At 34.4% G+C, this 69693-nt stretch overlaps 8 protein-coding genes and 1 long non-coding RNA gene across 14 annotated transcripts; 2 read left to right on the top strand and 7 right to left on the bottom strand.

The window, feature by feature from the left end:
* Nucleotides 1–11120: 11120 nt before the first annotated feature.
* Nucleotides 11121–11558, bottom strand: LOC126721348 (uncharacterized). The gene has a single exon (XM_050424390.1). The coding sequence runs from the start codon at nt 11556–11558 to the stop codon at nt 11121–11123; it is 438 nt and encodes a 145-aa protein (XP_050280347.1).
* Nucleotides 11559–13363: 1805 nt separating this feature from the next.
* Nucleotides 13364–42209, bottom strand: LOC126720553 (uncharacterized). Its single transcript, XM_050423080.1, has 2 exons — nt 41505–42209; nt 13364–13664 (listed from the first exon to the last, which is right to left on the bottom strand). The coding sequence occupies exons 1-2, from the start codon at nt 42189–42191 to the stop codon at nt 13467–13469; spliced, it is 885 nt and encodes a 294-aa protein (XP_050279037.1). The 5' UTR covers nt 42192–42209; the 3' UTR covers nt 13364–13466.
* Nucleotides 24332–26778, top strand: LOC126720552 (uncharacterized). Of its 4 annotated transcripts, none has more exons than XM_050423078.1 (3): nt 24332–24580; nt 24811–24909; nt 25193–26778. In XM_050423078.1, the coding sequence occupies exon 3, from the start codon at nt 25608–25610 to the stop codon at nt 26529–26531; it is 924 nt and encodes a 307-aa protein (XP_050279035.1). In that variant the 5' UTR covers nt 24332–24580; nt 24811–24909; nt 25193–25607; the 3' UTR covers nt 26532–26778. The 4 variants fall into 4 exon arrangements, with proteins under 4 accessions (XP_050279035.1, XP_050279034.1, XP_050279033.1 ...); XM_050423077.1 differs by having other exon boundaries at nt 24807–24909; XM_050423076.1 differs by lacking the exon at nt 24811–24909.
* LOC126720550 (uncharacterized) lies at nt 35628–37888 on the top strand. Of its 3 annotated transcripts, XM_050423074.1 has the most exons (3): nt 35719–35866; nt 36106–36211; nt 36326–37888. In XM_050423074.1, exon 3 carries the CDS (start codon nt 36333–36335, stop codon nt 37644–37646), a length of 1314 nt encoding a protein of 437 aa, XP_050279031.1. In that variant the 5' UTR covers nt 35719–35866; nt 36106–36211; nt 36326–36332; the 3' UTR covers nt 37647–37888. The 3 variants fall into 3 exon arrangements, with proteins under 3 accessions (XP_050279028.1, XP_050279031.1, XP_050279030.1); XM_050423071.1 differs by lacking the exon at nt 36106–36211 and having other exon boundaries at nt 35628–35866; XM_050423073.1 differs by having other exon boundaries at nt 36106–37888.
* Nucleotides 38672–39775, bottom strand: LOC126720551 (uncharacterized). Its single transcript, XM_050423075.1, has one exon. It carries the CDS (start codon nt 39703–39705, stop codon nt 38710–38712), a length of 996 nt encoding a protein of 331 aa, XP_050279032.1. The 5' UTR covers nt 39706–39775; the 3' UTR covers nt 38672–38709.
* Nucleotides 42210–44274: 2065 nt separating the features above from the next.
* LOC126721347 (uncharacterized) lies at nt 44275–45079 on the bottom strand (the record flags this gene model as incomplete). The annotated part of the gene is made up of 1 exon (XM_050424389.1): nt 44275–45079. A coding segment is annotated over one exon (714 nt), but the record flags the coding sequence as incomplete, so codon positions are not given.
* Nucleotides 45080–47149: 2070 nt separating this feature from the next.
* LOC126721345 (uncharacterized) lies at nt 47150–47671 on the bottom strand. Its single transcript, XM_050424388.1, has one exon. The coding sequence runs from the start codon at nt 47669–47671 to the stop codon at nt 47150–47152; it is 522 nt and encodes a 173-aa protein (XP_050280345.1).
* Nucleotides 47672–50038: 2367 nt separating this feature from the next.
* Nucleotides 50039–50917, bottom strand: LOC126721344 (uncharacterized). Its single transcript, XM_050424387.1, has one exon. It carries the CDS (start codon nt 50915–50917, stop codon nt 50039–50041), a length of 879 nt encoding a protein of 292 aa, XP_050280344.1.
* A 2025-nt stretch (nt 50918–52942) lies between these two features.
* LOC126720549 (uncharacterized) lies at nt 52943–53892 on the bottom strand. Its single transcript, XR_007653492.1, has 3 exons — nt 53710–53892; nt 53135–53474; nt 52943–53033 (listed from the first exon to the last, which is right to left on the bottom strand). It is a non-coding gene; the product is annotated as an uncharacterized LOC126720549 (long non-coding RNA).
* Nucleotides 53893–69693: the final 15801 nt, after the last annotated feature.

Genomic DNA, 69693 nt, shown 5'->3' with positions numbered 1-69693 from the left:
ATAAAATCATCTTATTGATGGTAAAACAATAAAATAATAATAATATCTTTTAGGCTGGGCTAGGCAACATGCCAACGCGTCCAAATCTTGAAGTTCCAAACTTTAAAATTTGGATCCCAAATTAAAATATAACCAAAATGTCATACGAAGCATGTTGATATTGTTGGTTATGGCCTAAAAAAAATGCATCACGACAGTGGTTTGCCAAATCTTCTTCAGCCTTCATGAATGATTATTCACTCTTTGCTAACTTATAATTCATTAGTCATTACTTTTTTCTTAGCAGAGATTTTTTTTTTGAAGGATTTTTTTTTATAATTTTTTTTTTAAATTTTATAATTGTATTGTAAATAAAAAGAGTTTTTTTTCTTCTTCTTTTCTTTTGTTGGTTTTGGAAGGAGGCCACTGTCCAGGTATTTAATATCAGATGATATCATGCTAGCAGTATCAAAATCGAATAGGTGTGAGACATGTTAGTAAAAAATAACTAACTTACTAATAATTGAAAGACATGTGTTAGTGGGTAGTTATTTTTGCACACGTCTCTCACTTATTAAATTTTGATACAGATGACTTGGTATCATTTGATATAAAATACTTTTTTCCATTGGTAACATATAGAGCTATGTGGGCACTTTAATTTTTGGTTTTTTTTTTTTTTTTTGACAAAAACTTCTTATTATAGCGCCGTTCACTTTTTCTTGCTATTTATGGAAGTGTTGACATGCATATGCTTTCTAGGAGTTTAGTGTATTAAATATTAACTTTGACTTAAGATAAATTTGTGTATTATCTCAATATGAAATTCATTTACATGTGTATTTCCAAATAGTGGCAAGGACTATAGCCTATAAATGAACCAATGAACCAAGTTGTTTATCTCAATATCAATATTTTTTTAGGGAAAACTCAATATCAATATGAATACAAAAAAAAAATTGTTTTTTAATACATTTTCACTCAATCATTTATCAAAATGGAACTCAATTTTTTTTTTTAAAATCTTTAAAATCATTTATAATTGATTTTGCATTAAATTTCACAACAATTTCCTTTCGATGTACGCAATTAAAAAATCCATTAAAAAATCATCTTTTTTTTTCCTCCTTTAAAATTTAGTTTTGACAATATTCTTAACTGAAAAAGTCAAATATTAGCTTTCCCCATAATCTATAAATCAAATAAATATCATATTTATTATCTCATAGTATATGTCCAATATTCTTTTTGAATTAAAAAAAACCTATTAGCATTATCAAGTATATAATTTATTTTAAAAGAAACAAACTCACAAACAAAAATACTTTTTTTTTTATAAATTAAAAAAAAAAAAACTATATAGCTACTCCATCTTAGCCACTCAACATTATGTTCTATGCTATTTTTAATATTCTTCTAACTTTTTTCAAGTAGTAATAAATGAATAAATTAGAAGGTGATCCTCTAAATGTTATTATCCTTTGAAGAATGTAGATTTTATCCCTAAGTGGAGTATCAAACTTATATCTGATTATATTTTCTATTTAGCTAAATCTTTAGTAAATATTTCTTTCCCTTTTGTAAATGTAGAGGGCAATGTTCTTACTTATCTTCTTGCCCAATGGACTGCTTTTGTATCTTGGTTTGGGCCAGTTCCCATCTCCATTCTACCTTTATCTGTGGTGAAAGCTTTAGATAGATATGGATCTAAGCCCTAACCTTTTTGTATTTTCCCTGTTTTGGGTTGAGCAATAGAGTATTTATTCAGCAAAAAAAAAAAAAAAAAAAAAAATGTAATAAATAAAACCTCAAAAGTTTAAGTGGAGCATGACAAAAGCATAGTAGCACTAAAATTTCAAAGTCTAAAACTTTTAACTTATAAATACCAAAAAACAATAGTGTCAACACATGACCATTTTAGAATTCAGGCTTAATTATAACTTATTTTGCCTAAACTTTATAATCTTATAACATCTTATAACCATTTCTTGTGCTGCTCTTGACCTAAGGCTTGTGTGAAGGGCAATAGAATAGGACCAATTTATCAACACAATAATGCAAATCTTGAAAGACAATTAGTTTTTGGCATATTGATGATGTCCATGATAAAGTGGTTTTTCAAGATGACATGATTACGATTGCTTTTAATTTATTTATTTTTGGTAGAGATTGCTTTTAAATTATAAGTCACAGCATGATTTCCACGTAATATTAATAATACTATATCTTATACAATATGGTGCAAAAATAATCTATAAAACATGCAAGTCATAAAGTAATCAAAAAAGACATGCAAGACATAAGTAGTTTATCAAGGCTTTCTAAAAATAGAAAGTAGTCGGGCTTGCTGGTTGTGGTGGGTTGATTCGTGACTGGCAGGGTAACTGGATTTCGGGCTTTGCCAGAGCAGTCGGGCTTACTTCAAGTCTTGCTGCAGAACTCTGGGCAGTTCGTGATGGGTTATACCGGTGCTGTGCATTGTCGCTTGAGGCGGTTCAAGTGGAGATTGATGCTTCAGTAGTTATTTCTCTGTTATCTCAAACCTCCAATACTAACGGGGAGTTTTCTTCCCTTGTCGATGACTGCAGGAGCCTAATGAAGAACATCCCCCAGGTCCGGCTGCTTCACTGCTATAGAGAGGCGAATCGGTGCGCGGATGCTCTCGCGAAGTTTGGAACAAACATGGAGGAAGACTTTACTGTGTTTGAGTCTCCCCCTCCTTTTATTGTTAATATTTTGCATTCGGATAAGTTGGGCTTGGCCCAGGACCGAACTTGTAATATTGTGGTGAATTCCACCTAGCCCGTTTCTTTAATATATTTTCCAGTTTACCAAAAAAAAAAAAAAGTAGTCTATCTAATCTAAACTCGCTCGAGTGAATATAAAGGATTTTTGCCAAGCTTAAAATGGCTCTTCTTCCTTTTCATTACGCTTTCGTTCGTATAGAGAACCTTGCGAAATCTCCAATACCCTCTCTTCTGCTTCGACTTTTCACTCGTTATCATCAGGTAACCCTACATTCTCTCCTTTGTTTTCTTTTCTAATACTATAGGGGGTTTAGAATGTCTCAGTACTTCCAATTTCTTTCATTCTAAACTCAAATCTTAGGCTTTGTGTTATGGGTTTTGCAATTTTGCAATTTTTTTTTGATAGAAAGGCTATAATGGGTCATGCAATTTGTACTTGGAAAGTATTTAATTCTTGAATGTGGGATATTTTTCAAGCATTTTGCATTCATTTATTCCCACTTTTGGTAATATATATATTTTGATGACATGGAACTCACCAAGGCAGTGCCCTTTTGGACCCATCTAGGAAGAGTAAACCACAAATACACCACTCTACTTGCTAGAATCCTAAATTAGGTAATCTACAAAAATTGTAGTTCTCACTTTTGGTAATATACAAGTATTTGAAAAAATGCTAAACGAATGTGCTTTGAGCTTAGAGTCTAATCATCACATCTAAGCTCATGTTATACGACATTGACTGATCACAGGTGCATTATGGCCCCTCGCCGTAGGCGTAATGAATCTGCATCCAATGACTTTGATGAATATCATTTCCATAACCTCGAGGCCTGTTGAATTCCATACAAGCTTTGAAGATACATCAATGATGGAATGAAAACTCAGAGAGAGAGAGAGAAAAGAATGATGTCAAACTTGTATATTGAATTAATTGATTAGTTTACAATGCTCTGTTCTTTATATAGTGAGAACAGAGACGGGAAAGCTGAGTAACAGAGTAACAGAAAAATAACTGCCTAACCAATCCAAACTGTACACGTGGAATAAGAGCTAACAAACTCATTAACCTGTATACAAAACGACAACCGTTTATGGTTATGGCTATCTAAACTAATCTAAACTAAACTACTGTAGCTTAGCTCTATATTTACAAAAATACAATGCTTTGTAATACAAACACTGATATCTATAACAAACTCAATACTCCCCCTCAAGATGAACCATAGATGTTGATTAGGTTCATCTTGGATAGAAGGAAGTAAAATTGCTTGTATCCAAGGGCTTTGGTGAAGAAGTCAGCGATCTGGTGTCTAGTAGGCACATGAAAAGTTTTAATCACCCCATCTTGAATCTTACTTCGAATATAGTGACAGTCAACCTCTACGTGCTTTGTACGTTCGTGAAATACTGGATTTGCAGCAATATAGAGAGCTGCCTTGCTATCACAGTACAAAGAGGTTGGATGATTGTGATCTAAACCAAAAGTTCTAAGTAATGCCAACAACCAGACAAGCTCACTTGTGACAGTAGCTATTGCACGATACTCAGATTCTGCTGATGATCTGGACACTACTTGTTGCTTTTTACATTTCCAGGATATAAGGGAGTCACTAAGGAAGACACAAAATCCTGAAACTGATCGTCTAGTGTCCGGGCAAGCTGCCCAATCAGCATCACAGTATGCTTTGAGCTTCAACTCAGAGCTTGCAGATAGAAATAAATCCTGCCCTGGTGTCTTCTTAAGATACTTAAGTATCTTATAAACTGCTTGTAAATGAGGAATCTGAGGTGAACTCATAAACTGACTCAGTTTGTGCACTGAGTAACAAATATCAGGTCTGGTTAGAGTCAGATAGAGCAGTTTGCCTATAATTCTTCTATACAAAGATGGATCTAGTGCAGCCTCTCCCATTGAACTCCTAAATTTGGTTGATTGATCCATAGGCACATTAGCAGGCTTGCTTGCTAGCAGACCTGTATCAGATAGCAGCTCCAAAACAAACTTCCTTTGACATAAACTAATACCTTTCTCAGTCCTAGCAACCTCAAGGCCTAAGAAATACTTCAAAGTACCAAGATCCTTGAGTTTGAACTTGGCATCTAGGAAAACCTTGAAGGTATTGACTGCCTCCACATTATTGCTAGCTATCAAAATGTCATCCACATAGACTAGCAAGATGAGAATTGAACCCTTGCTAACCTTAGTGAAGACAGAGTAATCTGATTTAGATTGAATGAAACCATGATCAAGGAGAGCAGATGAGAGCTTAGCAAACCATTGTCTACTGGCCTGTTTCAATCCATAAAGGGATTTAGTGAGTTTGCACACCTCCCCCTTGCTGCCAAATCCAGGAGGAGGGACCATATACACTTCCTCAGTCAATTCCCCATGTAAGAAGGCATTGTTTACATCTAATTGGGACAGATGCCAACCATACACAGCAGCCATAGCCAAAAGGGTCCTAACAGTCACAAATTTCACCATAGGAGAGAAGGTCTCAAAGTAATCAACTCCCTCAGTTTGAGTAAAACCTTTAGCAACCAATCTAGCCTTGTACCTCTCAATGGATCCATCAGCTTTAAGCTTGATTTTGTAGACCCACTTGCACCCAATTGGCACTTTACCAGGAGGCAGTTTGACCATGACCCAAGTCTTGTTAGCCTGAAGTGCATCAATCTCAGCCTTCATGGCAGCTTGCCACAATGGATTAGGTAAAGCTTCAGCATAGGAAGTGGGTTCCTTGGCAATAGACAAGGCAACAGAGAAGACTCTATGTGCAATAGACAACTTAGAATAAGAAAGAGTTGAGGAAAGTGGATAAAGGATACCTGGACTGTCACTGGAGAGTGAATCATGGGAAGGTAAAGAAGTGGAAGCCAAGTTGCAGTGATGATTAGGAATGAGAGTGGAAGCTAAATTACAGTGGTAGTCATGAAGATATGAAGGAGTTTTATGAGGCCTAGTGGATTTTCTAACAAGAGGTAAGTCAGGTTGAACAATAGGGAAGTCAGGTTGAATGGGAGGTTCTTGTTGAGGAGGAATAACAGGATTAGGATGAGAAGAATCCAGATCAGGGTGAACAAGATCTGGAAATTGATCAGGAGGTACAGCTGTATCAACAGAACTAAAAGGAAGAGAAAATTCAGCAGAAATGGAAGCAATAGAATCTGGAAAATGTGACTGAGATGGAAAGATATTGTGAGAAATTGAAGGAGAACTAGGAATGGGTTTAGAATGCCAGTGTTTAAAGGGAAAAACATTCTCTTTGAAGATAACATCTCTTGACAGAAACATAGTTCTAGTGGACAAATCATACAACTTATACCCTTTAGTCCCAAAAGGATAACCAAGAAATATGCATGCCTTTGCTCTAGGATCAAATTTTGATCTGTTCCTAGTTAAAGTAGAGGCATAGCATAGGCAACCAAAAGATTTAAGGTGCTGATATGAAGGGGAATGACCTAAAAGTTTCTGGTATGGTGTAAGATTGCCTAAAAGAGGACTAGGAAGCCTGTTGATGAGATATGTGGCTGTGAGGACACAATCTCCCCAGAATTTTAAAGGTAAGTTGGCATGAAATCTCAAGGCTCTAGCAACATTCAATAGATGCTGGTGTTTTCTTTCAACAACAGCATTTTGCTGTGGAGTTTCAACACAGGACAGTTGATGTAAAACACCTTTGGAAGCATAAAATGAAGAAAGAGCAAATTCAGGACCATTATCACTCCGAATGACCTTAATGGACACTTTGAATTGATTAAGAATCATTTGAAAGAAGGTTTGAAGTAGGGAAGAAGCATCAGATTTGTACTTCATTAAATAAACCCAAGTGCATCTACTATGGTCATCAACCAAAGTAAGAAAGTATTTTGAGCCATTTAAGGAAGGAGTAGAATAGGGTCCCCAAATATCAGCATGGATTAAATCAAAACAAGCTAAGGAAACACTTGTGGATTTAGAAAAAGGTAATTTGTGCTGTTTAGCTAAAGGGCAGATAGGACAATCAAAAGAGTTGTTATTATTACAGGGAGTCAGATCAGGTACAATAGGTTTCAACAAAGCTAATCTTTGTGAAGAGGGATGACCCAATCTATAATGCCACAATCTAACAACATCATTTGAAGTAGCAACAGAAGGAAATGAATCAAGATTACAGGCATTGACACGTTTATTACAAAAGAAAGAAGATAATTTGGATAGAACTTCTGAAACAGAGGATGGCAAGGTGATGGAATCATTGCACTGCAAGATATACAGCCCTCCATGTCTCTTACCCAACCCAATCATCTTCCAATGCAGTAAGTCCTGGAGAAAACAGTAATGAGAAAGGAAGATGCAACAACATGAAGGGTTTTGGGTTAGTTTGCTTATGGAAATAAGATTGAAAGAAAAAGTAGGAATGCAAAGAACATTTTCTAGAATCAATGTGGCTGAGATTTTAACAGTTCCAACATGAGTCACCTTAACCATTTCACCATTAGGGAGTCTAACAGAAATCTGAACAGAAGAAGTGACAGAAGTGAAGAAGTGAATGGAATGTACCATGTGGTCTGTGGCACCACTATCAAGAATCCAATCATATGAACTAATATGAGAGGTATTTGCACTGGAAGAAAAGACTGAATGCTCAAGGGAAGGGGAAAAACAAATACCTGAGAAGGTTTGGGCTTGAACATCCATTGAAGGCTGAGTAATGATAGTGGCAACTTGATGAGCATTTGCCAAACATGCCTCTGGTGGTGCTTGAGTGCCAAAGTGACATTGAGAGTTCAGCAGACCAATCAATTGCTGATATTGAGGCTTGGTTAGAGCAACAGGTTCACTGATATGATCTTCAGTAGCAACAACAGTGTTTGCAAAAGGTTGACCACCTTTGTTTTTGAACTTATACCCAGGAGGATATCCATGTAACTTGTAGCACTTGTCAACAACATGCCCCATGGCTCCACAATGAGTGCATTGTGGCTTGCCATTCTTGAACTTAACAAAGGTCTTGGTGTTACCAGGTTTAAACCCAAAAGCTGCTAAAGCTGCTGATGTATCAACCAAAGCCTTCTTCCCAGCACCTACTTTTCTCTGCTTCTCATCTTGAATTAGAAGAGAGAACACTTTGCTTAAGGGAGGCACAGGCTCCATAAGCAAAATTTGGCTCCTGACAGCTGCATATGTCTCATTCAACCCCATCAAGAATGACATGGTACATTCCTCAACTTGATGACCACCTGTACATGTCCTATAATTGGAGAATTCATCCCAAAGACCTTTAAATTTGGCATAATACGCATTGATTGTTAAATCCTCTTGAGTCAATGAACTAATTTCCTTTCTCAAGTCAAAAATTGTAGGTCCATTTCCTTGCCCAAACCTGTTTTGCAGATCAATCCATACATCTCTGGCATTCTTGAAATAAACTATACTTGACTGCAACTCTTTGGAAACAGAATTAAACAGCCAAGCTAGGACTGTACTATTGCATTTATTCCATGCTGTGTAATTTGGGTGATCAACAGATTGAGGCTTAGGGATAGAACCATCAATGAAGCCCAATTTAGTTTTGGCATCCAAAGAAATAAGAATCGCCCTACTCCAGATGTTATTGTTTTCTTTAGTGAGGTGTTGAACCACCAAAGAAACTCCTGGATTATCACCACTGGATAGAAAATAGGGGCTAGATGTGTTTTCCCAAGGTTGGACAGTAGGAACAGTAGCACTAGAGGTACTCTCAGTCATGCTTATCAAGGAGAAAAGACGAAAATTCAAGGTCTCAAGCAACTAAAACCAAGAATTGAAAAGAAAAATCAAGAATTGATTTTCTTTGAGAATTCTTCAAGAACCAAGAATTTTGATTCTGTGTGACAATCAAGATGTAATTCACAATCTTGATGAGATCACAAAGAAAACAGTGAATTGGAAATGGAATAACCCTAAGATCGAGAAAAAAAATTGAATTGAAAACCCTAAGATTGAAGATTTCAATTTCAATTATCAACGGAAGAACAAAACAAGATTTCAACACATTAAAGAAATTGAAACCTCAAAGAAGATGAACTTAATGCAAGAATCAACAGAAATACAACAAGTAAATTTCTAGTTGATCTGAAAGAAGCACTAAGAAATCAAAGAAGAATGTAATTGAACTAAGAAATTCAGAATACCATACTTGAATGATCTCTGACCTAGTTCAGGCTCTGATACCATGTTGAATTCCATACAAGCTTTGAAGATACATCAATGATGGAATGAAAACTCAGAGAGAGAGAGAAAAGAATGATGTCAAACTTGTATATTGAATTAATTGATTAGTTTACAATGATCTGTTCTTTATATAGTGAGAACAGAGACGGGAAAGCTGAGCAACAGAGTAACAAAAAAATAACTGCCTAACCAATCCAAACTGTCCACGTGGAATAAGAGCTAACAAACTCATTAACCTGTATACAAAACGACAACCGTTTATGGTTATGGCTATCTAAACTAATCTAAACTAAACTACTGTAGCTTAGCTCTATATTTACAAAAATACAATGCTTTGTAATACAAACACTGATATCTATAACAAACTCAATAAGGCCCAAACCTCATACCATGGTATCTTTTCCAAACGTCGCCTTTATCTGGAACGGGATGTCACCTTGTCTGAACTCCAATTCACTTGTATTCCTCATGTTTTCGAGTCTCGGGGATGGATTTCATTGATCTCCGGTTTTCCTGCACCTCCCACGAACCTTATACATGAGTTTTACTCAAACATCCATGACATAACAAAGGATGGTTCTTTTTCTGTCATGGTTAGGAATATCAGCTTTGAGGTCACTCCTGATTTAGTCTCCACGGTTTTAGGAATTCCTCGAGACATGGAGTCTCCATATCCATACACTGCTGGGACTGCACCATCCCAAACAGATATGTTGACTCTATTCTGTGGAGAACATACCATTTGGCCTCATGGGATTTTAAAGGTTAAATCTGCATCATTTATCCCTGAATATTGGTGGCATCATGTGCACCAACCTCTTTCCTATTGCTCACTTGTCTACACTCCAGGTACCTAGGGCTCAACTGTTGTATGCCCTCATCACTAATGTGCCTATCGACATTTGTAGACATATTTGTCAAGTGATCATTGATGCCTTCAAGTCTAACTGGTCACGTACTGTACTCCCCTTCCCTTGTGTCATTACTCGGCTTATTAAAGCCCAAAAGGTTCCTATTCGTCCTCAGGACGTTCGGGCAAAGCCCTTATCTGCCATTGGGAGTCGTAAACTTCAACTCAGCTCATCTCCTATGAAACGTGCAAGGGAAAGTGATTTTGAATCCGATGATGACTTGGATCGAGAAATTGAAGAGGTTGCTAATGCTATTGCTGCTGAGTACTGACCATCTACATCTGGTGCTCAGGCTGCTCAAGCAAAGCCCTTATCTAAACGTGCAAGGCAATCTGTTTCTGATTCTGATGATGACTTAAATCAAGAGATTGATGTGGTTGCTGATGTTGTTGCTGCTAAGTCCAAACCGTCTACATGCAGTGTTCAGGCTGCTCTGGCAAAGCCTTTATCTGCCACTGGGAGTAGTACACTTCAGCTTAGTTCATCTCATGTAAAACGTTCAAACCACATTGTCTGTGATTCTGATGAGATTGCAGAAGCTATGGCTGCTGAATCCAGACAGCATAAATCCGGTGATGCTCAACCTACATTATCTGATATGATGGATCCCCTGCAGCAGATTCTACCTTGCTTGCATCAGATTCTACCTTGCCTAAATTGTATTAAAAAAGATATTAAAGAGATTAAGGAGCATCAGGCTAGAGCTCATTGAGACATCCCTTTCTCATTTCATAATAAAAAGGGGACTAGGTTTGGCTTCTTGGTTTCAGGGGAGTTAGGAGTTATTAATTAATGATGTATTTATGTTCTTTGTGAACTTGCTGGATTTTGTACCTTGTGAACTTTGATGTTTAGTTATAACAGTCTTCTTTTGTACTTAAAACAGACTGTACCTTATACTCTTTGCTTCTTGTAGGTTTTGAATTGTAAATATACGTATCAATTTCTTTCAGACTTTTCTTTTTTCTTGATTTGGTCTTAAAATTCGGAAGAATTTAATATTCTTTTGCTCAACTGCCGCTTTTATATACTTTCACGTAACTTTCAGGTGACCATGCTATTATTTATGTGTAATCGTGCAAGCAGAGCAAGAATTCTTGTACAAAAAATTGATGATCAAGGAAGAGAGATACGCAGCAAGAAAGAAGCGAGAAAATTTTTTAAGCCAATGAATAGTTAGAATCGGATGTGAAATTATATTTGTCTAATTCATGTCATGTATATAAGCTGTATGATTTTGTAATTGTTTACAGACAAAAATGAATGCCCTTGACAATATTTGGGCTAGTGGTTGAGGATGTTCAGAAGGGAAACTCTAGTCTTGACAATACTTCGAGAAAGGAATTCAAAAACTTCTTCAAGATCTTGAATGTTCAATTCCAACTTCCCGAGCCAGGTCTGTACATTATCAATAACCAAAGAGTAATCAGATTTGCTTGGCTTGTGACTGATGAGAGATTGCAATGCTGCATCTACCATCTCAAACTCATTTGCATCTGTTTCTTCACACTCACATGGCACTCTTTTGTGGTGAACTAGCTTGGAAACCGAAGACCAGCTGCTTGACTTTGATTGCAACTTTGATTTAGCAATAAAAGTCAAGAGGGAGTCAAAGCCAATTAGAGTTGCAGCTTCTAGGTCTTTTAACAGGCTAATAATGAGAATATCTTCAGTATTCTTGTAATTAAATTTATTTTTCATGCTCTTTAAGACATTCTTCATTTCCTTTTTTAGTCCCTTCCTTGAGGCCTAGTATTTCTCAACCTCCCCTGAGATCTCCATTTTATTGCTTGGTCTCCTGTGCAGAGTTGATTGGAGTTCACAAGTGCATTCCTTTGTTTGCAACAAGGCATCTCTTACCATATCACAAACATCCAAGAGCCTGAGAGATCCATCCAACATCTCACTAACCAACTTCTCACACTGCTCTTGAGCTAAAGGCTTGTGTGAACAGCAATAGCAGCAATTTATCAACACAATCATGCAAATCTTGAAGGCCATTTAGCTTCTGGCATATTGACGCTAATGATGAAGAGGTTGCTTCAAGATCTCTCAATCTGCTCAATTGGTCATTGAATTCGGAAATGAGAGGGTGTGTTCTAGTGGGTAAACTGTTAGAGCGAGTGTGTTGATGGGATTTTGAGTTGAAAGCAAAGGCAGCCATGTTTTCCTTCACCAAGAAATAGGCCTTGCAGTTGAATGTAGAATTTGGTTTAGCAATTTGCAGTGGCATTCCTTCTATTTATATTTTTTGAGGTTAGGGGGACATGAGGAATCTCATTCTCCTGGATTATCAATCAGTCATAACATGATTGAGATTGGGATCTGGATCTTGATATAAACACACACTCAGCAATGTTTTTGCAATGTCTCCCTCTCACCAGTTCTCCAATTCATTAAATAAACCCTAAAATCACAGTAATATTTTCACATAAGATAATCATATATACCATATGTTGCAAAATAATCTATAAAATATGCAAGACATGGGTGGTGTTGACATACATTGAACCAGCTCTCCAACTCACTATCTCAGCAATGTTTTAGCAATGTCTCCTGTAACCAGCTCTCCAACTCACATTCAATTACTTTTAAATTCAAAAATCACAATGGAATCTTCCTAAATTTAATTAAATTATATGATATAATGAAGGACAAGAAAAGGCAATAGCCATTATATTTAGTCCACATGCCTGCCTTCCAGGCAGACAGTAGTTTATACCCCTCGTGCACACATAAATATCATTAATTGGTTAGCCATTATGCTGCTTAATGATTTAAGTGGTTAATCAATGTGATTGTTACATTTTTTTTGTGCCATAGGCAGACAAGATCTGGATATGTGACTTCTCCATTTCTGTTCATAATGTAGAAAAATTTATTTATTGGGTTGATTAATAAACATGGGTTGTACCTACTGTAGCACACAAAATTCAAGTAAACCACGTGATTCTCAATGATTTTAGATGTGTATTCATCAATTTATTTTGAGACAATTGGTATAATGACAGCTCTGTTGTCTTGTTGTCCTTTCTGTTTTTATGTTCAATTCCCGTAAGTGGAGGAGCTTGGTTCTTAACCAGATTCAAGCCCTGCATTCTCCAAATGAACAGTGTTATACGTTGAGCAGAAATTGGAACCCATAGGCTGGATTGATAAAATATTCTACGGGACCAAATTTAAATTTCAATGACCCAAACCACCTCCTTCAATTAATTAATTTCACAAGTTCTTATGGATTGAGCTAGTGAGATGATCATTTACTATATTTTTGTTATCAGATTTTGAACAGTTGACTTGAGATTTTAAATTTTACAAGGTATTTTGCAAGGTCAATATCCTAGAATTTATAAAAATTGAACCATTCATGCGCTTGAAATGAATACTCTTACAATAGAATTCAATAGTGACATGAGCTAATATTTGTCGAAGGCAGTGGATTAACTTTGAAGTAGAAGTTCTTATAAAAAATTAAAAATTAAAAAATAATAATAACAATAAATAAAAAATTAAAAAAAACGTAGAAGTAGAAGAGCAAAATCTGTGTTTTTCATTCATGTATTTATACAAAAAGAGAAGGTCTATCAACTTGTACAAATTTACAGACAAAACTGGATGCCCATGATGATTTCAGGGCCAGTGGTTGTGAATGTTGAGAATGGAAACTCGGGTCTTGACTAGACACCTAGACAAACATTCAAGCACCTCTTCAACATCTTGAATGCTTGACTCCAGCTTCCCCATCCAGTTCTGCGCATTCTGAACATGGATGGAGTAATCAGATTTGTTTGTCTTGTGACTAATGAGAGTTTGTAATGCCGCATCTACCTTCTCAAATTCATTTGCATCTGTTTCTTCACCCTCAAATGCTATTCTCTTGGGGTGTACCAGCTTGGAAACTACAAACCAGCTGGTTGATTTTGATTGCAGCTTTGGTCCATCTATGAAGGTCAAGAGTGATTCAAAAACCAAGATAGTTACAGCCTCTAGCTCTTTTAACAAGCTAACAATGGCTAGATCTTCATTTTTCTTAGAGTTAAACTTAGTTTGCATGCCCTTTAAGGCCTTCTGCACTGCCTTTTTTACCACCTTCCTAGAGGCCAAGTATTTTTCAACCTCCCTTGCAACCTCCATTTCACTGCCATGTCTTCTGCGCAGGGTTGATTGAAGTTCACGCGTGCATTCCTTTGTTTGCAACAATGCATCTCTTGCAATACCACACACATCCAAGAGCCTGAGAGATCCATCCAACAGCTCATTAAACCATTTCTGATTCTGCTCTTGGGCTAAGGCTTGTGCAAAAGGCAACAGGAGCAAGTTATCAACACAGTCATTCAACTCCTGAAGGCCAATTAGTTTCTGGCTTAATGATGCTGATGATGAAGAGGTTGTTTCAGAACATCTCAATCTGCTCAACTGGTCGTTGAATTCTGAAATGAGCGGGTGTGCTCTGGTGGGAAAGCTGTTAGAGCGAAAATGGTGAAGGGAAGTTTGGTTGACAGGAGAGGCAGCCATGTTTTCCTAAAACAGTAAAAGACTTCTTGCAGTTGAATGTACAATCTTGTGTAGCAATTTGCTTTGCTTTAGTTAGCAGCTTCTCAATATATATGATGGGGTGAGGTGGACATAAGGAATCACAATATTTTCAAACATCAATGAGTTGTAACATGATTTTGATCTGGATCTAGACACTCTCTCAGCATTGTCTATGCAGTGTCTCCCTCCTGCCAGCCTCCCAACTCAATATACAATTATTTTATTCCTCTTATCTTACAAGAGCATCTTTGCAGAAGATAACCATACATATTGAATTGGGAAAAGATCTGTTAAATATGAAACACATTAGCAGTGTGACACCATCCCTTCTAGCACAACAAAGGGCGAAGGTCGTCTATCCAGTTTGGCCTGCCTGCCTTCCTGGGAACCAAAGGCTACAGCACGACACTTATTAAACTACAAGTGATGGTCATGGTTATATATGGTAGAACTTTTTTGTTTTCTAATGAAAATTTTTCTATATTTCTTAGAATTAGAAGGTGTAATTATGTTTCTACTAAATATTGTTATATTATAGTTGGACACATTGCCTGATGCTTTGTATGGTGAATGATAAATTAACAATTTATGTAATATACATGCTTAAAAGGAAGATGTTACAGACTTGATCCAATCTTAAATTCATTGTTGTCCCTTTTGTCTCTCTCTTTATATGCAGATTTTTTAAAGTAGAGGGAAGCTTTAATTATATCTTCCCTTTTTTTTTTTTATGCGCCCAGCTACTTCGTTGGTTTTTTGTAGTCATTCTTGGAACAGCTTCATATATTTAGAGAACTGACTTTTTATTGGGGAGTTCATACCTTTGGGAGGCTCTAATTGAGGCCGATATCTTCCAATCATTAACACTTTTTGGATACAATAGTTTGATCAGATACAATAATTTGATCAGGATCAGGCCATCTTCCCTGTTCTGGATTTTATTAGCAGTTGTAAGTTGTAAGTTGTAAGGATAAGTACAAGCACTCTATAAACAAAATGGCAACTTATTGATTTTCTAGTCCTTACTAGCCATTGGCGCAATCAAAAAATATTTTGAACAATTTTTTGAAGTTAAGATGTCGAATCACATTATTCTCATAATGGGTGAAGTTCTATGTTCAATAGCAGTTTTTCAAGTTTGTTAATTCTTGCAAATAAAACTTGTTTACTAAAAAACTAATAGCATCACTTCCAAAAATATCCACTTGTCTTTTGAAGATCTGGAGTTGAGCTAAAAGTAAATAACTCTACTATATGTTCACTAGGGGTGACCACAGGTTCAGTTCGGATCAGGTTTGTGCCCAACTTGCTACCGACCCGACTGGCTCGAGTTAAGGATTTTCAGACCCGCCGCCGACCAACGAGGCTGTCATTGATGGAGGTCAAGTTGGTCCAAACCAACATCCATAGAGCAACGACAGAAACTACCTAAATCTGGCTAGATCTTCGTCAGTTCTAGCAAGTCCTCACCGGATTTGTTGAGATCTTGCAAAATCTGGCGAGATATCCACTAAATCTGGCAGAGATCTCACCAAATCTGGTGATATCTCGCCAAATCCGGCAAAGATCTTGTCGGATTTGGTGGATTTCGAGTAAATCTTCGTTGAAAAACTTCAAATATTGCCGGTTTTTGTAAATTTCGTCGGAAAACCTTCGAATATTGCCAGATTTTTTTGATTTTACAGTCAAATCAGATGGCTCAGGTTTTGGGGAAGGAAACTCGTAAACCGACTCGAAGGTGTTGGATTCTATGAGTGGGGACCTACTGCCAGTCGCCTTAGTGGTCGGTTCAGACGGTTGGCAGTTTGGGTTCGGGTGGGTGGGTTGGGTTCCCCAGTGGGGTGGACACCCCTAATATTCACTAAACCAAGAATTTATTTCTTATAATTGAAAATTTTTTTGCAGCATTAAAAAAAAAAAACATTTAATAACAATGCTCAATTGTAAATTCATCTCATTACATGCACTTACTTTCTAGTAGGGGTATGCAACTAACTCGCTTAAATTGACACAATTCAACCCAACTCGCCAAGTTTTGTCGATTTTTAGAATTGGTGGGTTGGGTTGGATTGTGAATTTATTTTAGGGATAATTACACATAACCCATCTGTGGTTTGGGCGAAAATCACTTTGCCTACCCGTGGTTTGAAAAGTATCACTTAACCCACCCTGAGGTATGTTTCCGTCAATCTCCGTAACCCACCTCGGTCTCTGCCGTTACAAAAACACCTTTTAACCCCAAAACAGAACATAACACGAATCAAAATACCCAAAAATCAAAAACTTTTCGAGAGAGGGACCTGAGGTGAGATTAGCTTGTTCTTCGTGGTTTGGAGCATTTGGAGGAGGAGAAAACACTTGTTTTGCATCATCGAAACTAGGCAAGGTATGTGTGACTGCTGTTCATCGCGACCCACCCACGTAATTAGAGTTTTCTCAAAATTTTACCATCTTTGATGAAGTGGGTCTCGGGGTTGGATTCGTTATAGAGGCGCTACACTGAGGGAAGATGGTACTGCTTAAAGGAGGGTGATCTGGGGAGATCAAGAAAATCAAGGGTGGGTAAAGAACGAAGAGCTTGTGCGTTAGTGGCAGGCCACAAGTTGTAAAGTATAGAAGCCAAAAAGGCAGAAAGAAGAGGGGAAAGCAGAGTAGTCGGAGGAGGAGAAGCGATGGGAGAAGAGAGACCAAGTGAGGTACATGGTGGTGGCGGTGAGGGCTCCATAGCCAACGCCGAAGAGGAGAGCGATGACGACACTCAAGATGTCCTTGGTGCGGTCACAGAGGGAGCTGAAGTCATAGGAGTGACGACGACACTCAAGATGTCCTGGGTTTTATTTTGATTTATAGCTCCTGTTTTGATGTTTTTTGTTGGTATTGGCTGCTTTTTGTAAAGAGTTTGAGTTTTATTTGAACTGGGTTTCAAAAATTTTGTTCATTTTGATTCATAGAAATGGTATGGGATGTGTTTGATTTAAATCTTCTATGCCGTGTGAGTATTGAAGAGATTTTGAGGTTTCCTGAACTGGGTTTTGATTGTTATTGTGAATGATGATGTTTATTTGGGTTTACTCAGGCACATTGGGGCTTGGTACTGTCGAAGAAAGAAGTATACTTCAGTGCAATATAGGAAACAAGAGTCCTATTTTGAAGGGAAATATTGTATAGTTTGGTTATTTGTGTAGGTTGATCTGAGTTTTATTTTTTTGGATATGTTCTTCATGTTCAAGATTTATGTGAATTAAGAGAGATCAATACCACTTTTTGATCTTGTTTATCTTATATTTTTGTGCTATTTTTTGTTTTGGGAGGAGAGAGACATAAAATTTGAGCAAAAATATCTATTTACCCCTAATTTTAACAGAGGTGGGTTACGGAAAACAAACGGATCATACCTCAGGTGGGTTAAGTGATACTTTTCAAACCACGGGTAGGCAAAGTGATTTTCACCCAAACCACAGGTGGGTTATGTGTAATTATCCCTTATTTTTAACTAGTTGCAGACTCGCGCATTGTGCGAGATAATTTTTGTTAGGGTGATCTTATTAAATATATTTGGAGTAATAAGTAATAACACTCTCATTTTGTTTATATTAATAACAAAATATTTTAAATTTATTTAAGAATCTGTTTATAAATGTTTAACCATGGTTAGTAAAGACATTACTCATAACTTTAGAATTAAAATACAAATTTATAAAATACCAAAACATTTGAAATGACAAATCTCTCCATAACTCATTGGGAAAAGAAAAGGGCGAAAAAAAGCAAAAGACATTACTTAATATTTTGAAATACACTTTAATTTAAAATTTTAAAATAAGAGAATTTAATTTTAAAATTAAGGATAATTTTGGAACATTCCTTAAGCACAGGCAGGTTAGTACACAATATTTTAATATTAATTTAACAAAGTTTGGTCAAACAAATGTAAAGGGTGAAAATATTTTTTTCCTTTCAAGTTTGGGGTAGAGTGTCATTTCTTTAAATCTCAAGGAAGGGGAATGTAATTACCCCTATATTCTTGTTGTTGTTGTTGTTATTAATAATTGATTTTTCATTTTCTTTTAAGTTAATAAAAACCTTACATATACCTTTTTATTTATTTATAGAATATACATTTTTTTTAAGGGGAAATTACACTTTACCCATCTGTGGTTTCTTCGAAAAACACTTTACCTATCTGTGGTTTAAAAATTGACAATTTACCCACCTGAGATTAGCTCCGTTTGTTTCCAGTTACCCACTTTTGTTAAAAACAAGGGTAAATTTGTAATTTTGTTACTCTTTAACGTCTCTCTCCTCTCAAAACATTAAAAAACTAAAAAATCAAGAGAAAAAAGATCTAAAAGCTAGGTTTTGTAAAAATTAAAACCCAACTTTTACATCTTCTCATGTATCAACTTTTAGATCTTCTAACCTAAAAATTAAAACCTAAAAATTAAAAGAGGTCCAGCTGCTTGACCAAATGTCAAACAAAAAGTGATGTAGTCGATGGAAATTGCTCTGGGATTGGGTGTTGCCAGATGGATATTCTAGGAGGTTTGAAAAATATTACTGTAGAAGCAAAGAGCTTTAATGGCCACAAACACGTCTGGCTTTCAATAATCCATGTAGCTTTGCCTTTGCTATCCGAAAAGACCAATTTAATTTCTCCTCAGATTATCTTACAAGTCTACAAAAAAATATTTCCCATCCGATGGTTCTTGATTGGGCTATTGGTTGCGAGTACTGTGAAGTTGCTCAGAACAAAGTATGGAGAGAGAATAGCCATTGTGAGGATTCAAAAAACAGGCCTGGGCACCGTTGCAAGTGTGACAAAGGTTATGAGGGGAACCCAATAGTAACATTTTATGGTACAAAGTGTTTAATCAGATCTAAAAGTTGATACATGAAAAGAAGATTTAAAAGTTAGGTTTTAATTTTTACAAAACCTAGTTTTTAGATCTTCTTTTCCTTTAATTTTTTTTAGTTTTTTTATGTTTTGAGAGGAGAGAGACATAAAAAAGTAACAAATTTACAAATTTACCCTTATTTTTAACAGAGGTGTGTAACTGAAGACAAATGGAACTAACCTCAGGTGGGTAAAGTGTCAATTTTTAAACCACAAGTGGGCAAAGTGTTTTTCAAGCAAACCACAGATGGGTGAAGTGTAATTTCCCTTTTTTTTAAGCTTTACATATCTTTTTTTTTTAATGTGAATCTTTACATATACCTTAAGTAAACTCTATATATTCCACTTCTTTAGATGTGTAAAATCATAGACTACTACTTCATAATGATAATAACTAATTAGTTTTATCACTTTTTTTTCATAATTTCATTTATAACTTTTTTACTATTATCATATATTTACTGGCTAATGATTTTCATAACAAAGGTGTTAAATGAGATGTAGCATTGTTTATTAGATTTTTAAATGTAATTGTGTATAAAGATTATATATATACACACACACACACATACATACATACATATATATATATATATATATATAAAGTTAAATTAAATGTCAAAAAAGGGATTTTAAAATTTTCTAACTTTATTTCTTATGTAATTTCTATTATTACATGAGAACATCTCCTTTTAGTTATGAATTAGAGTTTGATTAGTTTTAAGTTTAAATATATTGCTATGATTATGTTTAATTATTGATTATTGATTCAATTTTTTAAGTGAATGTAACAGTTGATTTTATTGCACCGTAAAGTTTTTAATGTCCTCCATATTGCTCATATTTATTTTTTATTTTTACTTCTCCTTACAACCTCTTTGTTTTCCAATTAATAGTTACTAATTGACATTTGATCTCTCTCTCTCTCTCTCTCTCTCTCTCTCTCTCTCCATAGGCAACCTATTGTTTTCCAAAATTTGATGATGATTTTTTATTGAATTAATTATGCATAGTAGGTTTTTTTTTTTTTTTTTTCATTTAATTTTGCTACCCTTAAGTTAGTATATCCATAACTATTTGTTTCTTTATATTATATTTGGTTTGATATCCTCATTATTATTATTTTTTTTTTTATTTATATAGTGTTTCCCAATTGGCATTTGTTTTGTATTATATTTTTTCTTTGATGTATTGGGTTTGAGAATGAATGTGTCCCTAGTATTACTCCACTTTATGAGGACACTTTTATTTATTGAATTTAAGTAAAATTTTAAAATTTTAATTTTATTTTAAATAAAAAGGAGAGAAAAATATAAATAATTTAATGATATAGAAGATGTGGGGAGATGAATAGTGATATTAAGGTAGAAGGTAGTGGGGAGATGAAAAGATAAAGGTAAGGAAAAAGCTTGGACAAAGTGTAAATGTAAATGTAAAAAAAAAAAAAAAAAAAAAAAAAGAGTACAATTTTTTAAGGATAATTTTATTGATTTGAATTTAAATATAAAATATTCCATGTTTAATTTTTAAAAATAAAAAAAGAGAGAAAATATAAATAATTTAAGATGTGGAAGATGTGAATGAATTTAAATGTTGGATAACATAAGATGAGAAAAAAAAAAGTAAAAGTAAAATATATAACAATAAATACCAATAAAGAGAACAATTGCACATAAAAGATTTTTGTTCTTTCTTATAACTCTAATTAAGATTGATGGTTTTTTTTTTTAATATGTGTTTTAGTATTGTCTTTTTTTAATTTCCCATCAGAAAGTCTTTTCTTTTCCTTTTATAATTTTGATTGAATTTTGGTTTAGATTAATACTCAGTTGTTTTTGGGAATTTTGGTCGAATAGGAATTTGAATATGCCTACCAATTTTTGACTAATGAAATACTATAAAATCTATTTTTTTTCTTTAGTTTTATTTTAATTTTGGTTAAGTTAACATTGTAATTTTGTGATGATTTTTTATTATTATGATAATTTCCTTATTCCTTAAGAGATGAGTTGTATATTAAGCAAATGTAACACACTATAACAAAGTTAGAAGAATATGGTTCACCTTAAAAAATATTAATGAAATACATAAAAAAAAAAAAATCTTAAAATGATATATTTGTAGAGATAAAAAGATTAAAAAAAAAGTGTAAAAAATCTTTTTTTTTTTTTTTGTTGAAAAAAGTACAATACTTGAAGTAATTGTTACTTTTTATATATTATACTTCATTGCATAATATTTATATTTCCACGCATCGCACAAGTCTGCGGCTAGTTTCCTATAAAAACTGGATGATTCTACAAGTCTTCTATTGGGAATAAATTCTAATCTTAGGTTGCTAAATGCAAATGTAGTAGAAACATAGTGAGAGAGAATAATGGGTTGTGCTCATGGTTAGTGTAATAAGCATGTGATATGATTGTGGGCTTCCTTTATAATAGGATCTTTTGTTACTCTTAGAGCAAACAAAATGACGCCCTTATCCCCACCCAAAATGTTTTCTTATAATGACAAGCTTTATCTTTTAACCTCTAAGAAATGCAATGCAATGGCCAAAGGATATGTCCCTTTAATATTTTGTCTCTAATCAAATAAACAAAGGCTCATGTCCCTTTTAGGTACAGGTTTATATGGAATTCAATTGTTTTCAATTTTTTCTTTTCTCTATAAGAAAGAATCATCAACCTTAACTAACCAAAAAAGAAAAAGAAAAAAAAAGAACCATCAACATTAATTAGAGTTATAAGAAAGAACAAAAATAGGATAACATTTAACAATTAAAGAGAAAAAAAATTAAAAAACAAATCTAAATGGCATTAATCAATGTGGAGTTTTAAAGAACTCTTGGTTTACCTAGAATATAATAGAGAAAATAAAAATGAGACTAATACTAATTCTAGGAAACATATATAGAGAAATAGAAATAAGGATGCTAATTAAAGAACATTGGCAATACCTTCAATCCCGTTTGAAGATTAATCATAGCTCCACTAATTTGCTGACTTTCAACTTTTGGTTGGTATATGTTCAGGCATTCTCCAATGCTGTGAAATTCCTTATTGTCTGGGTTTACTTGAATTCCGGCAAACTACCCGATTAAATTAAGTGAGAAAATGAGCATAATGATTCTAGTGTAGGGAAAAAGAAAAAAAAGAAAAAAAAGGAAAGAATTCCCAAAGATTAGTAATTTGGCATAAATAGAAGAATGTATAAAAATTCATAGAAAAATTGAGAGATAAAGAGAGAGAGAACCTTTTTTTGAATTCCAGCAAACTACTTGATTAAATTAAGTGAGAAAATGAGCATAATGATTCTAGTGTAGAAAAAAGAAAAAAGAAAAGAAAAGAAAGTATTCCCAAAGATTAGTAATTTGGCATAAATAGAAGAATGTATAAAAAAAAAATCATCGAAAATTTGAGAGAGAGAGAGAGAGAGAGAGAGAGAGAGAGAGAACTTTTTTTTGTGAGAGAAAACCATGCATAGGATGGAATAGATAGTTACAAATTTATTGTAAGAGAGTGTGAATAAGAAGAGACAAAATAAAGGAAGACGAAGAGAAAGAAGAAGAATAATATTTATGTAGAGGGTAGTGGGGAGATGAAAAGGTAAGGGTGGAAAAAGGTTGGAAAAAGTGTAAATATTAAAATAAAATAAAAAGTAAATGTTAAAAACAATTATAGGAAAATTGGAAATAAAATGATAATGAGGTGGACACTAATGTGGCTTAACTGGAGCATAGTAACAATAAATGCTACACTTTATCTTTTAGATATATATAGATTTATTTTTACAATTGGTCAGGTTTGGCTTAGGCCATAAGATTTACAAATTCGCCTAACCCGGTACGATCTACCTATATTTAATATATATTTAAAAATATATAAAAACAAGTTTGTTATTTACTCTTTTGCCCCTCTTCCTAAATAAAATCCAAACTCTAAGTTCTCCTGATATAGTTTGTGTTAGTTTGGTGGCATGCTAAGGATTATTTGGTTATAAATTTGTTCTTATTTGTGGTGGTATTTTTCAAATGCTCAATTTAATAATAATAATAATAATAATAATAATAATAATAATAATAGAATTTAAAAAAAAAAAAAAAAACTGTCCAACCCAATCCAACTTGATCTATATGGGTTGCATCCCTGTGATGTGTTGGGTTGGGTTAGATTTTTTTAACCCACCATGGTGGGATAGGTTGAAAAAACCCTTTAGCCCAACCCATGCACACTTCCACTTTCTTGAAGTCGAGGTATTAAGGCTATGTTTGTTTCAACAGAAATTGATTTTTTGAAAATATTTTCCTTATTTGTGGGTGTTTTGGGGTGCCTAAAAGTGTTGGTCAACCGAAATTTGTTGTTGGTTAACTATAAAATAAAGGCACTTTTAGCGTAAATATTTTTACACCTTCTTCTAAGGTCATTTCATTTTTCGTATCACCCAAAACTGATCAACAAAACCTCCACACTCCACCCCCAACCACCATCTTGCACTAATGTCCCCGTTTTTCGGTCGACAACCACCACTGGCCATCACAGTTTTTTATTTATTTATCGATTTTTTTTAATATCTAAAATTCTCTTCTTTTTTTTTTTTTATTATATACTAGTCATAGTATGATTCAGATTCTTATGCAAGAAAATCATATATCATATACAATATAATTCAAAATAATCAAAAAAATATGCCAGACATAAGTTGTCTATCTAGACTTTCCAAAAATAGAAAGTAAGGGCTCGTTTGGTTTAAAAATAACTTAGTTTTCAAAATTCATAACTCAAACCCAAAACTAATTACTCTTAACTCAAATTTCACATTCACTCAAAAATTGCAAAACACTTGTTTGGTTTAAAAACTCAGTCACATATCTCATTCTAATAAGTCAACTTTTTGCCAAAACTATAGACCCCACCTACTAAAAATCAGTTCTTAGTTTTTGAAAACACTCAAATGTTGTTTCCGAATTCTATCACTCAAACTCAAATTTGAGTTTTGAGTGATGGAAACAAGTACTCAAAACCAAGTCAAACATAAATTTTTTTGTAAGACCCATGTGTTTTGGAAACTCTGATGAAAACAGAGTGATATAACTCAAAATCAGTGTGATCCAAACAGGGTCTAAGTCTATCCAAAGTCCAAACTCGGTCAAGCGTATAGAAAGGAATTTGCCTAGCTCAAAACGGCTCCTCTTTCTTTTCTTTTACACTTTCGCTCGAAGAGAACCTTGCGACTTTCCAAAGTGTTTTTTCGAATTTTGGGGAGAAATCTCCAGTCCCCATTTTTCTGCTACGTTTTTTTCACTCAAAATCATCAGGTAATCTTGCTTTCTCTCCTTATTTTTTATTTTATTTTTATTTTTGTAATACTCTAGGATTTAGACTTTCTGTTATGGGTCATGCATTTTGTACTTAAAAGATAGTATTTTTTCCATTCAATGTGGGATTTTTTTTTTTTTCAAGCATTGTTGCATTCATTTACTCTCACTTTTGGTTTTTTTTTTTTTTTTTTTTTTAATATTTAATGTCATGGAACTCAATAAGGCAGTGTCATTTGTACCCACCCTAAAGAGTAAACGACGAATACATAACCCCACCTGCGAGAATCCTGAATGTAATTCAAGAAAACTTCTAGTTCCCACTTTTGGTAATCGGCAAAACTGTTCTTTAGGTTCCTTCTTAAGATTGTACCATATGGATTTTTCCTCAAAGATTGAAGTGTATTTTTTTTTATGTAAATAGTCACATGACTCAATCTTAAAGGGGGAAGCCTAAAGAAAAATACCTAAGATATTGTACCTAGGTATTGTCCTTTGGGAATATACAACAAGTATTTGACAAAATGCTAGACCCTTGTGTGTTGAGCTTAGAGACTAGCAACCCTGCATCATCACTTCTAGCTCATGTTATATGACATTGACTGATCACAGGTAAATTATGGTACCTGGCCATAGGCGTACTGAATCTGCATCCAATGACTTTGATGAGTGTCGTTTCCATGACCTCGATGCCCAGACCTCATACCATGGTTTCTTTTCCAAACGTTGCCTTTATTTGGAACGTGATGTCACCTTGTCTGAACTCCAATTCACTTGTATTCCTCATGTTTTTGAGTCTCGTTGATGGATTTCATTGACCTCTGGTTTTCCTGCACCACCCACGAATCTTGTACATGAGTTTTACTCAAACATCCATGACATAAAAGAGGATGGTTCTTTTTCTGTCAGGGTTCGGAATATCAGCTTTGAGGTCACTCCTGATTTAGTCTCCACAGTTTTAGGAATTCCTCGAGTCCTGGAGTCTCCATATCCATACACTGCTGAGACTGCACCATCCCAAACAGACATGTTGACTCTATTCTGTGGAGAACATACCATTTGGCCTATTGGGATTTCCAAGGTTAAATCTGCATCATTTATCCCTGAATATCAGTGGCTGAACCGTATCATGTGCACCAACCTCTTTCCTATTGCTCACTTGCATACACTCAACGTACCTAGGGCTCAATTGTTGTATGCCCTCATCACTGATGTACCCATTGACATTTGTAGACATATTTGTCAAGCGATCATTGATGCCTTCGAGTCTAACTCGTCGCGTACTGTACTCCCCTTACCTTGCATCATTACTCAGCTCATTGAAGCCCAAAAGGTTTCTATTTGTGCTCAAGATGTGCGGGAAAAACCCTTATCTGCCTTTGGGAGTCGTACACTTCACCTCAGCTCATCTCATATGAAACGTGCAAGGGACAGTGATTTTGATTCCGATGATGACTTGGATCGAGAAATTGATGAGATTGCTAATGCTGTTCCTGCTGAGTCTGGACCATCTACTTCTGGTGCTCAGGCTGCTCATGCAAAGCCCTTATCTAAATGTGCAAGGCAATCTTTTTCTGATTCCGATGATGACTTAAATCGAGAGATTGATGTGATTGCTGATGTTGTTGCTGCTGAGTCCAAACTGTCTGCACCTGGTGCTCAGGCTGCTCTGGCAAAGCCCTTATCTGTGACTGGGAGTAATACAGTTCAGCTCAGTTCATCTCATGTAAAACTTTCAAACCACATTGTCTATGATTCCAATGATGACTTAGATCGAGATATTGATGAGATTGCTGATGCTGTGGCTGCTGAGTCTAGACCGTCTACTTCCAGTGCCGCGCAACCTACGTTATCTAATATGATGAATCTCTTGCATCAGATTCTACCTCGCCTGAATCGTGTTGAACAAGATATTAGAGAGATTAAGGAGTGTCTGGCTAGAGCTCACTGAGACATCCCTTTCTCATTTTGTAACAAAAAGGGTAGTAGGTTTGGCTTTTAGGTTTCTGTGGAGTTAGGAGGTTGATAATTTAGTGATGAACTAGTGTTCTTTGTGAACTTGCTGGTTTTTGTACCTTGTGAACTTTGATGTTTAGTTACAACAGTCTGTTTTTGTACTTAAAACAGACTGTACCTTATACTTCTTGCTTCCTGTAGGTACTTATTATTGTAAATACACATATCAAATTTTGTCCGTACTTTTCTTTTTTCTGATTTGGTCTTAAAATTCCGAAGAATTTAATATTCTTTTTCCCAACTGCCACTTCTATTTACTTTCATGTAACTTTCAGGTGACGATGCTATTATTTACAAGTAATCATGCAAGCAGAGCAATTTTGATCAATGATTGAAATGGTGGCATGCTATGTACCATATTTATTTCTTTTCATAATGTAAGAAACAAATTAATCAATCTCTAAATGAATTAAAATATTGGGTTGCCCCTCAGAGAAAGGAATTCAAGATTTTTAAATTAGGGAACAAGAATTGAGATTGGCATGTAAATCAATCAACTTCCCAAAGACAATCAGAATCCTTACAGCTTTGATATCAATTATGAATTAATATTGTTTGGCTTAAGCCTTTCTGTCTTTACCGGTTAAATAATAATTTTTTTTTTTTTCATTGGGTCAACTCTGTTAGGTGGTCAAGCTTAGCCTTAACCAGGTTCAAGCATTGCATGCTTTCGACTGTTGGACAACCTGAGAATGTGATATCATTTAAAACAGATTTATCTGCATATTTTCTATTCAAAATTGGAGGCTGACAAGGGTATTTTGATATCAAGTATACAAGAGTTAAATAAAATCTTGTACTAAAAATTGATGATCTAGGAAGTGAGATAAGCAGCAAGAAATAAGTGAGAAATTTTTGAGGCAATGAATAGCTTTAGAATCAGAAGTGAAAATATATTTGTCTCATTCATGTACAAGTATATAAGCTGTTTGATTTTGTAATTCTTTACAGACAAAAATGAATGCCCATGAAAATTTTTGGGCTAGTGGTTGAGGATGTTCAGAAGGGAAACTCTAGTTTTGACAGTACTCCTAGAAAGGCATTCAAGCACTTCTTCGAGATCTTGAATGTTTAATTCCAACTTCCTAAGCCAGGTCTGCACATTACCATTAAGCAAAGAGTATCTGCTTGGCTTATGACTGATGAGAGATTGCAATGCTGCATCTACCATCTCAAACTCATTTGCATCTGTCTCTTCACACTCACATGCCACTCTTTTGTGGTGAACTAGCTTGGAAACCAAAGACCAGCTGCTTGACTTTGATTTAGCAATAAAAGTCAGCAGGGATTCAAAGCCAATTAGAGTTGCATCTTCTAGGTCTTTTAACAGGCTAATAATGAGAATATCTTCAGTGTTGTTGTAATTAATCTTAGTTTGCATGCCCTTTAAGATCTTCTTCATTGACTTTTTTACTCCCTTCCTTGATGCCACGTATTTCTCAACCTCCCTCCTGATCTCCATTTTATTGTCTGGTCTTCTGCGCAGAGTTGATTGGAGTTCACGTGTGCGTTCCTTTGTTTGCAACAAGGCATCTCTTGCCATATCACAAACATCCAAGAGCCTGAGAGATCCATCCAACATATCATTAACCAACTTCTCACACTGCTCTTGGGCTAAGGCTTGTGTGAACGGCAATAGGAGCAATTTATCAACACAATCATGCAAATCTTGAAGGCCATTTAGCTTCTGGCATATTGACGTTGATGATGAAGAGGTAGCTTCAAGTTCTCTCAATCTGCTCAATTGGTCATGGAATTCTGAAATGAGAGGGTGTGTTCTAGTGGGTAAGCTGTTAGAGCGAGTGTGTTGATGGGATTTTGAGTTGAAAGTAGAGGCAGCCATGTTTTCCTTCAACAAGAATAGGCCTTGCAGTTGAATGTACAATTTGGTTTAGCAATTTGCACTGTCATCCCTTCAATATATATTCTTTGAGGTTAGGGGGACAAGAGGAATCTCATCCTCCTGGAATATCAATTAGTCATAACATGATTGAGATTGGGATCTGGATCTGGATCTGGATATAAACACACCCTCAGCAATGTTTTTGCAATGTCTCCCTCTAACGAGTTTTCCAACTCATTAAATAAATTCTAAAATCATATATACAATATGTTGCAAAATAATCTTTAGAATATGCAAAACATGAGTGATGTTGACATACATTGAACCATCTCTCCAACTCACTATCTCAGCAATGTTTTTGCAATGTCTCCCCTAACCAGCTCTCCAACTCACATTCAATTACTTTTAATTCAAAAATCGCAATGGAATCTTCCTAACTTTAATTAAAATATACGATTTAACAAAGGACAAGAAAAGGCAACAGCCATTATATTTAGCCTACATGCCTGCCTTCCAGGGAGACAGTAGTCTGTACCCCTCGTGCACACATAAATATCATTAAATTACCTGTTTCATGCAATGCAAAATCTGGAAAATTTCTTCAGTGTACATAGTATTGGTCTTCCTAGTACTACATGCTTTCTGTAGGTTCTTAATTATATACACATGTATCAAAGTCTTTCATACTCTTTCTATGTCCTGAATATTAATATGCTTACAAGATAGAGTATGTCATGGTCAATGTTATTTCTAATGAAACTTTAATTTCTCCCACATTTAGCAGCAATGTTTAGTGTTTAGTATATCTGTACCATGTTGGAGCTTCTATAGAGCTTCACTTTGTCCGCAAGCTGCAGCTCCTGCCTCTAATCACATGTACATGTATAACTGTAAATGCTAGTATGCTGGTTAATGACTTAATCAATTTGATTCTTACATCATTTTTGTGCTATCGGCAGGCAATATCTGGATATGTGACTTACCCATTTCTGTTCATAATGTAGAAAAATTTATTTATTGGGCTGATTCATTATAAACATGGGATGTCCCTGCAGTGAGGATTTTTAACTGCATTTGCACACGAAATTCAAGTAAACCATGTGATACTCAATGATTTTAGATGTGTCCTCATCAGTTTATATGAGACAATTGGAATATTGACAGCTCTGATGTCTTGTTGTCCCTTCTGTTTTTATGTTCAACTGCCTAAAGTGGAGGAGCTTGGTCCTTAACCAGATTCAAGCCCTGCATTCTCTAAATGCAAAGAGTTATATGTTGAGCAGAAATTGGAACCCATAGGCTGGTTTGCCAAAATATTCTAAGGGACCAAATTTAAATTTCAATGACTCAAACTACCTCCTTCTATTAATTAATTTCACAAGTTCTTATGGATTGAAAGTTGACGAGAGATTTTTGATTTTAAGAGGTATTTTGTGAGAACAATATCCTAGAATTTATAAAAATTGAGCCATTCATGCGCATGAAATGAATACTCATAGAATAGAATTCAGTAGTGACATGAGCAAATATTTGTAAATGGCAGTGGATTGACTTTGAAGTAGAAGAGCAAATATATGTGTTTTGCATTCATGTATTTATAAAAAATGAGGAGGTCTATCAACTTGTACAAATTTACAGACAAAAATGGATGCCCATGATGATTTCAGGGCTAGTGGTTGTGGATGTTGAGAAAGGAAACTTGGATCTTGACTAGACGCCTAGACAAACATTCAAGCACATCTTCGACATCTTGAATGCTTGACTCCAGCTTCCCCATCCGGTTCTGCACATTCTGAACGTGGATGGAGTAATCAGATTTTCTTGTCTTGTGACTAATGAGAGTTTGTAATGCCGCATCTACCTTCTCAAATTCATTTGCATCTGTTTCTTTACCCTCACATTCTATTCTCTTGGGTGTACCAACTTGGAAACTACATACCAGCTGCTTGATTTTGATTGCGATTTTTGTCCAGCGATGGAGGTCAAGAGTGATTCAAAAACCAAGATAGTTACTGCCTCTAGTTCTTTTAACAAGCTAACAATGGCAAGATCTTCATTTTTCTTAGAGTTCAAATTAGTTTTCATGCCCTTTAAGGCCTTCTGCATTGCCTTTTTTACCACCTTCCTAGAGGCCAAGTATTTTTCAACCTCCCTTGCGAGCTCCATTTTACTGCCATGTCTTCTGCGCAGGGTTGATTGAAGTTCATGTGTGCATTCCTTTGTTTGCAACAATGCATCCCGTGCAATACCACACACATCCAAGAGCTTGAGAGACCCATCCAACAGCTCATTAAACCATTTCTGATTCTGCTCTTGGGCTAAGGCTTGTGCAAAAGGCAACAGGAGCAAGTTATCAACACAGCCATTCAAATCCTGAAGGCCAAATATTTTCTGGCTTAATGATGCTGATAATGAAGTGGTTGCTTCAGAACATCTCAATCTGCTCAATTGGTTGTCGAATTCTAAAATGAGTGAGTGTGCTCTGGTGGGAAAGCTGTTAGAGCGAAAATGATTTGTAACATGATTTTGATCTGGACCTAGACACTCTCTCAGTATTGTCTATGCAGTGTCTCCCTCATGCCAGCCTTCCAACTCAGTATCCAATTATTTTATGCTTCTTCTCTTACAGGAGCACCTTTGCAGAAGATAGCCCTACATATTGAATTGGGAAATTATCTGTTAAATATGCAACACATAAGCAGTGTTGACACCATCCCTTCTAACACAACAAAGGGCAAAGCTCGTCTATCCAGTTTGGCATGCCTGCCTTCCTGGGAACCAAAGGCTACAGCACGACACTTATTAAATTGCTAGTGATGGTCATGGTTATATATGGAAGAACTTCTTTGTTTTGTAATGTAATTTTTTCTATATTTCTGATAATTAAATGGTGTAATTATGTTGTAATATTGTTATATTATAGTTGCACACATAACACATTGCATGGTGCTTTGTATGGTGAATGATAAATTAACAATTTATGTAATATACATGCTTAAAAGGAAGATGGTACAGACTTGATCCAATCTTAAATTCATTGTTGTCCCTTTTGTCTCTCTCTCTATATGTAGATTTTTTAAAGTAGAGGGAAACTTTAATGTATATCTCCCCTTGTTTTGTATGCAGATTCATTGTTTTTTGTATCGTAGTCATTCTTGGAACAACTTCATATATTTAGAGTATCTAAAATCACAAGTCAAATTCTGTTACTTTTTATTGGGGAGATCAAACCTTTGGGAGACTCCAATTGAGGCCATCTTCCAATCAATACCACTTTTTGGACACAATAGTTTAATAAGGATCAGGCCATCTTCCTTGTTCTGGATTTTACTAGCAGTTGTAAGGATAATTACAAGCACTCTATAAACAAAATGGTAACTTATTGATTTTCTAGTCCTTACTAGCCACTGTAGCTATTAAAAAATATGTAAACAATTTTTTGAAGTTAAGACTTAAGATGTCGAATCTCATTATTCTCATAATGGTGAAGTTATATGTTGCGTTCAATAGCAGTTTTTCAAGTGTGTGAATTCTTGCAAATAAAACTTGTTTACTAATAAGCTAATTCATCACTTCCAAAAATATCCACTTGTCTTCTGAAGATTAGGAGTTCAGCTAAGAATAAATAACTCTACTATATGTTAACTAAACCAAGAATTTATTTCTTGTAATTGAAATTTTTTTGCAGTATAAAAGAAATCCAACAAATAATAATGCTCAGTTGTAAATTCATCTCGTTACATACACTTATTTTTTGGGAGTCAGGGTATTAAGGGTATGTTTGTTTCAACAAAAATTGTTTTTTAGAAAATAATTTCCTCATTTGCAGGTGTTTGGGGTGACTAAAAGTATTGGTCAACCAAAAATTGTTTTTGATTAACTATAAAATAAAAACCAACCGAAAATTGGTCTAGCAAAAAATGTTTTACACTTCCATTTGTGGTCATTTCATTTTCCGCCTCACCCAAAACTCATTGACAAAACCTCCACACTCCATTCCCCAACCGCCCAATTGGCCAACCACCATCCCGCACTAATGTCCCCAGTTTCCAGTTGCCAACCACCATCGATTATCAATCATGATTGTTTTTATTTAAAATTCTCATTTTTTTTTTTAACATTTACACTTTCATTTGCAATCATTTCATTTTCCGACTTACCCAAAATTCATCAACTAACCTTCACACCCCACCACCCACTATTAGCCACCCAACCACGACCACCGCCCACTAATGTTCCAAGTCCCTAGTCACCAACTACAGCCGCCAGCACCAATAGTTGATCACGTTTTAAAAAAAAACAAATCTAAAAATCACCTTTTATTTATTTATTATTATATGTGTTTGAAAGATGAAAAAATGTGAAAGACTAGTGGAAAATATATTTTTCATAACATTTTCAAGAGCTAGCGCAACTAAACACTTGATTTTTTTTTTTTGGAAATTATTTTCCAACAAACCAAAAAAAAAAAAAAAAAACCTTAAATGTTTAAATTTAATTATGATAACTTTGTGTTTTATCTCATTATGAATCAATTAGGCCTTTCGAAGCTATAATCAATTAAGTATGCAATTCTGTTTACATGTGTGATTCCAAAATCTAAATAGTGGCAAGGGATATGGTGTTAAAATAAACCAAGGTGTTTATCTCAATATGATTACCAAAAAAAAAAAATTAAAATTACTTTTTAATACATTTTTACTTAATCATTTATCAAAAATTAGTCTCTTCTTGATTTTTCATGATGAATGGAGACTTTTGGGGCTCTTTGCATTGTCAGGCCAGTCATTCAGTAATAAATGCGACTGTATCAGGTAGGTGAGCTTCTTTAATGTGGAGGTGACTATAGAATCATCAGGAAGCTTCCGTAGACAATCTCATATGTCCCATAATCCTTCCTTGGTAGCTTGGATAATGCTTCATCCTAATCTGCTTGGTAACCGCCTTATCCTTAAATGGGGTTCTAGTCAAATTTATGTCCTTGGACTCAAGGTGATATATTGCTCACTTGAGGTCCAAGGTTTGACTTTGACTTTGTCTTTAGGGCTTGCCCTCAAAGGCTTGTGTTGGGCTTATTTTGCCCATGGCCCAAGTGGCCCAAGGTTGTTTGGGCCTTAAATGAAACCATCTCCTTACAATAGTCACCATGATCTTACACCCATTTACTTCATGGGATGAGATCAAGGGAAAATACCGGGGGTCGCTCCAAAATTTCGTATTTGACATTGATGAGTGTAACAGTTTAGAGCATTAATTAGCATCAGTATGTGCAAAAGTTTCTTTCTCTTTTACAATAAAAACCTACTTTTTTTCTATTTTACACAATCAATTTGCAAAAACACCCGCATCAAACTATCTATAATACACCCTTTTTTATTAAAATAATATTTTTTCACCTTTTTATTACTCCCTCCGTCCCACTTTGTTTGTCCTGTTTGAAAAGTCAAACTTTTTAAGGAAACATCATTTATTGTATTGTCTACATTTTAAAAATGTATAAGTTTCCAAAACTACCATTAAATAAATTTATCAAAAAATTAAATTAGTAAATTAATAGGGGTATAATAGGAACATTAGTAAATTAATAACTTTTATTTTTAGAAACAGGACAATATTTTGGGACATCCCAAAATGGAATAGAGGACAAACAAAGTGGGACGGAGGGAGTATTATTTCCCTTACCTGGCCCCACCACCTTACCTCACTTCTTTGAAACACTCTCTCTCTTTCTTTTTCTCCTTCTTTCTACTTGCTTCTTTCTTCTTCTCCTTCTTTCTTCTTCTACGTTTTTCTTCTTTAGCATCTTCTTTCTTTCTTTCTTCTTCTTCTTCTTCTTCTTCTTTTGCTATTCTTTCTTTCTTCTTCTTTTTTTTCATTTCTAAAAAAAAAAATTGTTTCTCTTTCTCCCCCTCTCTTTCTCTATCAAATCAGTGCTCTCTTCAAATCTGAAAAAAAAAAAAAAAAAAAAAAAAAAAAAAAAAAAAAAAAAAAAAAAAAAAAAAAAAATCTCTCTACCAAGATTCCATGGCTCAATACATTCATACTCTCTCTCTCATGGTGGTAGCAAGCTTGGGTTTTGGGTTGATTTGTATTTTGCCAAATGGGTTTTCTGTTGTGTTTTATTTTGAGTTGATTTTAAGTTGGGTTTGTGATGATTTTCATTAATTTTGAGTTGATTGTGTTTGGATTAAATTGATGTTATAATGGGTTGGTTGTGGTGGTGGTGGTGGTTGATTAGTTGTGATGGTCGGCTGCTTCTTCTTCTTCTTCTTGGCATTGAAGAGTGGGTGAGAGAGAGTCTAACAAGGCAAGGGAGAGGAGAGAGAAAAAAACATAAAATAACAGATAGAAGAGCTACATTAACTGTGCATAATTGCTTTTTTTTTTTTTTTTTTTTGCTCAAAATGTGTAAAATGAGCCATTTTTTTTTTTATTTTGCAAGACTTTACACATGCTAATGCTCTTCGATTTCCAAGCTACTGTGCCACTTGTTAGTATCTGGGTGGTAGATGCCAAAAGGTGGAGCGTGTAGTGGGGGGAACCCAAGCGACATGGTTTGCTTTTCCCGCTTGTATCTTGTTCTACTTAAGGCAATGTCTACCCCATCTTCTCCATTTTTGCTCTGTTTCATCACTTCCTCTTAAGACCCTTCATTTTGCGAAGTTCCGGCCAATTTCTTTTGCTGCTCTTTACCTTTGGCTTGTATGAATGGCAATAGAATAGGAGCCATTTATTAACACAACCATGCAAATTTTAAAGGCCATTTAGTTTATACATGGATAGATGAACTCTTATATATTTACATTGTACTTGCAATGTAAATTTAACAAAACGTGGCAAAAATTATACACATTTGCAAAAAGTGTATAATAGTCACCATTTTTTTTTGCAAATGAGTACAATATTGCCATTTTTAATTTTTCTACAATATAAATTTATATTATACTGTACAATATAAAAAAAGAATTTCCTTTTCTCACATATTGCCATTGACATTAAATAAGTTGTGTTTCAATTTGCTCAATAGGCCATCCCTTTCATATCAAAATTTCTTTTTATGGGACATATCAAATTATTAATAGGCCACAACAAGATTACGATTACTTTTAAATTCAAAGTCGCAGCATGCTTCCCATGCAAAATAATCAATATATATAAATCCTATACAATATGGTTCAAAATAATCTATAAAATATGCCAGACATGAATAGTCTATCTGGGCTTCCCAAAAATAGAAAGCAGTCTAACCAAACTCGCTCCAGCGTGTATATAAAGGAGTTTGCCTATTCCAGAAATGGCTCCTCTTCTTTTCTTTTACGCTTTCGCTCGAAAACAACACTGCCACTTTCCCATGTGTTTTTTCAACTTCCGGTGAGAAATCTCCAATCCCATCTCTTCTGCTACGATTTTTCACCCAATATCATCAGGTAATCTTTCTTTCTCTCCTTATTTTCTTTCTAAGACTCTAGGATTAAGAATGGATCAGTACTTCCAATTTCTTTCATTCAAAGCTCAAATCTTAGGCTTTGTGTTATGGGTATTGCATTTTGTACTTAAAGATAGTATTTTATCATTCAATGTGAGATTTTTTTCAAGCATCGTTGCATTAATTTATTCTCACTTTTGGTATTTTTTTTAATAAATTTTTTTATGTCGTGGAACTCAGGCAGTGTTATTTGGACCACACCTGAAGAGTGAACCACGAATACACGACCCCACGTGCCATAATCTTGAATCAGATAATCTAAGAAAACTTCTAGCTCCCTCTTTTGGTAATATACGACAAGTGTTTGACAAAATTCTGAACTCATGTGTTTTGAGCTTAGAGTCTAGCAACCTTGGATAATCACATCTAGCTCATGTTATATGACATTGACTGATCACAGGTGCATTATGGCCCTTCGCAGTAGGCGTACTGTATCTGCATCCAATGACCTCGATGTCCAAACCTCGTACCACGGTGTCTTTTCCAAACGCCGCCTTTATCTGGAACGTGATGTCACCTTGTCTGAACTCCAATTCACTTGCATTCCTCGTGTTTTTGAGTCTCGTGGATGGATTTCATTGACTTCTGGTTTTCCTGCACCGCCCATGAACCTTATACATGAGTTTTACTCAAACATCCATGACATAAAAAAGGATGGTTCTTTTTCTGTCACGGTTCGGAATATCAGATTTGAGGTCACTCCTGATTTAGTCTCCACTGTTTTAGGAATTCCTCGAGTCATGGAGTCTCCATATCCATACACTGCTGAGACTGCGCCATCCCAAACAGATATGTTGACTCTATTCTGTGGAGAAAAAACCATTTGGCCTAATGGGGTTTCTAATGTTAAATCTGCATCATTTATCCCTGAATATCAGTGGCTGAGCCGTATCATGTGCACCAACCTGTTTCCTATTGCTCACTTGCATACACTCAATGTACCTAGGGCTCAATTGTTGTATGCCCTCATCACTGATGTACCCATTGACATTTGTAGACATATATGTCAAGTGATTATACATGCCTTTGAGTCGTCACGTACTGTACTCCCCTTCCCTTGTGTCATTACTCAACTTATTAAAGCCAAAATGGTTCCCATTCGTCCTCAGGACATTCGGGCAAAGCCCTTATCTGCCATTGGGAGTCATACACTTCAACTGAGCTCATCTCACATGAAACGTGCAAAAGAAAGTGATTTTGAATCTGATGATGACTTGGATCGAGAAATTGATGAGATTGCTATTGCTGTTGCTGCTGAGTCCAAACCATCTATATCTGGTGCTCAGGCTACTCTAGCAAAGCCCTTATCTAAACGTGCAAGGCAATCTGAATCTGATTTTGATGATGACTTAGATCGAGAGATTGATGATGTTGTTGCTGCTAAGTCCAAACTGTCTACATCTGGTGCTCAAGCTGCTCTGGCAAAGCCCTTATTTGCCACTGGGAGTAGTACACTTCAGCTCAGTTCATCTCATGTAAAACGTTCTAATCAGATTGTCTGTGATTCCGATGATGACTTAGATCGAGATATTGATGAGATTGCAGATGCTATGGCTGCTGAGTCCAGACCGTCTACATCCGGTGCTGCACAACCTACATTATCTGATATGATGGATCTCCTGCAGCAGATTCTACCTTGCTTGCATCAGATTCTACCCCGCCTAAATCGTATTGAACAAGATATTAAAGAGATTAAGGAGCATCAGACTAGAGCTCATTGAGATATCCCTTTCTCATTTCATAACAAAAAGGGGAGTAGGTTTGGCTTTTTGGTTTCAGGGTGTTAGGAGTTGATAATTTAGTGATGTATCTATGTTCTTTGTGAACTTTCAGATTTTTGTACCTTTTGAACTTTGATGTTTAGATATAACCGTCTGTTTTTGTTCTTAAAACAGACTGTACCTTATACTCCTCGCTTCCTGTTGGTTCCGAATATTGCAAATATACGTTTCATTTTCTTTCAGACTTTTCTTTTTTCTTGATTTGGCCTTAAAATTCCCAAGAATTAATTTTTCTTTTGCCCAACTGCCACTTTTAACTACTTTCATGTAACTTTCAGGGGACCATGCTATTATTTACGTTTAAGCATGCAAGCAGAGCAATTTTTATCAATGATTGAAATGGTGGTAGGCTATGTAACTTATTTCGTTTCATATTGTAGAAAGACAAATTAATCAATCCCTAAATGAATAAAATATTGGACTGTCCCCCAGAGAAAGGCATTCAAGTTTTTTAAATTCATAGGGAAAGAAGATTTGATAGTGCATGTGAATCTAATTAATTTTAGTTCTTTGTTATTCAACTTCCCAAAGACAATCGGAATCATTGCAGCTCTGATGTCAATTATAAATTAATATTGTTTGCCTTAAGACTTTCTGTCTTTAACTGTTAAATAAATAATATTTTCTTTCATTGTGTAAATTCAGTTAGGTGGTCAAGCTTGGCCTTAACCAGGTTCAAGCCTTTCATGATCTTGACTATTGGACATCCCAAAAATGTGAGATCATTTAAAACAGATTTATCTGCATATTTTTTATCCTAGCCAAAATTGGAAGCTGACAAGAGTATTTTAATATCAAGTATTCAAGAATTAAATAAAATCTTGTACTAAAATTAGATGATCTAGGAAGAGAGTTAAGCAGCAAGAAATAAGCGAGAAAATTTTTAAGCCAATGAATAGCTTTAGAATCAGAAGTGAAAATAAATTTGATTCATGTACATGTATATAAGCTGTATGATTTTGTAATTGTTTACAGACAAAGTACGCCCCTGACAATTTTCGGGCTAGTGGTTGAGGATATTCAGAAGGGAAACTCTAGTTTTGACAATACTCCTAGAAAGGCATGCAAGCACTACTTCAAGATCTTGAATGTTTAATTCCAACTTCCCGAGCCCAGTCTGCACATTATCAATAAGCAAAGAGAAATCAGATTTGCTTGGCTTGTGACTGATGAGTGATTGCAATGCTTCATCCACCATCTCAAACTCATTTGCATCTGTTTCTTTACACTCACATGCCACTCTTTTGTGGTGAACTAGCTTGGAAACCAAAGACCAGCTGCTTGACTTTGTTTGCAACTTTGATTTACCAATAAAAGTCAACAGGGATTCAAATCCAATGAGAGTTGCAGCTTCTAGGTCTTTTAACATGCTAATAATGAGAATATCTTCGGTGTTCTTGTAAATAAACTTAATTTGCATGCTCTTTAAGATCTTCTTCATTGCCTTTTTTACTCCCTTTCTTGAGGCCAAGTATTTCTCAACCTCCCCTGTGATCTCCATTTTATAGCCTTGTCTTCTGCGCAGAGTTGATTGGAGTTCACGTGTGCATACCTTTGTTTGCAACAAGGCATCTCTTGCCATATCACAAACATCCAAGAGCCTGAGTGATCCATCCAAAATCTCATTAACTGATTTCTCACACTGCTCTTGGGCTAATGCTTGTGTGAATGGCAATAGGAGCAACTTATCAACACAATCATGCAAATCTTGAAGGCCATTTAGCTTCTGGCATATAGATGTTGATGATGAAGAGGTTGCTTCAAGATCTCTTGATCTGCTCAATTGGTCATTGAATTCTGAAATGAGAGGGTGTGTTCTAGTGGGTAAGCTGTTTGAGCGAGTGTGTTGATGGGATTTTGAGTTGAAATTAGAGGCAGTCATGTTTTCCTTCAACAAGAAATAGGCCTTGCAGTTGAATGTACAATTTGGTTTAGCAATTTGCAGTGGCTTCCCTTCAATATATATTTTTTGAGGTGAGGGGGACATGAGGAATCTCATCCTCCTGGAATATCAATCAGTCATAACATGATTGAGATTGGGATCTGGATCTAGATATAAACACACACTCAGCAATGTTTTTGCAATGTCTCCCTCTCACCAGTTCTCCAACTCATTATATAAACTCTAAAATCACAGTACTACTTTCATATCAGATAATCATATATACAATACGTTGCAAAATAATCCATAGAATATTCAAGACATGAGTGGTGTTGACCTACATTGAACCTGCTCTCCAACTCATTATGTCAGTAATGTTTTTGCAATGTCTCCTCTAACCAGCTCTTTAACTCACAATCAATTACTTTTAAATTCAAAAATCACAATGGAATCTTCATAAATTTCTTTAAAAATACGTTATAACAAAGGACAAGAAAAGGCAATAGCCATTATATTTAGCCTACATGCCTGCCTTCCAGGCAGACAGTAGTCTGTACCCCTCGTGCACACATAAATATCATTAAATTACCAGTTTCATGCAATGCGAAATCTGGAAAATTTCTTCACTGTATGTAGTATTGGTCTTCCTGGTACTACTTGCTTCCTGTAGGTTCTTAATTATATACACACGTATCAAATTCTTTCATACTCTATGTTTGTCCTGAATATTATTATGCTTACAAGATTGAGTATGTTATGGTCTGTGTTATTTCTAGAGAAACTATAATTTCCCCCGCATTTAGCATTTAGATATGTTCCAAGTTGAATTTCAAAAGACCTTCACTTTATCCATATGCTGCAGCTTCTGTCTTCAATCATATGTACATGTATAACTTTACTGTAAACACTAGTTTGCTGCTTAGTGATTTAATTGGTTAGTCAATTTGATTGCTATATCATTTTTGTGCCATAGGCAGGCAAGATCTGGATATATGGCATCTCCATTTCTGTTCATAATGTAGAAAATTTTATTTATTGGGCTGATTCATTATAAACATGGGTTGTCCCTACAGTCAGGATTTTTAATTGCATAAGCACACTAAATTCAATTAAGCCATGTGATTCTCAATGATTTTAGATGTGTATTCATCATTTTATTTGAGACAATTGGAATATTGACAGCTCTGATGTCTTGTTGTCCTTTCTGTTTTTATGTTCAACTGCCTAAAGTGGAGGACCTTGGCCCTTAACCAGATTCAAGCCCTGTATTCTCTAAATGGACAGCGTTGTATGTGGAGCAGAAATTGGAACCCATAGGCTGGATTGCTAAAATATTCTAAGGGACCAAATTTAAATGACTCAAACCACCTCCTTCTATTAATTAATTTCACAAGTTCTTATGGATTGAGGTAGTGAGATGATCATTTACTATATTTATGTTATCAAATTTTGAACAGTTGACTTGAGATTTTAGATTTTACGAGGTATTTTGTGAGAAAAATATCCTAGAATTTATAAAAAATTGAACCATTCATGCACTTGAATTGAATACTCTTAGAATATAATTCAATTGTGACATGAGCCAGTATTTGTCAAAGGCAGTGGATTGACTTAGAAGTTGAAGAGCAAACGTGTTTTTCATTCATGTATTTTTACAGAAAGAGAAGGTCTATCAACTTGTACAAATTTACAGACAAAAATGGATGCCCATTATTATTTCAGGGCTAGTGGTTGTGGATGTTGAGAAAGGAAACTCGGGTCTTGACTAGACGCCTAGACAAACATTCAAGCACCTCTTCAATATCTTGAATGCTTGACTCCAGCTTCCCCATTGCGTTCTGTACATTCTGAACATGGATGGAGTAATCAGATTTGCTTGGCTTGTGGCTAATGAGAGTTTTTAATGCCAGATCTACCTTCTCAAATTCATTTGCATCTGTTTCTTCACCCTCACATGCTATTCTCTTGGGCTGTACCAGCTTGGAAACTACAAACCAGCTGCTTGATTTTGATTGCAGCTTTGGTCCATCTATGAAGGTCAAGAGTGATTCAAAAACCAAGATAGTTACAGCCTCTAGCTCTTTTAACAAGCTAACAATGGCAAGATCTTCATTTTTCTTAGAGTTCAACTTAGTTTGCATGCCCTTTAAGGCCTTCTGCATTGCCTTTTTTATCATCTTCCTAGAGGCCGAGTATTTTTCAACCTCCCTCACAAGCTCTATTTTACTGCCCTGTCTTCTGCGCATGGTTGATTGAAGTTCACGAGTGCATTCCTTTGTTTGCAACAATGCATCCCTTGCAATACCACACACATCCAAGAGCCTGAGAGATCCATCCAACAGCTCATTAAACCATTTCTGATTCTGCTCTTGATCTAAGGCTTGTGCAGAAGGCAACAGGAGCAAGTTATCAACACAGTCATTCAAATCCTGAAGGCCAATTAGTTTCTGGCTTAATGATGCTGATGATGAAGAGGTTGCTTCAGAACATCTCAATCTGCTCATTTGGTCATTGAATTCTGAAATGAGAGGGTGTGCTCTGGTGGGAAAGCTGTTAGAGTGAAAATGGTGAAAGGAGGTTTGGTTGACAGGAGAGGCAGCCATGTTTTCCTAAAACAGGAAAGACTTCTTGCAGTTGAATGTACAATCTGGTGTAGCAATTTGCTTTGCTTTATTCGGCAGCTTCTCAATATATATGATGGGGTGTGGTGGACAAAAGGAATCACAATATTTTCAAATATCAATGAGTTGTAACATGATTTTGATCTGGATCTAGACACTCTCATTGTTTGTGCTGTGTCTCCCTCCTGCCAACTCTCAATTCAATATCCAATTATTTTATGCTCCTTATCTTAGAGGAGCATCTTTGCAGAAGATAACACTACATATTGAATTGGAAAATAATCCGTTAAATATGCAACACATTAGCAGTGTTGACACCATCCCTTCTAGCACAACAAAGGGCAAAGCTTGTCTATCCAGTTTGCCTGCTGCCTTCCTGGGAACCAGAAGGCTACAGCGCGACACTTAATAAATTACAATTGATGGTCATGGTTATAACTTAGACTTTTATGTATAACTTAGTCTTAAAATTTACCTAATTTCTCAAGTTTGCTCAATATATATTATCTGTGAGGTTGACATGTGAAATCTCACTGTTATATATTAATGAGTCCTAATATGATTTTGATTTGGATCTAAATGCTGTGCCTACCAATGTTTGCTCAATGTCTCCCCGACACAAAATTACCAAACAATAACCATTATGAATGGATCCGGTTTCAAGCTATTTTGTAGTGACTCATGTTATTTTATGGAATGATGAATATAAGATTTTTAAAAAGCTATGAAATGATAAGGAAAAGTTAATGGATGATTCATCAGACAAGACAACATGATTGTAAATAATGTAACACATATTACACAGTCGTGGTTATTTTATAGTACATCTGTGAACGAGTAACATAGCCATCTTGTCTCCCAGAAACTCAGGCTGAGCTGTTGTTAGAATGGCTAATGCTTATCTTTTATTAGAGAAGTTGGTGCAGATAACACACGGGTGTTGAATATTTGATATATTATTGCACAATATTTTATGTCATGAAGGGAAGTATTCGTGTGATTTTATAAGTTAAATCACACGTGTACACAGTACACTTGTAAACGCTAGCATGTTGCTTAATGATTTAATTGGTTATTATATGTGATAGTAACATGATTGTTCTGCCATAGGCAGGCAAGATCTACATACATGACTTCTCTATTTTTGTTCATAATGTAGAAAATTTTATTAGGTTGATTCATTAAAAACATGGGTTGTCCCTCAAAGATAGACATGCAGGATTTTTAATTGCTTAACCATATGAAATTCAAGTAAACCATGAGAGTCAGAGTCTCAATAATTTTAGATGTATTTTAATTAATTTTTTTGAGAAAAGCAGAATATTGACAGCTCTCTAGCGTCTTGTTTTTTCTTTTTTGTTTTTGTGTTCAGCCTGTTAATGGATGCCCTTAAGACATTTTAAAAAAAAACCATTTTAGGAAATTTTTGATACCACTTTCATAGGAAATATAATAAGTTGTCAAAAAAGTCAATTGGTTTTTTCTTTTCTCACAAGAAGATTATAAAAATGGTTAATTAACGAATGCCCTTAGAACATCCATTAACATTTCCCTAATTTAGGGCAAGTAGAAATTGGAACTCGTAGGCAGGATTGCTAAAACAGTCTAGTCCACCAAATTCAAATTTCAAAGGCTCAAACCTCCTCCTTCTTTTAACGTATTTCACAAGTAGTAATGGATTGAACTAGTGAGATTACCATTTCCTATATTTTTATCACCAATATTGTATAGTGGACTTAGAATTTTAAATTTTATGAGGTATTTTGTGAGTCCACTATCCAAGAATTTATTAAAATTGAACCATTCTCGCACTAGGATTGAATACTCTTGGAATATATTTCAAGGAAAAATATTGTTACACACACTGTCTTGCACCCAACTATACACACAGACTCTAAATCGTGTGTTCAAAACATGATTTCAACTATGCATCCTGTACACACCATATAACTATCACTGCTCATATTTCAAAAGTGATAATAGCAAATATTTACTTAAGACAATGAATTGAGTTAGAAGTAGAAGACAAAATGTGTGTATTTCATTCATGTATTTGTACAAAAAGTGAAGGTCTATAATGTTGAACAAATTTACAGACAAAATTGATGCCCATGATGATTTCTGGGCTAGTGGTTGAGGATGTTGAGAAAGGAAACTCAGGTCTTGACAAGACGCCTAGAGAAACCTTCAAGCACCTCTTCAACATCTTCAATGCTTGACTCCAACTTCCCCATCCAGTTCTGCACTTTCTGAATGTGGATGGAGTAATCGGATTTGCTAGTCTTGTGACTAATGAGAGATTGCAATGCCACATCTACCTTGTCAAATTCATTTGCATCTGTTTCTTTACCCTCACATACTATTTTTTTTGGGTGCACCAATTTGGAAACCATGAACCAGCCACTTGATTTTGATTGCAACTTTGTTCCAGCTATAAAGTTCAAGAGTGATTCAAAGACCATGACAGTAACAACTTCTAGCTCTTTTAACATGCTAACCATGGCTAGATCTTCATTTTTCTTAGAGTACAACTTAGTTTGCATGCTCTTTAAGGCCTTCTGTGCTGCCTTTTTTACCACCTTCCTAGAGGCCAAGTATTTTTCATTCTCCCTTGTAAGCTCCATTTTACTGCCATGTCTTCTGCACAGGGTTGATTGAAATTCACGTATGCATTCCTTCGTTTGCAACAATGCATCCCTTGCAAATTCACACACATCTAAGAGCCTGAGAGATCCATCCAACAGCTCATTAAACCATTTCTGATGCTGTTCTTTGGCTAAGTCTTGTGTGCAAGGCAACAGGAGTAAGTTATCAACACAGTCATGCAAATCTTGAAGGCCAATGAGTTTCTGGAATAAAGATGTTGATGATCAAGAGGTTGTTTCAGAACCACTCAATCTGCTCAACTGGTCATTGAATTCTGAAATGAGTGGGTGTGCTCTAGTGGGAAAGCTGTTGGATCGAAAATGGTGATGGCAGGTTTCATTGACAGGAGTGGCAGTCATTTTTACCTAAAACAAGAAAGACGTCTTGCTGTTGAATGTACAATTTTGTGTATCAATTTGCTTTGCTTTAGTTAGCATCTTCTCAATATATATGATGGGGTGAGGTGGACATTAGGAATCTCAATATTTTCAAATATCAATGAGTTGTAACATTATTTTGATCTGGATTTAGACACTCTTTCAGCATTGTCTATGCAGTGTCTCCCTCTTGCCAGCCCCCCAACTGAATATCCAGTTATTTTGAGCATCTAAATTACAGGAGCATCTTTGCAGAAGATAACACTACATATTAGAAGCATTGAACCTGCACTCCAACTCACTATTGCAGCAATGTTTTTCCAATGTCTACTCTCACCAGCTCTCCAACTCACATTCAATCACATTTAAATTCAAAAAATCAGAAGAGAATCTTCTTACATTTATTTAAAATATACTATATAACAAATGACAAGAAAAGGAAATAGCCATTATATCCAGCCTACACGCCTGCCTTTCAGGCAGTTAGTCTGTACCCCTGGTGCACACATAAATATTATTAAATTATTAGTTTCATGCAATGAAAAATAATGTTTATTACAATCAGGCAGTAATTCCTAAAATCTGGAAAATTTTCTTCAGTGTATTGAGTGTTGGTCATCCTGGTACTACTTACTTCCTGTAGATTTTTAATTATAAATACGTGTATCAAATTCTTCCATACTCTTTGTTCGGCCTGAAAATTATCATGTTTACAAGATAAGAGTATGTCATGGTCTCTGTTATTTCTAATGAAACTATAATTTCACCCATATTTAGTGGCAATGTTTAGTATTTAGTATATCTTTACCATGTTGGAGCTTCTACAGACCTTCACTTTGTCCACATGCAGCAACAGCTGTCTAAAATCACACGTACAGCTTAATAATTTATTTACATCATGTTTGTGCCATAGGCAGGCAAGATTTGCATATGCGACTTCTACATTTCTGATCATATTGTAGACAATATTATTGGCTGATTCATTAAAAACATGGGTTGTCCCAACAGTCAGGATTTTCAATTGCTTAAGCACAGAAATTCAAGTAAACCATATGAGTCACAATTATTCTAGATGTGTATTAATCAATTTATTTAAGACAATCAAAATATTGACAGCTAGGATTTCATGTTTTCCTTTTCTGTTTTTATGTTCAATTCCTTGAGCTAAAACAATCTAAGGCACCAAATTTAAAATTCAATGACTCAAATTCTGTTAACTAATTTCACAAGTTCTATGTATTCAGCTAGTGAGATGACCAATTACTATATTTTTATAACCAAATTTTGTACAGTTGACTTCAGATTTTAAATTTTACGAGGTAATTTGTGAGACCGATATCCTAGAATTAATAAAGATTGAACCGTTCTTGAACTAGAAATTAATACTCTTGGAATATAATTCAAAAGTGACATGGGAAAATATTTGATGGAGGCAGTGACTTGACTTAAAAGTAGAAGAGAAAATATGTGTTTTTCATTCGTGTATGTTAGAAATACTGAATGCAATAGTATTGTATTTCTCAAATCAAAGAATATACATCAGTGCCTTTATATAGAAGACATATGTGTGCGGTACAAGTAAAGTGTAGTACAAGTACAAGTACAAGTGTGCTATACAAGTAATCTAGCTGGGCCTAAAGCCCATAACATAATATACGTTAACAGTGTATTTGTACAAAAAGAGATGGCCTATCAACTTGTATATATTTACAGCCAAAAATGGATGCCCATGATAATTTCTAAGCTAGTGGTTGAGGATATTGAGAAAGGAAACTTGGGTCTTCACTAGACGCCTTGACAAACATTCAAGCACCTCTTCAACATCTTGAATGCTCGACTCCAACTCCCCATCCAGTCCTGCACATTCTGAACATGGATGGAGTAATCACATTTGCTTGTCTTGTGACTAACAAGAGATTATAATGCTGCATCTACCTTCTCAAAGTCATTTCCATCTGTTTCTTCACCCTCACATGCTATTCTCTTGGGGTGCACCAGCATGGAAACTACAAACCAGCCTCTTGATTTTGATTGTAAATTTGATCCAGATATGAAGGTCAAGAGTGATTCAAAAACCAAGATAGTTCCAGCCTCTAGCTCTTTTAACAAGCTAACAATGGCTAGATCTTCATTTTTCTTAGAGTTCAACTTAGTTTGCATGCCCTTTAAGACCTTCTTAATTGCCTTCTTTGCCACCTTCCTAGAGGCCAAGTATTTTTCAACCTCCCTTGCAAGCTCCATTTTATTGCCATGTCTTCTACGCAGGGTTGATTGAAGTTCATGAGTGCATTCCTTTGTTTGCAACAATGCATCCCTTGCAATACCACACACATCCAAGAGCCCGAGAGATCCATCCAACAGCTCATTAAACCGTTTCTGATTCTGCTCTTGGGCTAAGGCTTGTGAAAGGCAAGAGGAGCAAGTTATCAACACAGTCATGCAAATCTTGAAGGCCAATGAGTTTCTCACTTAATGATGTTGATGATGAAAAGGTTGCTTCAGAACATCTCAATCTGCTCAATTTTTCATTGAATTCTGATATGAGTGGGTGTGCTCTAGTGGGAAAGCTGTTAGAGCGAAAGTGGTGGTTGATAGGAGAGGCAGCCATGTTTTCCTAAAACAGGAAAGACTTCTTGCAGTTGAATGTACAATCTTGTGTAGCAATTGGCTTGCTTTGCTTTGCTTTATTTAACATCTTCTCAATATATATGATAGGGTGAGGTGGACATAAGGAATCACAATATTTTCAAATCTCAATGAGTAGTAACATGATTTTGATCTGGATCTAGACACTCTCTCAGCATTGTCAATGCAGTGTCTCCCTCTAGCCAGCTTCCCAACTCAACATCCAATTATTTTATGCTTCTTAACTTACAAGAGCATCTTTGTAGAAGATAACACTACATATTGAATTAGAAAATGATTGAAAAAATATGAAGTTATTAAATTGCAATTGAAGTTAGATGACCTAATGTTTGATAAATAATTATGCCACCAATGATGCTATATATGAAGCTGGGAAATGAACTTATGGGAGACAATGTTGCAGTGCCACCTGATAATAAGATACTATGTCTTATATAATTTTGTAAAACAATTACAGATAAACCAGACGTTGCAGAAATTATTGAGAGAGTAATGCCCCATTTGTTTGCTGGTGTATCCATTTATGATAGACAAGACTGCATTGTCACTTGTTCTCATAAATTGATAATCTCTCACGGATTGAAAACTTGGTCAAGTACAATAAAAGGAAACATACTTGGAAGGAAGGTGGGTTTCACATCAAGAAAAGCCTTTCACCATGTTCCCTTCTACTGTACTAACCACCAATATGATGGTCCTACCTTTCTTTATTCAGTAGTACTATGCAAATTATTAATCATTGCTGCTGGAAACCATAAGGATTCATATATTTCTTACAATATAAGTAACATATGAATTTAGAAAGAAATGCATATACATATGTTTGCAATTACGGTAAATAATTAACATAACTAGAATTTAAAAATCTATGAATTTCAAATGAGAATTTAATGGATATAGCAGACAAGACAACCTGATTGTAATTAATGTAACACATATTACACAGTTATAGTAATTTTATAATACATGTGTGCACGAGTGACATAACCATCTTGTCTCCTAGAAACTCAAGCTGAGCTATTGTTAGAATGGCTAATGCTTATTTCTTATTTGAGAACATGGTGCTGTTACCACACGTATGTTGAATATTTTATATATCAATGATCAAACTTTTATGCCATGAAGGGAAGTACTCGTGTGATTTTATAAGTTAAATCACATACACCTGTATATGATAGTTCGTTTCTTAATGATATTATTGACTTACTATGTGATTGTTGTGCCGTAGACAGGCAAGATCTGCATAAGAGACTTCTCCATTTCTGTTCATAATGTAGAAAATTTTATAGGCTGATTCATTAATAACATGGGTTGTCTCTCAAAGGGAGACAGTCAGGATTATTAATTGCTTAAGCATACAACATTCAAGTAAACCATGTGAGTGTCAATGATTTTAAATGTGAATTAATCAAATTATTTGAAACAGTCAGAACATTTATATCTCTTGTTTTTGTTTTTCTTTTCTGATTTTCTGTTCCAGCTCTCTAAGTGGAGGAGCTTGGTCCTCAACCAGATTCAAGCCCTGCATCCTCTTAATGCACAGTGTATATCAAGGGAACCCGTAGTTTAGAATGTTAAAACATTTTGAGGCACCAAATTTAAATTTCAGTGACTCAAACCACCTCCTATTATATATTTCACAAGGTCCAATGGATTCAACAAGTGAGATGATCATTTACTATATTTTTATTACCAAATTTTGTACAGAGGTATTGAGACTTAAACTTTTACGTGGTATTTTGTGAGATCCAATATTCTAGAATTTATTAAAATTGAACCATTCTTGTTGTAGTGACCCAAAAAGGGGGGTCTTGCATTCCATAGAATCCCACATCGCCTAAGAAAACACATGGGAATGTGTTTATAAGGAATGACCTCCCTTCAATGTGTAGAGGCTTTTTCCCCCACTACTGTGTGCTTTGAGGAAGAACAAAACCGTGAAGGGTATGATACCCCAAAGCGGACAATATCTACACAGGTAGGGTGGAGTCGTTACACTTGTGCTAGGAATGAATACTCAATTATTTCTTAATGAGAGTGAATTGAGATAGATGTAGAAGACACAATATATCTGTATTTCATTCATTAATGTGTACAAAAAGAGAAGGTCTATCATGTAAAAATTTACAGACAAAATTCATGCCCATAATGATTTTAGGGCTAGTGGTTGAGGATGTTGAGAAAGGAAACTTGGGTTTTGACTAGATGCCTAGAAAGACATTCAAGCACCTCTTCAACATCTTCAATGCTTGACTCCAACTTCCCCATCCAGTTCTGCACATTTTGAACAAGAATGGAGTAATCAGATTTGCTTGTCTTGTGACTATTGAGAGATTGTAATGCTGCATCTGCCTTGTCAAATTCATTTGCATCTGTTTCTTCATCCTCACAGACTACCTTTTTCTGGTGCACCAGCTTGGAAACCACAAACCAACCATTTGATTTGGATTGCAACTTTGGTCCAGCTATAAAGGTCAATAGTGATTCAAAGACCAGGAAAGTTACAGCTTCTAGCTCTTTTAACAAGCTCACCATGGCTAGATCTTCATTTTTCTTACAGTTCAACTTAGTTTGCATGCCCTTTAAGGCCTTCTGCATTGCCTTTTTCACAACCTTCCTTGAGGCCAAGTATTTTTCAACCTCCCTCGCAAGCTCCATTTTATTGCCATGTCTTCTGCGCAGGGTTGATTGAAGTTCACGTGCACATTCCTTTGTTTGCAACAATGCATCCCTTGCAATACCACACACATCCAAGAGCCTGAGAGATCCATCCAATAGCTCATTAAACCATTTCTGATGCTGCTCTTGAGCTAAGGCTTGAGTGCATGGCAACAACAGCAAGTTTTCAACAGAGTCATGCAAATCTTGAAGGCCAATGAGTTTCTGGCTTAATGATGTTGATGATGAAGAGGTTGTTTCAGAACCTCTCACTCTGCTCAATTGTTCATTGAATTCTGAAATGAGCGGGTGTGCCCTTGTGGGAAAACTTTTGGAGCGAAAATGATGAAGGGAGGTTTGGTTGACAGGAGAGGCAGCCATGTTTTCCTAAAACAAGAAAGACGTCTTGCAGTTGAATTTAAAATTCTGTGTATCAATTTGCTTTGCTTTAGTTAACATCTTCTCAATATATATGGTGGGGGTGAGGTGGACAAAAGGAATCTCATTATTTTTATATGTCAATGAATTGTGACATGATTTTGATCTGGATCTAGACACTCTCTCAGCATTGTTTATGCAGTGTCTCCATCATGTCAGCTTCCCAACTCAATATCAATTATTTTAAGCTTCTAAAGTCACAGGAGCATCTTTGCAGAAGATAACACATATTGAATTGGACAATGATCAATATTATATGCAACAGTGACATCCACACCGTCTCTTCTGTTACAACAAAAGGCAAAGCTCCTCTATCCAGTTGTGCCTGCCTGCCTTGTTGGGAACCATGGGGCTACAGCACTACACTAAATAAATTACTAATGATGTTCATGCTTATATCTGGTATAGATACCTCATTTATTTTTGTTTCTACTAATTAAATATTGTTATTATGGTATTAACAATATTTTGAGTTGCACGCATTGCATGATCCTCTGGAAGATGAATGATTTAATTATTCATGTAGTATACAGTCTTAAAAGGAAGATAATAGACTTAATCCAACCTTAAACTCATTGTTGACCTTTTTGTCTCTTTCTCACTGTCACAATTCATCTTTTCTACGAAGTAGAGACCAGTAGAGAGAATTTTCATTTATATTTCACTTTTTCTGGTAAGGACAGAAACTTTGGTGGTTAATCATCGGGGCTTTTTGAAAAGTCTATGATCACAAGTCCAGATCTCTTACTTTTAGTTGGGGACATTAAAATTGGGGAGAGTCCAATCGAGGCGAACTGCCAATCAATAACACTTTTTGGATACAATAGTTTGATCAGGATTATAATTGCTGCCTCATACTTTTTTGGCTATTCCTTTGTTCTGGATATTATTAGTACTTGTCATTCAAGGCTGATTTTTTCGAGCCAAATAAGTCTGGAACATTTTGTCATGGTTGATGCAATCTATTGAATGGTACTTTAGCTACATTTTGTCTATGCCACCTTATGCTAGTGCACTAGAGGAAATGCCAAAAAAACACTATTGAGAACGGTGTTGATTTGTTCAGAAGCATGCTAAGTTAGACCTAAAAGATATGTTCCACAATCACAAATTCGTAGAAAAAAATTTCTATGAAATTTATGAAGTTTCTGTGGATCCATATATATATATATATATATATATGAGATTTTAGGAAGTACATATGTAATACTCTGGTTCAAGTTTAACACATAATCAGGCACTCTAATCCTCCTTGAAATGTTGACTTCTAGCTCTATTTTGTCCAACAATATTCATTCTCACACCCATCTTACTTGTCTTGCAACCTGTGTAAAGTGCATCATCCGATCTCATAATACACAAAAATCGTATGGCTTCTTGTTCACATGCTACACCTTTGTAATGCGCTTATTTGGGTACATAAGGACGCGAACATTGCAAGAGAGAAACTCCTCCCAACTTCCTTCGGGTGCCATGGTATTGTGGCCTACATCCAAGGTGAATATAGGTTCTTTTGTGCTATTTTACAATCTACAACAAGACCTCCTTATTGATGCAACTCATTTAAGTGTTGGGAAAATATAAATAAAATCACTTCTAAGTATCCGTTTGAGATCCGCTTATACTAAAACTGAAAATTTTTTATTAAAAATATTATAAATAAAGATAAAAATTAGCTGAAATAGTACAATAAAACTCATGAATAGTACCAAAATATACAATAAGTCCCATAAATAATAGTAAAAATAAGCTGAATAGCAAAATAAGTTGACAAAAATAATCCATGCCAAACACACAAGTCCAAGTAATCGCAATAAATATAGAAGTCAATGAACATTCTATATCTGTACACCACAGGTCCACAACACATTCTATCTACAACAGGGCAGACTGGACAGAAGGGGGCTATATGACCAAATTATATTTACATTCAAAGTTTCTCCAATGTCCTAAACTTTCCCATCTGTTACCCTTTCACTATTTCTTCTACCTCTTCTCCATCTGTTTCCCCAATAACTTTTTAATCTTCTTTGTTGCGCCTTTCATCTTGATAATTAATCTGTGAAACCATAATAAAGCAAGTAAGCAATGAACTTTTTTTATTAAAAAAAATAAAAGCACACAATAATCAAATTCAGAGGCTGTAGTCTACAAAAGTACCCGATCCTGGCAACCATAAATATGTCAATAAAAGTGGGGGTGACCCTGCCATTCTCGTAGCCCAATAGAATTTTCCCACTGTCCCTTATTCTGGATGCTCTTACATCTAACTTATGTTCATCTCCCACATAAACTCTAACATTGACAGGACGATCTGGATTATGTTCAATGCCAAAATCGTTGTAGCACATATATATGTGATCACCAGCTGGGATTCTAAATTCTTTTACTTTAAAATTGCCAGGATCCCGGGTCACTTTCACCACCATAGTTTCGTTAGACTCATTTTTTACCTCAGTGTTCCTTGACCACAGGCTAGCCATTGAATTAATGCAAGTCTCTAAAAGAGTGAGAGAGAAAGAAAAGAAAAAAAGGAAAAAAAAAAAGCAAAATAATCAATAGGAGTTGCATTGATTATCTATGTATGCATGACTTTGGACGGTTCAACAACAGCAAAACAACATAATAATCTAAAGAAACACATAATTATAAGAGACATAACTTAACGTTCTGGTTCCAAAAAAAGAAAAATGAAAAATGAAAAAGTTCTTATAAGAACAGTTTCGACCACTTACTTGTGAGTGTTAAATTGGGAGTAAAAGGAGCAATAACACCAAACCTGTTGAAGTCTTAAAACTTCTAAGAAAAGAATTCCGGCAAAGCTTGCCGGAATCCGGCAACAGAAATGTTAAGAAAGGGCAGGCTGTCAGGAGTTCTCGAGACACAATGTAAATTCAAATTTTTTGGCAGGATATCTTGAGTGCGTTCTGATTTTTCATTTATAGTAGATTACTAGTCCATATAAACTCATTTTCTTGGCAGCCAAGCTAATCAGCTTACACTTCTCACTATCAACAATAATTACTGTTCTAGAAGGAGGACAAGTTTGAAATATACTTGTCCAAAAAATATCCCATACAGTGATTCCAAATCCTACTCAAAGCATTGACTATTGACTTTAAAGCCCTTTTATCTCCAAATGATTAGTTGTTTTGATCATGTGGTCTTGGTTTAGAAAATATTTTTTAAAACTTTTTAGGAAAAAAAATTAATTGATTTCTTTGACAATCTTTTTATATTTCCTATAAAAGTAATATTAAAACTTTTTAAAAATAATTTAATAATAAATGTTCTAAAGGCATCAGTCTCACATAATTATAATAATAATTATAAAAAACATACTTATGTCCTAAATCGCACTAAAACCCTAACTTCCACTAATCTTTTTTCTCTTCTATCTTCTAACTTTTTTCTCTTCCTAAATCACACTAAATACTCTATATTTTTGTTATATACCCAAATTTTAACTAAAATAATAGAGAAAGAAAAATATTGAATTCTGCATAACTTTTAAGAATATTCAAGTTAGTGAGGATACAACTTTGCAGATTTATTACTATATTCTTAACACTTTTATGTTAATTAATTTATTTTTTATTTATTTTAAAAATCAACTTACATGTATAACTCCTACATATTTAGATAAGTTTCTAAAAAAAAAGAGAGAGATTAGTTTCTTAATTTGATTGTCATTAACTATGAAGTAATTATTTTTGTTTTCTTTATTTTAATAATAATGAAATATATATTAGTAGTTCATTGAGATTATGGAGAACCTAATCAAAATAATGATTTTGATTCAAATTCTAAACTCGTGTTGAGGTATATTTTTCAAATCTTCCAATTGAGTAAACAAAAGTAGGTATGAAAAAACAAACTAAAATTTACATTTATATTAGATTTTGAATGACATTTACAATAGGAATTGTTATTAATATTTATTTAGGTTAATTTAATTTTCAATTCTATGTATCAATTTTCTTTCCTTTAGATAGCATATGCTCAATTTATCTGGTGGGGGTGAGGTGGACATAAGGAATCTCAATGAGGTGTGAAACATAATTTTCTAAGCATAACCTTAAAAAATCATAACCTTAAAAAATTAACAATTGAATTAAAATTTTTAATACTATGCCAACGTGGCAGTTTATGTGGCATGAAATAATATAATTTTTTGTCCATTAGTCACATCAACAATTTTCATCAATCACTTAACAGTAGGGATCATTTTGACACAATGCCAAAAAAGTTAGAGACTAAATAGACACATTTAAAAGGTTAATGATCAAATTGACACGTAGAATAAATGTTAGGGACTAAATACGTAATTTACTTAAAAATACTTCTCAAAAATTTATGAAGAGGCTCTCAGCTTCATAGCAATTTGTATAATATTGATTTTGAGTCATATATATATGATAAATTGAAGGAAAATGAATAGAATCTTAGAATGGTTGATTTATAAGCTTAAAGCAACAAAGCATAACCTATTTATTATGTTTAGGACAAAGTTTAGCTACAAAATTGGTTATAACTTAACGTTACAACCTTATTCAATATCTTTTTATTAAAAGTGAATTTTAACAAATTCATTATTCGTTACATTTTTTTTCTTATATCTTCCATGCTAGCAAAATTTCTAGAAAATTAAAGATCAACAACTGTATTATCAATAAATTGTTTAAATTGCAAGTTTTTGTTATTTAAAATTATGTATAAGCTTATAGATTATATAGTAAATAATATCCAATTGACATAAAATTTGACATGTGAATTAAAAGTGTAACGAACATACAATTCAACAATTAGATTTTCAAAATATATAGTAATGTTAATATTATTAAAGAAAATTATAACCTTAGGTTATAACCAATTTTATAACTAAACTTTGTTCTTATAATTATTTATAAAGAGTATAAAAGTGGATCATCTAATCTGATAATTACATGTGCTTAATTGAAACGGTTATAGACCAAGTATCTTTAACAAGTGTTGAAAACAATGAACTCCAAGACTGAAGAAGATACACATTCTCTGTTCTAGAAGGCCGTCATTTTTGAAGTATAATTTGGATTCATGGTTGCGTTCAAAAGAATGCACCCAGCCAGTATTTCATGATCAATCAGCATACCTCTCAATCGTTGCTGTCTTAGCAAAGACTGCAGCATTACTATCCAGTACCTCATTCATATGGTTTTTTTAAAGATACGTTTGCAACATTTTCATCACATTTTGAATTCATTATTGGAATTACTTTTTTGGCAACTAATAATAGCCAATAACATGTTATTTAAAATTTGTCGCGAAAGTATTGTAAATATATTGAAAACATAATATCTCTCATTTTCAGTCACATGGAGCCACTTTTACGGTCTCTATTCTCTTGTGGCGGCCAATCATGAATCCACCTTAACCATTAAGTTTTCTCTGTTCCACTTGACTTTGGAATGAGCCACAAGTGGAGTGAGAAAATCCGTATAAATCTAGAAGCTCCCTTTCGCTTGGACTACGGAAGGAAAGGCATTGGTGAGAGCGAGTAAGCATCAAATAAAAAGTACAAAGTTGACAGTAGCTTGGTCAAATACAAGATAAGGTGCAAGGGTGCTAGTGACTAAGGGCCTATTTGGTTATCAATCTTAAACTCATATTTTCACATTTTAAACAACACTAGTCACAGATCTGCGCGTTGCGCGTGATAAATTTGTTTTTGATAGTGTTATTATTATATATGATTAATTATTAATGTTTTTCTATGCATTACTACTTAAACTGAATTATATATGTATGATCAATATATTGTAGGATTTATGGTGATTGGAGGTTTTGGTGATGGAATTAATTGTGTATTATTAGAGATTAGTATTTGGAATAGAATGTGGAAATTTTATTCGTTGGACATACTTGAAGAAACAATCTAGCTTTTGTACTTGCAATAATTCATAATCAACCGGTAGAAAATATGAACAACCTACACTACCAAAAGATAATATAAAATATATTTTAGCATAGCCTTTTTCATTTTATTTATAATTGAGAGTTAGACATTCTTGAATAAGCAATCCAACTTTAAAACATGCAAATTAACAAGTAACTTGTGAGCAACGGGTGGGTAAAACAGTAATTAAAATGGTGACAGGTATCGACATCATTGAATTACCAAGAACTTTTTTTTTTAATGAATGAACACAAACACTCGTGTGCAAATACACACAATAAAAAAGGATCTAATATTTTATGTTTTGGGGTGCATTGATTTTGCTGTCATCTATTTATAGTGTATTCTTGGTTGTTAAGTTCATACAAGAAACATGAAGAGCATTTTTCTAAGACTATTTGAAGATTCCTGCCTTATGTAGTTCCATTATAAATGAAACTATCACAAGATAAGACCCAAACCAAATACTTAAACCAACCTCATTTTTTAGACCAACATCGTTTTTTTTTTTTAATCTCTCTTTGTTTTTGGTTTTAATCTCCCTCTATTTTTACTCTTTCACTTTGTGTTAAAAGCTTCCACTACCTATTTTAGCACTGCCCCGAATTCTCACCTACATGCTCTATATGCCATCCTTTTTTTTTTTTTTTTTCCCCTTCTACAGTTCGAAATTTATGAACCCAAGAAAGACAACTTGAGGACCCCTATCTTTTGCACTATTTTATCCCCCTTAACTTTTATACTCTCCTAAGCTACCCATTTCACTAATCAATGACAATATTCAATCTCATAAAGATTTAAGCTCTGATTTGTGTCTTTGAAACAATTCTAGAAGTAGCGGTATCTCTTCATTAAATGTTTTGTCTTAATTATAGAAAGCCATTTGATTACACCCACCTAAAAATCATTCCAAATAAGAGGTGGATAATATGAATAGCTTACACCACCAAAAATAATATGAGAACTATTTTAGTAAAACATTTCATTTTATTTACAACTGACATTTAATGATACCTAAAGAAATATTCCAACTTTTGAACTTGCAATTTAATAGATAATCCGTGATAAATTGGTAGAAAAACTGAACATCCTACACATGCAACCCAAAGATAACATAAAAATTATTTTAGCACACAAAAAATAATATAAAAATATGTTAGCATAACCTTTTCATTTTATTTATAATTGAGAGTTGGACATACTTGAAGAAACAACTCCAAATTTATTTACAATAGAATTTCCTAGTAAAGCAACTCATTCAACAATGTTCTATTTCTTTTGGATAATTCCTTTGGTTACATAAACTGTTTGGTTGACAATGGAATTTCCTAGTAAAGCAACTCATTAAACAATACACTACAAAAAAGGAGAAGTAATATGTTTTGAGTATGTGCAACTGTATCAAGCCCAAATCGCTTATATATATATATTTTTTATCCAAAATATTGCTACTTCTACCTCCATAGTGGTAATAGCTCTGAATCTATCTATGACACTTGTGAATCACCAATAAATAAATAAGAAAAAAAAAGTAATGCAAGAATGAATAAAAATGATATAAGAATTTATATCATTTAACATATTTTTAGTGGACTTGCAAATACATGTGACCAAATCTAACAGTGGAGAAGTTCTTGAGTAAATGTAGCTTATCTTATCAGAGTTTTCCATAGATGCCTTTATGATATGAGTACATAAAGAGTAATCATTCAATTATCACTTGCTTGGGCATGAACATTTTTACAAATGCCTCTGATTGAACAGCATGCAATAGTACTCTAAAAACTGTCAAAATCAAAATTTAGATATTCCCTATTGAGATATTGCCAATAAAAAATTGCCTGCAATTTAGGTCTTCCCTCCAATTTCATTAAAAAATTGCCATTAAAAATATATCATTCTCACATGAAAAAGATCTATAAAATTAATTAAAAATATTTTTTCATTAATTAATTACATACTTTCAACTTCAAATATTAAATGGGAAAGACGCATTGAAAATATGTGAAAGATGTATTGCTCAAAAAAGAACTAAAGACGTAATTTATAAAATGTTTGAACTAAAGAACTAATTTGCTATGCTTTTCCATTTTTTTTTTTTTTTTTTATAACTAATTTGAACTAAAGAACTAATTTTTTGAAGTATGTAATTAACTAATTAACTAAAGGAGCAAAACATTTTACAATATATCTTTCAAGTTAATTACATATTTAATGGGAAGTTGAAACTTGCAAGCAAGAACCACCTAGATTAATAGGATGCAAAAAATGTTTACTATAATGTTTTGCTCTTCTTGAAAGACATATTTTAATAGGATGTATCAACTTCCTGGACGTATTTTAAGTTAATTACATATTTAATGGGAAGTTGAAACTTGCAACGACATATTTTATAGACCCACCTAGATTTTTTACTATAATAACGGTTAGTAATTCAGTCCTACCCATATTTCTAGGATGAATAATAGATGGCATGTCATTATAATCCCATCTTGATACATCTTAGGTGGGGAGAGAGATTTAAGCCTTATAAATCTCGATTAAAAAAAATAATCTTAGCACAAAATAAAAAAACTTGCACAATGACTTAAAATTGAAACCATGAATGTCAAACCATGTCTAAACCAAAGACCATGATAAACACAATTATGCAGAAAAATTACTGCAGAAAATTGAAACACCAAGAAAACAATTTTCTTTGATTCTAAAACCCAATCAACATGTTATACAATCATGATATTGAAGTAGGCTATGATACCAATTGTTGGAAAAGAGTGGAAGCAAACACCACAACACTATACTAAGAAATCAAAGTCACACTAAGTCATTGGAATCACATAGAATTAAAAACCCAACAATTTTCAAAAAACTCAAAATGAACAGACCCAAAAGAGGTAGAGCTCCAATTCAAAAACCCAGCAATAAAAAATTCAACACCCTAACAAAGAGGCGGTAAACAATCAACCACACCATAGCAGCCTCATAAATCTCGATTAAAAAACACAATCTTAGCACAAAATAAAAACACTTGCACAATGACTTAAAATCAAAACCATGAATATCAAACCATGTCTAAACCATAGACCATGATAAACACAATTATGCAGAAAAATTACTGCAAAAAATTGAAACACCAGGAAAACAATTTGCTTTGATTCTAAAACCCAATCAACATATTATACAATCATGATAGTGAAGTAGGCGCTAATACCAATTGTTGGAAAACAGCGGAAGCAAACACCACAACACTACACTAAGAAATCAGAGTCATACTAAGTCATTGGAATCACATCGAATTAAAAAAAAAAAAATGAAAAAATGAACAGACCCAAAGAGGTAAAACTCCAATTAAAAAACCCAGCAATCAAAAATTCAACACCCTATGAAAGAGGCAGTAAACAATCATCCACACCACAGTACGAAAAAGGCAGTAAAAAGAGGAAAAAAAAATCAAGCAAAAGAATGTACCACAAAAGAAACTGGGATTTAGAGATACCTCCACCGAATCATCCCGCCTCTGTCAGTATTTATATAGTAGTGTGAGGAGAGGAAGACAAGAAGGAAGGAAGACAAAGAGGCCATTGTTAGAAGGGAGAGAGGTTGGCGTGAATTAAATGTGAAACTATAGAACAAAGTGGGGAAGGGGAAAGAACTAAAACGTGGGGAGAGGAAATTGAAACCGTGCAGGAAGACAAAAAGTTGAAATCGTGAAAACAAAGGGTTTTAAAAAGTATTAGTTGAAAAGGCTTTGGCTTTGGGCTTTATGGTGTAATTAAATGTATAAGAAGTGGGCTTTATAGTGGAGATAGGGCTATAAAATATTTTATATTTATCACTATTTTAAAATTGATAAAAACTATTTTAAAGTTGTAAGAAAAATTTAGAAAAGATGATAAAAATGACATGACTGCTGATGTGGCTCAATGTGAGCGTAGCAACATTAAATGCTACGCTTCAACTTTTAGTAATATATAAATTACACACATTTCTACACATTTTTTCACCCCACACGTATTTCAAAAAACTACAAACAACCTTTCTCAAACTACTCTACCAAACACCCCCTAAGTGAACACGAACAAGAAGCTAATATATTTGATAGTAGTTTGGTCAAATATATGAAAAATATTTTCCTGTTCTTGTGATTTTATCTGATTTTATGATAAGTGAGCAAGAAGCTAATCAAATCAAATGTTTGAACAATTATTAACTTTATTTTTTTTGAATCATTAACTTCATAACAAAAAGTTATAATAACATGATAACAATACACAAACATGTAAAAAACACATTAAATTTCCTAATTATGAAATTATATAAAGTTAGGTTATATAACTTATATTTATACTATACATGCACCCATTCACACAAATAACATCATAAAAAATTAAAAATTAAAAAGAATATACACAATCAGTATCAGATACAAAGACAATATATATATATATATATAAATATATTGTTTTGTTCAATAAGGCTAACAATGGGAGTTTGATCATCAGCAATTTTGAAAGGAGAGGCCTTCACTTCCTCTTTTGTCACTTCATCTTTTTTTGTAGTTATCAAAATTGAATCAAGAGGAGGATGACTAGACCTAACAATGGTTTTATCAATCTTAACAAAATTCGATTTCTTTATCACATTCAAATGTTGTTTTGAAACCTCATTATTTGGAACATAATGGTTTTCAAGAAAATCAAAAAACAAAATATGTTTTTTCAATTGATTCATCATTTCCAACCATTTTCTTTTAACACGGTCTTTATCAGACTGAGCAAAATTATCTTGGAAATATTTTCTCTTGGTTTTGTTTGAAGCAAGCATAAACTCATTGTACAAAGAATCCCAATCAATTTCAAAATCATCATTTAAAACAGTCAAAACTCTTAATTGATTTTGGTAAATAGGAGGAGTTTCAATAGGAGAATCAAGATCAGATGGAGTAACAGAAACAGTATCTTCCTCATCTTCATTAGCAGTTTTACTAAATGGAGTGGAAGTTTCAGGTTTAGTTGAATAGTAAACAGAGCTAAATTGGGATTTATCACTTGAAATACCTTTTAACTTTAAATCAGAGGATGTTTCCAAATTCTTTTTCAAAAATTCATTGATCTCGTGGTCTCTTTTTGAAATAGTTTCAGATCCAGCAAAGGAATGTCTTCCTTCGTTGATCCTCAAAGGTGGATTGTTTTGAAAACTTATTTTAACAGTACCATCAAGATATTGTTGAATATGGGTGAGATCAAGCTCATCAAAAATAGGTTTAGCAGGAGGGGTTTCTTGTTCTAACAACCAATCCTTAGGAAGTTTAACATCTTGCCATTGAATCATTTTCGGAACTTGGATTTTAGCATCAGGAGTTGAACATTTAATTAACATGGTTTTACCTGAAGGTTCTCTAGGCATTATAGCATAAGGATTCATTTGAGTACCCATTAGTTTGTAATAAATGCGATAAATCAAAGCAAAAGGCTTACTACCCTCTTCCATGTGATATCCAGATGAAGCAATATTCAAAGTCAAAGCTTTAACAATATTAGGATCATCCAAAGCAAGAGTAAGATCAGGATAACAGTTAAAATAAACAGGACCATCATACAAAGAAGTAGTGATCATTCCAAGAATGCTATCTTTAAAAATCTTAAATCTAGCATCTCTTAAACACATGAGAACAGAAGCATTAATACCCTTTCGGGTAAGTGGTTTAATAGCAACTTGAACCATACCAATATGCAAATAACTGAATTTTTTAGCAGCAAGGAAGTCATTAATATTCTTTTTAGTAAACAAACAGCATTTTTCATGAATTCTCGAAATAGAGAAAATTTGTTCAACAGTTCTAGCTTTGTAAGCAGAATGAAAAGTACTTTCAACAAAACTAGTTTTATAAATGGTTTTAGTATCAACTTTAGGAATAGTCCATTTACGAAAATCAGGGATCACCTCATTATCATCAATAGTGTGATCTTCTTCATTTACAATATCAGGAGGACAACTAGTCCTGGAGCTGATAGAGGAGTTGGATCTCCACAACTTATCCATACTATCCTAGGTTCAACACTCAGTTATCATGTTTTTCTCACAACCGTTGCATTTCGTAACACATACCCTAACCAACCTCATACCTCTCATGCCCTACACGCCCTCTCTTGGCTCAAACAGGCCTTACAGCTAGGTCCTAGGAATTCACTTTACGACTAGGGTGGCGCCAACGACGGTAAGAAGGGAACACAACAACGGAATATCAAGCGTTCGGGTAGACACGGACAAGAAGACAAAAACACAACCACATTACCACTGGCCAGAAAAGAGTGGCTCTGAAGGGGACACGCTGCTGAAGAGAAGGAGACAGAAGCACAGTAATATTGTAAATGGAAATAATGTAAAGAACTTGAAAGTAAATAGCTTGAAAATAAATAACTTGAATGTAAGAACAATAATAAGGCGGTAGAACCAGCCAAGCAGTATATATCAAAATAATTCAAAGTAAATAAGAACAATAGTTCAAAATAAATGAAAGCAATTTAAAACCATCCGGTATGGCGGTAATCCGTCCAAGGTGGTGGTAGCAACAAGTAAAGTAATGAACATAGAACTGAAAATACTTCTTATTGAAAGTAGGATAAACACTTACAGTAGTAGTAGTGAATACAAGATTTCAACAGTTACAAAGCTTGAACTAGTCCTAGTTACAAGGTTTGTAGTGAACAAGGATGAACAAGGTAGTAGTAGAGCAATAGTAGTAGTGGAAGCAAATGGGTTCTCTCTCTAAGAAGGCTAGTTCTAAGGGAAGAGAAATCAGAACTAAAACTTAGCTTCTAACTTTGCTTGAGAAAAAACCCTTAAGGGACATCCCCCCTTAAATAGGCAAAGTTTTGAGTAAACAGTACTCATGAACAGTAAAGGTTAACAGTAAAAGATAAATTGCTGAAAGCAATCTTGGTGTGACTAAAAGTTACGGGAAACACGGAGAATCAACTTTTCAGAACATTATTATCAGGAGTGGAGATTAACAGTGAAAGTCCACTAGTAAACAGTATCATCAGGAGTGGAAATTAACAGTGAAAGTCCACTAGTAAACAGTGTAGCATTTGGCCTTTATGCAGGCTAGACAAATAAGCTCAATTTTCTCGAAGATTTGGAGTATCTTCATCATGTCCAAACAGCTCCTGGTCATATGGGAAATAAGGGTTGTGAGCAACAGATTCTTCAGAGGACTCTTTGGATTCTTCCTGATTAGCAACAGCTTCTTCTGCCCATTTGAGTAAAGCTAGAAGAGCATCAGGATTCTTTCTCAAATTGTCAATAGAGGAGCTTTTAGTCTGAACATTTTTGCCGGAAGAAGAAGAGGGAGCATCAACAGGAGCAGGGGTTTGAATAGGGGAACGATCTTTGGTCATGGGCAAAGCAGCAGCAGATGAAGATTCTCTAAAGATAAAGGCAACAGCGGTAATGATCTTTTGAGTGTGAGGGAAATTTCCCCACCATTTTACATACCAATGCCTGGAGAGAACATCACCATCTTTCTCATATTGCCATTTCAATATCCAAGGTATTTTATATTTTTTAACAAAATGAAGCAAGGCAGGAAATTTGGCTTCATAAGCATCACACCTAAAACATTTCTTGAAACTGTTGAAAGCTTCAAGCAATGGTGCAGGAAATAAATCAACAATAGGACCAAATTGGGCCCACCAGCGGTTGAACCAAAGGGGCAAATCACCAGTGAATTCTTTGTCAAAGTTAACAAACCAGGAATGAGACATGTTTTCATTCTGGTGCAGCATGAATCTTGACCAAGCCATGATATAATCATAATATGAATAGGGAATGGGGGAACTTGGCATTGTTCTGGTAGATGTAAGAGAAGAGCCCCATTGTTCTTCAGAAATAAAATTGGCCAAGTAAACACTGTGGTAAATAATTTTGGAAGCATCGTTGTGATCAGAAATGGTGTTAATAATAATAGATCTTTCATGGCGCAGAAGATCAGAATAGTAATTTAAATTCTTTTCCCTATGCTCCGAAATCCAATGAAACTTTGGAGGGAAATAACTCCTAGCAAGTCTGAGCGGATCAGAAATAGAGGCTCTGTTGGGTTCAATATAAAACAGGTGTTGGAAATATTGTTTTTTGATGTATTGAGGGGAATTTTTTGGATAAACAGTTTTGATGGGCCGGTTAACAGGGGTTAAGGCATAAGGATCATAAGATGAAGCAAGAACAGTGGAGTAATTAATCCTAGGGATGGTTTCTAGGGTGGTGAAACGGTTGGTTATTTCAAGAGGAGAAGCAGGTTCCTTTTTAACAATTTGTTTATCAGTTTCAGCAGGAGGATTATCTTTTGGTCTTCTACTTGTCATGGTGACACTGCAGAAATTCACGGGTAAGGAAATCAGGGATAAAATTTTGAGAACCCTTAATATATTCAATATCAAAATCAAAAACGCTTAAAATAGCTTGCCATCTAGCGAAAATATGTTTTGAGGCAATATTTTCAACATCTTTTTCAATGACATATTTAGCACTTTTGCAGTCAATACGTAACAAAATTTTTTGGTTTAACAAATCACTTTGAAATTTTGAAATACATAGTACTATAGATAAAATTTCCTTTTTAATAGTACTATAATTTGACTGTGCATTGTTCCAAATACCAGAATATAAACGAACAATTTGTTCAGATGACTCAGGAGAAATTCTTTGTTTTAGAATACCACCATAACCAACATCAGAGGCATCAGTTTCAACAATTTTGAAAGCTCCAACAGTAGGAATGCCAAGACAAGGCAATGTCTTAACATGAGTTTTGATTTGTTTAACAATAGAAGTATGAACATCAGACCAAGGAGGAGGATTACTTTTTAACCGATCAAACAGAGGTTTGCATTGTTTCCTCATATCTTTGTAAAAGTCTGCAACATAGTTTAATGACCCAAGAAATCTTTGGAGTTGTGTTTTGTCAATGATAACATCAGGAAACTTATCGGCAAACTGGATGGCTCTATCTATAGGACGAATCTGTCCTTCAGAGATATCATAGCCAAGGAAACGAACTTTGGTTTGGAATAGTTTAACCTTCTTGGCTGAGACAACAAGACCATTTCTTTTGATAGTATCTAGAAACGAATTCAAATGTTTCCAGTGTTCGTCAATAGAGCTAGAGTAAACAAGAACATCATCAATATAAACAATGGTGAAATGACTGAAGGAGTTAAAAATATCATTCATGATATTTTGAAACTCGCTTGGGGCATTTTTAAGGCCAAATGGCATAACATTCCACTCATAATGTCCAAAAGGAGTGGTGAAAGCAGTTTTGTACCTATCATTCTCACTAATCTGAATTTGCCAAAACCCAGATTTCATATCAAACTTAGAGAACACAACGGCTTCATTCAATCTATGGACAAGGTCATTCTTGTTGGGAATAGGATACCGAATCCATTCTAAAACCTTATTTAGTGGTTTGTAGTTAATGACTAATCTTGGGGTTCCTCTTTCAATTTCAGCATTTTTTTGGACATAAAAGGCTGAAAAAGACCAAGGAGACTTGCTATTCCTAATCAATTTTTTCTGCAACAAATCATGGATTTCTTTTTTGCAAAATTCAACAGTTTCAACATTCATTTGGATAGGACGAGCTTTAGTGGGAATATTTTTCTCATCAAAATCCTTGACATATGGCAAATCAACAATATGTTTTTTCCTATGCCAGAAAGCATTAGGAACATCGGAGCAAACATCATCAATCAGCATTTTCTGAAAATTATCAATTTTGGATTGCAACAATTTATCAGAAATTTGTTCAGCAATTTTCTTGTATCTAACTTCTTGCTGAAGAAATTGAAGATGTTTAATTTTAGCATGAATCATGTTTGAAGCAGTATTAGTATCAATATCAAACTTCGAAGCAAATTTAAACTTTACTTTTTGTCCAAAAGGATCAGTAGTAATTCCATCATGTTCAACAAGAAAAGGATATAAAGCATTTATAAAAGGCAAACCAAGAATCACTTTATCAGTCATATTTTTAACAAGAACAGAAGGAATCTTGAAACAAACATTAGCATGGCATACATGAGCATTATTCAATTCATACTTTATTTTCATCTGAGAACCATTAGCAGAAACCAATCTTTCAGTAGATTTTTCAAAGTATTTTGAAGGAATCAGTCCTTCTTGAATACAGTTCATGTCTGCCCCTGAATCTATCATAGCAATAACAGTGAAATGATAATCAAGGGAAACAACAATTTTAACTTTTGTAAACCATTTTGGAGGAATTATTTTGTTAACAAGAGCAAGTTGAGAAATAGTAACATCATAAGGGATACCTTTACCAGAAAGAAGAGCTTGTTGACAGGATTCATCTCCATCATTATGCTCAAGACCTTGTTTAAGATTATTTTTATCACTTTTAACATCTTTAGAATCATGTTTTAAGTCGCTTATCTCTTGTTTAACAATATTAATTTCATGTTGTAAATCATTAACAGTTAGTTCTTTAGCTTTCTTTTTATTAAATTTTTCCAAAGTTTTATCCTCTTTACTCTTAGTGAGAACATTGGTTTTAATAACATTGCAGCAAGAATTTCTACTACCAATTTTAATATCAGAAGAATTATCAATATTTAGTATGTTGGATTTGTCTTTTAAATTTCTAGGTTTTCTTTTACAATTTTTATTAAAGTATCCAGATTTTCCACAGTTAACAAATCTCTTCTTAGCATAGAAATAATTAGGTTTAACAAAGTTATATCTGTACCTTAGTTGGTGTTTTAACAATTTTTTATCATTACACCTATTGGTACTAAGTTTTTTAATAGTACTAAAAATATCCTCATAGGTTAAATTATTATAATCAATAGAATCATTTTTACCCACTAATTCTTGTTTTACCTTATGAGCAAAGATAGGAGGCAGACCGTCAATAAACTTTTCTTTCCAATAAAACTTAAGACAATCTTTCCGGAGCATTACTCTGGAAATAAAAACATCTTGATACCATCTGTATTCAGACATAGTCGGACAACTCAAATTATTTAAATAATCATGAGATGAAATATTGGAAGGAGTACCAACAAAGTGTTTGAGAATAGTACAGACCAAGGTATTGACTCCATTACAAATAATACTTTCATCAAAAATAGGCAAACAGTCATCATTCTTTTTATCAGCATGTTTAATAAACTCTCTGGATTCTTCAGTGAGATATGAATCCCACCATCCACGAAGAGCGCCAGAAAACCTAGTAACAAGTAAGTTAATAACATCAGGTTGATCAAGATTATGGTTGTTTTGATAAGCAATACCAACCATAGACATGTGAATTATTTTAGTAACGATTTCTAGTTCAGACAAACCATCAATATTCCATTCATAAAGTTCATCAACAGGAATAGAAGAAACAGAGGACACAGTATCAGAATCTGTAATTTCTTCAGAAACAATTTCTTTTTTGGAAATAGTGAGAGCAGTTGGAGTTCTTGTAGAAGTACCCTCAGTTTTAACTTTTAAATCAGAAAGCATTTTTTCAACAATTTCAAGAGTCTTGGACTGAGAAGTTTTGAACACAACTTTTTCTCCTTGACTGGGTAAATCAATCAAAGGTTTCTCAGTTTTAACAGATTTTTCAACAATTTTTTCTTCAATACGGTCAAGCTGTTGACCAATAATATGCAAAGATTGATTAGTAAAATTGTTTTGTTCAATAAGGCTAACAATAGGAGTTTGATCATCAGCAATTTTGAAAGGAGAGGCCTTTACTTCCTCTTTTGTCACTTCATCTTTTTTTGTAGTTATCAAAATTGAATCAAGAGGAGGATGACTAGACCTAACAATGGTTTTATCAATCTTAACAAAATTCGATTTCTTTATCACATTCAAATGTTGTTTTGAAACCTCATTATTTGGAACATAATGGTTTTCAAGAAAATCAAAAAACAAAATATGTTTTTTCAATTGATTCATCATATCCAACCATTTTGTTTTAACACGGTCTTTATCAGACTGAGCAAAATTATTTTGGAAATATTTTCTCTTGGTTTGGTTTGATGCAAGCATAAACTCATTGTACAAAGAATCCCAATCAATTTCAAAATCATCATTTAAAACAGTCAAAACTCTTAATTGATTTTGGTAAACAGGAGGATTTTCAATAGAAGACTCAAAATCAGATGGAGTAACAGAAACAGTATCTTCCTCATCTTCATTAGCAGTTTTACTAAATGGAGTGGAAGTTCCAGGTTTAGTAGAATAGTAAACAGAGCTAAGTTGGGATTTATCACTTGAAATACCTTTTAGCTTTAAATCAGAGGATGTTTCCAAATTCTTTTTCAAAAATTCATTGATCTCGCGATCTCTTTTTGAAATACTTTCAGATCCAGCAAAGGAATGTCTTCCTTCGATGATCCTCAAAGGTCGATTGTTTTGAAAACTTATTTTAACAGTACCATCAAGATATTGTTGAATATGGGTGAGATCAAGCTCATCAAAAATGGGTTTAGCAGGAGGGGTTTCTTGTTCTAACAACCAATCCTTAGGAAGTTTAACATCTTGCCATTGAATCATTTTTGGAACTTGAATTTTAGCATCAGGAGTTGAACATTTAATTAACATGGTTTTACCTGAAGGTTCTCTAGGCATTATAGCACAAGGATTCATTTGAGTACCCATAAGTTTGTAATAAATGCGATAGATCAAAGCAAAAGGCTTACTACCCTCTTCCATGTGATATCCAGATGAAGCAATATTCAAAGTCAAAGCTTTAACAATATTAGGA

The sequence above is a fragment of the Quercus robur genome, chromosome 4, assembly GCF_932294415.1.
Source record: "Quercus robur chromosome 4, dhQueRobu3.1, whole genome shotgun sequence".
NCBI classification, from domain to species: domain Eukaryota; kingdom Viridiplantae; phylum Streptophyta; class Magnoliopsida; order Fagales; family Fagaceae; genus Quercus; species Quercus robur.
This window is presented reverse-complemented; position numbering and strand designations above follow the sequence as displayed.

Excerpts from the sequence above, each read along its gene's own strand:
- LOC126721345 (XM_050424388.1), bottom strand. The coding sequence starts at position 47,671 with ATGACTGTGTTGATAACTTGCTCCTCTTGCCTTTCACAAGCCTTAGCC.
- LOC126720551 (XM_050423075.1), bottom strand. The coding sequence starts at position 39,705 with ATGAGATTCCTCATGTCCCCCTCACCTCAAAAAATATATATTGAAGGG.
- LOC126720552 (XM_050423076.1), top strand. The coding sequence starts at position 25,608 with ATGTTGACTCTATTCTGTGGAGAACATACCATTTGGCCTATTGGGATT.
- LOC126721344 (XM_050424387.1), bottom strand. The coding sequence starts at position 50,917 with ATGGCTGCCTCTCCTGTCAACCAAACCTCCCTTCATCATTTTCGCTCC.
- LOC126720553 (XM_050423080.1), bottom strand. The coding sequence starts at position 42,191 with ATGGCTGCCTCTCCTGTCAACCAAACCTCCTTTCACCATTTTCACTCT. Across the intron at positions 13,665-41,504 it reads ATGCAAATGAATTTGAGAAG|GTAGATGCGGCATTACAAAC; the intron begins GTAGATCTGGCA and ends GAATTTGAGAAG.
- LOC126721348 (XM_050424390.1), bottom strand. The coding sequence starts at position 11,558 with ATGAAGAATGTCTTAAAGAGCATGAAAAATAAATTTAATTACAAGAAT.
- LOC126720550 (XM_050423071.1), top strand. The coding sequence starts at position 35,634 with ATGCCAGACATGAATAGTCTATCTGGGCTTCCCAAAAATAGAAAGCAG. Across the intron at positions 35,867-36,325 it reads TTTTCACCCAATATCATCAG|GTGCATTATGGCCCTTCGCA; the intron begins GTAATCTTTCTT and ends GACTGATCACAG.